The sequence below is a fragment of the Nerophis ophidion genome, linkage group LG05 (assembly GCF_033978795.1).
Source record: "Nerophis ophidion isolate RoL-2023_Sa linkage group LG05, RoL_Noph_v1.0, whole genome shotgun sequence".
Classification (NCBI taxonomy): domain Eukaryota; kingdom Metazoa; phylum Chordata; class Actinopteri; order Syngnathiformes; family Syngnathidae; genus Nerophis; species Nerophis ophidion.
The window spans coordinates 15,367,240-15,439,328 of NC_084615.1; the positions used below are offsets into that span (position 1 = coordinate 15,367,240).

General features: G+C 41.0%; 2 protein-coding genes across 2 annotated transcripts in view; both read left to right on the forward strand.

The window, feature by feature from the left end:
- The first annotated feature begins 10,425 nt into the window (after positions 1–10,425).
- Positions 10,426–51,932, forward strand: si:ch211-276i12.4 (uncharacterized). Its single transcript, XM_061900178.1, has 7 exons — positions 10,426–10,765; positions 10,837–12,415; positions 12,770–12,798; positions 15,747–15,875; positions 41,353–41,419; positions 41,539–41,646; positions 46,674–51,932. The coding sequence occupies exons 1-7, from the start codon at positions 10,671–10,673 to the stop codon at positions 47,145–47,147; spliced, it is 2,481 nt and encodes an 826-aa protein (XP_061756162.1). The 5' UTR covers positions 10,426–10,670; the 3' UTR covers positions 47,148–51,932.
- Positions 51,933–57,428: 5,496 nt separating this feature from the next.
- rom1b (retinal outer segment membrane protein 1b) overlaps positions 57,429–72,089 on the forward strand; it is a 164,699-nt gene continuing 150,038 nt past the window's right edge. Inside the window, exons 1-2 of the mRNA XM_061900184.1 lie at positions 57,429–58,121; positions 70,906–71,148. Coding sequence (XP_061756168.1) covers positions 57,972–58,121; positions 70,906–71,148 — 393 coding nt within the window. The 5' untranslated portion in view covers positions 57,429–57,971. The remainder of the gene's footprint in view (positions 58,122–70,905; positions 71,149–72,089) is intronic.

Below are 72,089 nucleotides of genomic sequence, written 5' to 3' on the forward strand. Positions count from 1 at the left end.
ATGTGGTCAGATGAAACCAAAATAGAACATTTTGGTATAAACTCAACTCGTCATGTTTTGAGGAAGAAGAATACTGAGTTGCATCCCAAGAAATCGTCCTGTCCCATAAGCAGAAAAATAGCCCCAAAGCATGATGTTTTCACCCCCATGCTTTATATTAGGTATGGTGTTCTTGGGATGCAACTCAGTATTCTTCTTCCTCCAAACACTACGAGTTGAGTTTGTACCAAAATGGATACATGGATGATACAGCAGAGGATTGGGAGAATATCATGTGGTCAGATGAAACCAAAATAGAACTTTTTGGTAAAAACTCAACTCGTCGTGTTTGGAGGAAGAAGAATACTGAGTTGCATCCCAAGAACACCAGACCTACTGTGAAGCATGGGGGTGGAAACATCGTGCTTTGGGGCTGTTTTTCTGCTAAGGGGACAGGACGATTGATCCGTGTTAAGTAAAGAATGAATGGGGCCATGTATCGTGAGATTTTGAGCCAAAACCTCCTTCCATCAGTGAGAGCTTTGAATGGTTGACCAAATATTTATTTTCCACCATAATTTACAAATTGACTCTTTAAAATCCATACAATGTGAATTCCTGTATTTTTTTCTCATTCTGTCTCTCACAGTTGAAGTGTACCTATGATGAAAATTACAGACCTCTGTCATCATTTTAAGTGGGAGAACTTGCACAATTGCTGGCTGACTTAATACTTTTTTGCCCCACTGTATTTGTAACAGTGTTAAAGTTTTCTTTACGGCCACCCTCAATGAGACTTGTGTAGCTGTTGACCAAATATGTCTTGTACCATCACACGTGTACTGCTCAGCCAAATGTAACAATCAAATAGGCTTGAACGCTGTCCGTACAGGATTCAGAGGGTGTTTAGAACAGTGCCCTGAGTATTGTTGATTGGGTAAAAGTCGGCAGGGATTACCAGAGAATGGATACCCTGGTATTAAGAGGACTTCCGTGAAAATTGGGAACGTTGGGAACTATGACGCCGTCAAGTTACGTTCATATTAAACTCGCGGGCTGCACATACAGTAAATTGTCATATCAAAGTGCGGGCCGCAAAAAAACGTCTTGCGGGCCGCAATTGGCCCGCGGGCCAAATGTTTGAGACTTCTGTATTAGATGGAAAAAGAATGTTTCCTTTGGGTCTTTGTGTCCTCAGACCACATTCCGCTGAAACCACTTCAATTAAACTGGCATTTATGCAGCGTCACCCCGATCAAAAGTAAGTTAAAACAATCAAACGGTTTGCAAAAATTCACTTTTTAGCCGATTGCGACGACTGATGCAACGCGCGGCGACATCAAACGTTTGACTAAGGAACACAACTACCGTTCATTTCGTGCCTTAACCAGCGATATGGCTTCAATAAACAATTTCTATTCCTTAACAATAATATCTGTAAGAGGCCGATAGCATATAAAATACAACAAAAAGTCAGGTTTCACCTGTTAGCGAGATAGAAGACGACGACCAAAGCAACGTGACGAAGGATCGGCGCCGGGACTAGTTATATCTTGTCAGTGATGCGGTCATGTATCCATTCGTGAAGAAAAGTAGTGCCGCTTTTTCCACCGACAATCTTTTAATGTTAGTACCACGCCCCTGATTGTTTACGGCGAACAATAAATATTGAGCTCTTTACTGTATACTACTGTACACGTTTGAGTGAATAAACCATGTCTGCAGAAAAGGATGGAAAAGACTAAACAAATGACGTCAGTCTGCGCGGATTCATCTGCCGGTGGTTGCACAAGGTCCTCCAAAACTGGATCAAACCAGAAAACTCGGACAGAAACCCTGTGGGGTGGACTGTGTGTCCTCCTAGGACAGATCCCCTGTGGAGTATACTATGTGTCCTCCTAGGACAGATCCCCTGTGGAGTATACTATGTGTCCTCCTAGGACAAACACCCTGTAGGTGGACTATGTGTCCTCCTAGGACAGACACCCTGTAGGTGGACTATGTGTCCTCCTAGGGCAGATCCCCTGTGGAGTATACTATGTGTCCTCCTAGGACAGACACCCTGTGGGGTGGACTATGTGTCCTCCTAGGACAGATCCCCTGTGGAGTATACTATGTGTCCTCCTAGGACAGACACCCTGTGGAGTATACTATGTGTCCTCCTAGGACAGACACCCTGTAGGTGGACTATGTGTCCTCCTAGGACAGACACCCTGTGGGGTGGACTATGTGTCCTACTAGCACGGATCCCCTGTGGAGTATACTATGTGTCCTCCTAGGACAGACACCCTGTAGGTGGACTATGTGTCCTACTAGGACAGACACCCTGTGGGGTGGACTATGTGTCCTCCTAGGACAGATTCCCTGTGGAGTATACTATGTGTTCTCCTAGGACAGACACCCTGTGTGGTGGACTGTGTGTCCTCCTAGGACAGACACCCTGTGGGGTGGACTATGTGTCCTCCTATGACAGATCCCCTGTGGAGTATACTATGTGTCCTCCTAGGACAAACACCCTGTAGGTTGACTATGTGTCCTCTTAGGACAGACACCTTGTGGAGTGGACTATGTGTCCTCCTAGGACAGAAACCCTGTGGGGTGGACTATGTGTCCTCCTAGGACAGATCCCCTGTGGAGTATACTATGTGTCCTCCTAGGACAGATCCCCTGTGGAGTATAATATGTGTCCTCCTAGGACAGTCACCCTGTGGGGTGGACTATGTGTCCTCATAGGACAGACACCCTGTGGAGTGGAATATGTGTCCTGCTAGGACAGACACCCTGTGGGGTGGACTATGTGTCCTCCTATGACAGATCCCCTGTGGAGTATACTATTTGTCCTCCTAGGACAGACACCCTGTGGGGTGGACTATGTGTCCTCCTAGGACAGACACCCTGTGGAGTGGAATATGTGTCCTGCTAGGACAGACACCCTGTGGAGTGGACTATGTGTCCTCCTAGGACAGATCCCCTGTGGAGTATACTATGTGACCTCCTAGGACAGACACCCTGTGGGGTGGACTATGTGTCCTCATAGGACAGACACCCTGTGGAGTGGAATATGTGTCCTGCTAGGACAGACACCCTGTGGAGTGGACTATGTGTCCTCCTAGGACAGATCCCCTGTGGAGTATACTATGTGACCTCCTAGGACAGACACCCTGTGGGGTGGACTATGTGTCCTCATAGGACAGACACCCTGTGGAGTGGAATATGTGACCTGCTAGGACAGACACCCTGTGGAGTGGACTATGTGTCCTCCTAGGACAGATCCCCTGTGGAGTGGACTATGTGTCCTCATAGGACAGATCCCCTGTGGAGTATACTATGTGTCCTCCTAGGACAGACACCCTGTGGGGTGGACTATGTGTCCTCCTATGACAGATCCCCTGTGGAGTATACTATGTGTCCTCCTAGGACAGATCCCCTGTGGAGTGGACTATGTGTCCTCCTAGGACAGATCCCCTGTGGAGTGGACTATGTGTCCTCCTAGGAAAGATCCCCTGTGGAGTATACTATGTGTCCTCCTAGGACAGATCCCCTGTGGAGTATACTATGTGTCCTCCTAGGACAGACACCCTGTGGGGTGGACTATGTGTCCTCCTAGGACAGACACCCTGTGGAGTATACTATGTGTCCTCCTAGGACAGATCCCCTGTGGAGTATACTATGTGTCCTCCGAGGACAGACACCCTGTGTGGTGGACTATGTGTCCTCCTAGGACAGATCCCCTGTGGAGTATACTATGTGTCCTCCTAGGACAGACACCCTGTGGAGTGGACTATGTGTCCTCCTAGGACAGACACCCTGTGGAGTGGACTATGTGTCCTCCTAGGGCAGAGACCCTGTCGAGTGGACTATGTGTCCTCCTAGGGCAGAGACCCTGTGGGGTGGACTGTGTGTCCTCCTAGGACAGACACCCTCTGGAGTGGACTAAGTGTCCTCCTAGGACAGACCCCTTGTGGGGTGGACTATGTGTCCTCCTAGGACAGACCCACTGTGGGGTGAACTGATGTCCTTCTAGGACAGACCTCTTGTGGGATGGACTGTGTGTCCTCCTAGGACAGACACCCTGTGGAGTAGACTGTGTGTCCTCCTAGGACAGACACCCTGTCGCGATATTGACATTTTTGCTGAAAGGATTTAGTAGAGAACATCCACGATATAGTTTGCAACTTTTGGTCGCTAATAAAAAAGCCTTGCCTGTACCGGAAGTAGCAGACGATGTGCGCGTGACGTCACGGGTTGAGGAGCTCCTCACATCTGAACATTGTTTACAATCATGGCCACCAGCAGCAAGAGCGATTCGGACCGAGAAAGCGACGATTTTCCCATTAATTTGAGCGAGGATGAAAGAGTCGTGGATGAGGAAATTGAGAGTGAAGGACTAGGGGAAAAAAAGAGAAAGAAAAAAACAAACTAGACGGCAGAGCGATTCAGATGTTATTAGACAAATTTACTAGGATAATTTTGCCTTCCGCCCGATTGTAGCTGAGATAGGCGCCAGCGCCCCCCGCGACCCCAAAAGCGAATAAGCGGTAGAAAATGGATGGATGGATGGAATTCTGGAAAATCCCTTATCTGGTTATTGTGTTACTCGTGTTTTAGTGAGATTATATGGTTGTACCTGTACAGCCTGAAAGTCGGAGGGGTGTGGCCACGGGTGTGGTGACCGCCAGTGTCTCCGAGGGAAGCCACTTTTCTCAACTAGGCAAAGGCGGCCGTTGGGGCCGGGCTGAGATTTATTATTATTTTTCCCTCCTCCACAGTGTAAGCATCCGACGGTCGGGGGCGGCCGGTGGGAGGAGGCAAGAGAGTCCGCAGCTGCAGGAGGAACGACGCAAGCTCTCCGCTTATGGGGCGGCATAGCTCGGTTGGTAGAGTGGCCGTGCCAGCAACTTGAGGGTTGCAGGTTCGATTCCCACTTGTGCCATCCTAGTTACTGCCGTTGTGTCCTTGGGCAAGACACTTTATCCACCTGCTCCCAGTGCCACCCACACTGGTTTAAATGTAACTTAGATATTGGGTGTCACTATGTAAAGCGCTTTGAGTCACATGAGAAAAGCGCTATATAAATATAATTCACTTCACTTCACATGTCTACGGTAAGAGCCGACTTAATAGCACCATTTTCTAACTGAAACCTGCCGGTTGACATGTGGTAGGGAACCATGTTCGCTTGACCGCTCTGTTCCATAGCAAAGCTTCACCGTCATCTTTCGGGAATGTAAACAAGGAAACAAGGAAACACCGGCTGTGTTTGTGTTGCTAAAGGCGGCCGCAATACACCGCTTCCCACCTACATCTTTCTTCTTTGACGTCTCCATTATTAATTGAAGAAATTGCAAAAGATTCAGCAACACAGATGTCCAGAATACTGTGGAATTATGCGATTAAAGCAGACCACTTTTAGCGGGGATCGGTGCTGGATCAAAATGTCCGCTACAATCCGTGACATCACGCGCCCGCGTCATTATACTGCAACGTTTTCAGCAGGATAATTCGCGCAAAATTTAAAATTGCAATTTAGTAAACTAAAAAGGCCGTATTGGCATGTGTTGCAATGTTAATATTTCATCATTGATATATAAACTATCAGACTGCGTGGTCGGTAGTAGTGGCTTTCAGTAGGCCTTTAAGTCTCAATTTCCAAATGGCTTGTTTGCAGCAAGTTTGGAGAAAGCAAGATTGTTTTATAAATATCTCCGCCATTGTCATGATCAGTGGTCCGGATGATCCATCCATCCATTTTCCACCGCTTATTCCCTTCCGGGGTGGCGGGGGGCGCTGGCGCCTATCTCAGCTACAATCGGGCGGAAGGCGGGGTACACCCTGGACAAGTCGCCACCTCATCGCAGGGCCAACACAGATAGACAAACAACATTCACACTCACATTCACACACTAGGGCCAATTTAGTGTTGCCAATCAACCTATCCCCAGGTGCATGTCTTTGGAAGTGGGAGGAAGCCGGAGTACCCGGAGGGAACCCACGCATTCACGGGGAGAACATGCAAACTCCACACAGAAAGATCCCGAGCCTGGATTTGAACCCAGGCCTGCAGGACCTTCGTATTGTGAGGCAGACGCACAAACCCCTCTGCCACCGTGAAGCCCTGGTCCGGATCATGTTTTTGTTATCTTCTGTTAGTTTACCTCCATTAGTTCCTGTTTTTTGTGCACCCTTGTTTGTTTTGGTTGCATATGATTTTCACCTGCCGCTGGTGTTGTGACGCTCACCTGGCTCTAATAAAGAGACTATTAAAACTACCTTTGCCCGTCAGTCGGCCTGGCGTCATTGCTCGTTTCAGGTCTGATTCCATAGTTATGCTAGTTGCTCCTTGTTGTTTCATGCCACAGTTTCTTTTTTGTTTCTTGCTATGCCATAGCTTATGCTAGTAGTTTACTTTAACTCCAAGTGCGATCAGCTTTGTTTTCCGTCTTTTGTACCTTGTTGAGAGAAGATCATTAAATATGTTCCTACCTGCAAGCATTGTCCGGAATAGTCCGTTTGCATCCTGGGAGAACAAACCTCGCAGTAAGCTGCGAAAACCACTTCGTGACAGCCATGCCTCCATTGTTTGAGTTTAAATTTTTAGGACTTACGGGGATCCCTGAAACAAACAAAAAAAAACAGGTATTAATAAGTAAGAAAAGCAGGTTTTGCATCAGTTAATCCCTTTAAAACTTCATTTCATACAGGATAAGTGTTATCATTTCATCAGTTCATATAAAACTTTCAAAAAGATGACACAATCTTGGATGAACAAAAACACTCCTTGTTGCGAGCCCCTAAATAGTTTTTAGGGACTCTTCATCAACCAATCATCCATTCATCCATCCATTTCTACCGCTTATTCCCTTTCGGAGTTGCGCGGGGCGCTGGCGCCTCTCTCAGCTTCAATCGGCAATCACAATTGACTTATGTAGCTCTTAAAGGGGAACATTATCACAATTTCAGAAGGGTTAAAAGCAATACAAATCAGTTCCCAGTGGCTTATTTTATTTTTCGAATTTTTTTTCAAAATTTTACCCGTCCCGGAATATCCCTAAAAAAAGCTTTAAAGTGCTTGATTTTCGCTATTTGCTTAAGCCACTGTCCATTTCCCTGTCACGTCACATAGTGACGCCAATACAAACAATGGCGAATAGCACAGCAAGACATAGCGACATTAGCTCGGATTCAGACTCGGATTTCAGCGGCTTAAGCGATTCAACAGATTACGCATGTATTGAAACAGATGGTTGGAGTATGGAGGCAGATAGCGAAAACGAAATTGAAGAAGAAACTGAAGCTATTGAGCGAATAGCTATTGACGCTATCCGGCCATCTTTGCGTTAGCATCGCCGGTAAAATGTGCGGACCAACCGATCCGGACTTTCGCATTGACACTGGATCAACTTAAATTTGTCGATTGGTAAGTGTTTATTTTGCATTAAATGTGGGTGGAAGGAAACGCTGGATGTAAATATAGTTTCAAATGTACATACAGGTAGCCTAAATAGCATGTTAGCATCGATTAGCTGGCAGTCATGCCGCGACCAAATATGTCTGATCAGCACATGAGTCAATAACATCAACAACACTCACCTTTGTGATTTCTTTGACTTTATCGTTGGAAAATGCATCTGCTTTGAGTGTCGCGGGATATCCAGACATTTTTGCCATCTCTGTCGTAGCATCGCCGGTAAAAACCAAACGGGGGACTTTTGCATCTCTTGACACTGGAGCAACTTAAATCCGTCGATTGCTAAGTGTTTGTTTGGCATTAAATGTGGACGGAGGGAAAGGCTAGATGTAAATATAGCAACAAATGAGGCCTATTGCTGCAATATGTACACACAGCTAGCCTAAATAGCATGTTAGCATCGATTAGCATTCCGTGCTAATTGATGCACATTCTATGTAAATCAATTGAATCCGTCCCTGATCGTGTTGTTACACCCTCCGACGACACACCGATGAGGCATGATGTCTCCAAGGTATCGGAAAACAGTCGAAAAAACGGAAAATAACTGAGCTGATTCGACTCAATGCGTGTGATGTGTAGGGAAAAATGGCGTTGAGTATTTTATTGATTATGGGATAAGCAGCAGTATATTTTAGGCCATTGGTTCTTTGTTTTATTTTTGCAAAAATGTATACAGTATATCTATTTTTATATTGCTATTTTTATCTTTGGTATGAAAATTATTATGTAACAACATTTATTAGTATTTTTTGGTTCTTTGTTGTTGCTATTTTTGTATTATGACAATTTATTATTGGATCATGTTGTACTGCATTTTAATCGTTTGTTCTGTGGTTGTGTGATGTTTTTTGCCTGGACCCCAGGAAGAATAGTCTCCACTGCGGTGTAGACTGATGGGGATCCTTAATAAACTAAAAATAAACTAAAACTAAAAACCGATGTGACGTCACGTTCTGACGTCGTTGCTCAGAGAGGCATAAACAGAAAGGCGTTTAATTTGCCAAGTTCACCCATTTAGAGTTCGGAAATCGGTTAAAGAAATATATGGTCTTTTTTCTGCAACATCAAGGTATATATTGACGCTTACATTGGTCTGGTGATAATGTTCCCCTTTAATCAATGCCTCAAAGGGCCTCACTAACCGAGACATCCCCTAAAGTCAACCCACATCCAGGCAAGAAAAAGTCTTAAATAGTCCCACCTCCCTTATAAATATATTTTTAGGTTAAGTGTGGGATCAAGAATTTTTTTTTACCCGAGTAATATTGTTAAAAAAATTCACGGTAAATGAGAAATGTTCATGCTGTGAAAAATGTGCTACAACTGTGTAAGTTGTCAGCGTAGCCTTTAAATCTGGGTATTATCATCGACCCAACTCTCTCCTTTGAGGCACACATTAAAAGCGTTACTAAAACGGCCTTCTTTCATCTCCGTAATATCGCTAAAATTCGCTCCATTTTGTCCACTAAAGACGCCGAGATCATTATCCATGCGTTTGTTACGTCTCGTCTCGATTACTGTAACGTATTATTTTCGGGTCTCCCCATGTCTAGCATTAAAAGATTACAGTTGGTACAAAATGCGGCTGCTAGACTTTTGACAAGAACAAGAAAGTTTGATCACATTACGCCTGTACTGGCTCACCTGCACTGGTTTCCTGTGCACTTAGGATGTGACTTTAAGGTTTTACTACTTACGTATAAAATACTACACGGTCTAGCTCCAGCCTATCTTGCCGATTGTATTGCACCATATGTCCCGGCAAGAAATCTGCGTTCAAAGGACTCCAGCTTATTAGTGATTCCTAGAGGCCAAAAAAAGTCTGCGGGCTATAGAGCGTTTTCCGTTCGGGCTCCAGTACTCTGGAATGCCCTCCCGGTAACAGTTCGAGATGCTACCTCAGTAGAAGCATTTAAGTCTCACCTTAAAACTCATTTGTATACTCTAGCCTTTAAATAGACCTCCTTTTTAGACCAGTTGATCTGCCGCTTCTTTTCTTTCTCCTATGTACCCCCCTCCCTTATGGAGGGGGTCCGGTCCGATGACCATGGATGAAGTACTGGCTGTCCAGAGTCGAGACCCAGGATGGACCGCTCGTCGGGACCCAGGATGGACCGCTCGCCTGTATCGGTTGGGGACATCTCTACGCTGCTGATCCGCCTCCGCTTGAGATGGTCTCCTGTGGACGGGACTCTCGCTGCTGTCTTGGATCCGCTTTGAACTGAACTCTCGCGGCTGTGTTGGAGCCACTATGGATTGAACTTTCACAGCATCATGTTAGACCCGCTCGACATCCATTGCTTTCGGTCGACTAGAGGGGGGGGGGGGGGTGGGGGGGGGAGGGTTGCCCACATCTGAGGTCCTCTCCAAGGTATCTCATAGTCAGCATTGTCACTGGCGTCCCACTGGATGTGAATTCTCCCTGCCCACTGGGTGTGAGTTTTCCTTGCCCTTTTGTGGGTTCTTTCGAGGATGTCGTAGTCGTAATGATTTGTGCAGTCCTTTGAGACATTCGTGATTTGGGGCTATATAAATAAATAAACATTGATTGACTGGCAGTGTAACTACATGGTTTACGTTTTCAAAAGCTACTACACTATCCCGGAACTTCATTTACATAACTTTTCTATTTGTTATTCAATGTCGATGATGTTACAGAACCACCCTCCACCCATCATGTATGAATTGATTAATTTGGCTGTTTTGAACAGGATGAGGTCAATACACATTCACGTGATACATGAGCCAAACAATAGTCTTACTTTTAGCGCCTCGACATGTTGGTAAAAGCTGGTTACATCACTCTTCCTATTGAACTTTAATATTGATTACTTTTCCAAATGTCCAAGTTCAATCATCTCTTCGATTGAACACCTTTTTTTCAGCCAATCCAATGAGCTCCTGGTTGTTACGTCAACCAGGATGTCAAATCAAGCCACCATGCATGAAATAATTCCTCCATTCCATCCCTCTGCGGCCAGATGATGAAGATGACAAAGCTATCCGGAGTTGGTAGACAGAGACTAGAGAGTTTGTGTCAGCTCGGTCAAAACTACTGACTGGTCAGAAGTAAACCGGTCGTTGCCTCGCAGAGATAACGGTCCCCCGTAGGAAACTGGAGCGTAAGAGCAGCGTAAAGACGGATCACCATCAGTGGCCTCTGTACAGTTGCCTCCAACAAGAAGACATCCATACTCTACCTCCAAGGAAGAGACAGGTCATGGAGAAGTATTTTAGACCTGTTCACAGCCCCTCTGGCCAAGGTGAGATGAAATTGCAGAAGCACCACCATCCCGAAGACCAGGAGTCGCACAGGTAGGATAGTTGGATGTACAGTACAATTTAAAGTTGATGATGTACATTGAAAATGAGTGTTTGTGTCGCAGTTTTACACTCTTTGAGGACTCTGATGTCAATCAGGAAGAAAACCACCACCTCCATGGAAATGATCACTACCCCTACAACAACCCTCATCGTCATCCAATGCACCAAACTCCTCACAACCAAGAGGATGAGATACTTTACAACCACGGCACTCCTGTAACTCTCTCCAGAGCTTCATCATCTTCCCTTTCCTCATCCTCCTCCTCTTTCTCCTCATCGTCCTGGTATACAGAGGCAAGCGCCAACAATGCCTTCTCTCTGCGCCACGCTGAACGTCCGCCGCATTCTCTGTCCTGCTCCAACATCCCAGACGTCCGCAGGGTTTTCCGGGAAGAAGACAGCAGCGAGCCGGTTGTCTTTGCCACCGTCAATCATGGCAGCCGGAGCAGTGTTGGTTGTCATGCTCGTGGCAGCTCACAACAGAAAACCAAGGCTGTTTATTCAGCTCTGGACCGAGGTCATAGCAGAAGCGAGGATGGCCTTCTGGAGGGTTTTGAAGGATGTGGTGGCATAAAACCATCCGAGGCACCGAGCAGCGGACAACTGTACAAGACGTCGAGTTTGACCCGGAGCCTGGCTTTCACTGACGAAGACATTCTCTTAGGAGATCCCAGAGGCCCAAAGAGAGCGGTATCATCCAGTCAGCTTCCCAGCAAAGGAATCCTCAAGAACAAGGAGCCTCATGCTGACATACGAAAAGCTAAATCCATGGAGGTGATATCCCCAAGAGTTCCCACACGACAAGCGCCTCGTGGACAAAAGGGGACAGGCATTGACTCATCTGAGATAGAGCGAGTGAGGGAAAATGTCTTTCAGGGAAAGTTGCAATTTTCTGCTTTCCTGGATGAGATTACTAAGCAAGTGATAAGTCCATCGTATCTCACCATGATGGGTGCGAACAACAACAAAACAAGTAACAAGCCTTGCGCACCGGCTCCGACACTCGAACCAGTTAAGCCTCAACTCCCACCAAAGAAGAACAGGAAGAGCTTTGTCGAGAAGAGGGAAGAGTATCCCAAACACAACAAGAAGCAGGAGAAAGGCGCCAGTGGCGGCCCTGGAAAACTGTCGGACTGCTCTAATCCTGACAAACTGATTTCATATGCGGCGCGCAGCCACCAGGGTAGCCCCCTACCCCATCACTATCGCTTCTCCCCAAGTCACAATACTAACCAGGGAAAATCCCGTAAAGAAAAGAGGATGCCATCCCTTGAGGGTTTCGTGTCTGAGAACAGCCTAGGTGTACCCCACCTAACTGATGGAACCAGCTCCAGCCCGGAACCAAGTCAGCCAAAACAGCGGCACCACCACAGCAAGCAGCAAACCACCGCCTTCCATAGTCCACATACCCACTACTTCCCTCAACCTCACCAGGGGCAACCCAGTGCCAGCCGACCAGGGCACAGCACCGCGCCACCATCTTCAGCGCAGCGTGCAAGACCTGGCCTGGGATCAGAGTCTTCATCTTCTAAGTCAGACTCGTCCAGAACCCGAGAGACAGCCTCCAGTCCTACCAGTCCCAGCTCGGAGCACAGCGGGAGGCATCATTCAGAGTCTTCGGTGACCTCAAAGCGATGCAGAGTGAGTTCACTTCAATGCTTTCTTTGTATGCTAAAAATATTCTACCATTTGTCCGCTACGCAGATGTAGGAACATTCTGACAACAGCGCTCAAGCCCCCAAGAACAAATCATTAGTAAAGACTAAAATGCCACAATCAATAACAATTCCACCATCATGTCCCCTTTAGTGATGCAATGACCCGTCCTGGGGTCATATTGACTTTCAACATGTGAAAACTAACATTGATGACTTCAATTTTTGCAACTCTACAACCCAACTTTCACTTTCTGTTCATCAATAATGGATTTGGTGCAAGGTTGTTTCTGCAAGCACGTATTTTTTTGTCGTCACCTGTCCTGTCTCCTTCCTGCAGGACCGCCCGTGTGACTCTGAGCAGCTTCAGTAAGTAAATAAAACACCAACAATATCATTATGAAGGCTTTAGTACAGGGGTCACCAACGCGGTGCCCGTGGGCACCAGGTCGCCCGTAAGGACCAGATGAGTCGCCCGCTGGCCTGTTCTAAAAATAGCTCATATAGCAGCACTTAGCAGTGAGCTGCCTTTATTTTTTAAATTGTATTTATTTACTAGCAAGCTGGTCTCGCTTTGCTCGACATTTTTAATTCTAAGAGAGACAAAACTCAAATAGAATTTGAAAATCCAAGAAAATATTTTAAAGACTTGGTCTTCACTTGTTTAAATAAATTCATTTATTTTTTTACTTTGCTTCTTATCAATTTCCGAAAGACAATTTTAGAGAAAAAAAATGCAACCTTAAAAATGATTTTAAGATTTTTAAACACATATACCTTTTTACCTTTTAAATTCCTTCCTCTTCTTTCCTCACAATTTAAATCAATGTTGAAGTAATTTTTTTTCTGTATTGTAAAGAATAATAAATACATTTTAATTTAATACCTCATTTTAGCTTCTGTTTTTTATATGAAGAATATTTGTGAAATATTTCTTCAAACCTATTATGATTAAAATTCAAAAAAATATATTCTGGTGAATCTAGAAAATCTGTAGAATCAAATTTAAATCTTATTTCAAAGTGTTTTGAATTTCCTTTAAAATTTTTGTTCTGAAAAATCTAGAAGAAATAATGATTTGTTTTTGTTAGAAGTACAGCTTGGTCCAATTTGTTATATATTCCAACAAAGTGCAGATTTAAAATATGTCATCAAAATTAAAAAATTAATCTTAATCAGGAACAATTACTAATGATGTTCCATAAATTAAAGATTCGAATTAGCTAGTTTTTCTCTTCATTTTTTTTGGTTGAATTTTGAATTTTAAAGAGTCGAAATTGAAGATGAACTATGTTTCAAAATTAAAATTTTATTTTTTTTCGTGTTTTCTCCTCTTTTAAACTTCAATTAGGTGTTTTTTTCATCATTTACTCTCTACAAAAAACCTTCCGTAGAAGGAAAAAAATTGTACGACGGAATGACGGACAGAAATACGCATTTTTTAAAATATATATATAGATTTACTTATTAAAGGTAAATGAGGAAATTGGCTATTTCTGGCACTTTATTTAAGTATGTATCAAACTGGTAGCCCTTTGCATTAATCAGTACCCAAGAAGTAGCTCTTGCTTTCAAAAAGGTTGGTGACCCCTGATTTAAGACATTTATACCCAACAAAAACAGTCTAAGCAAGATTAAATATCTGTATAATATTTATTTTTTTAATAATCAATTTGCTTATCTAAAGCACTGCATTATTTTGCGGTTACTTTTCGGCCAATAAATGATTTTGCTTAAAGAAGAATATCTCTGATTATAGTGAATAAAGATTAAGATGTACTTGTTTAATAAGTTACATTATAGTTTAATTATATTTACCACATGGTATGTACCACAACATATCCTAAAATGAGTAGTAAGAACCATCCTGAATTTAATCCTAGCCTGTTTTTACTGCTAATTCATTCACAACATAACTTTGACATGATTAAATCTACTTCACTTTCTGCCCCCAAAAAAGGAAAGTGTAGGGAACAAAATATAAATAAATTTCAATGAGCACATTGAGACTAAATATACACAAATATTGTGACTGAATTGTACACCTCATAGTTAATTCAGAGTATAACATAACAACATCAACATTGGAAGAGTAAATATATCAGGGGTCACCAACCTTTTTGAAAGCAAGAGCTACTTCTTGGGTACTGATTTATGCGAAGGGCTACCAGTTTGATACACACTTAAATAAATTGCCAGAAATAGCCAATTTGCTCAATTTACCTTTAATAAATAAATCTATATACCGGTATGTATAAAAAAAATGGGTATTTCTGTCTGTAATTCCGTCGTACATTTTTTTTCCTTTTACGGAAGGTCTTTTTGTAGAGAGTACTGTTTAAAAAAACGGGTTAAAAGAGGAGAAAACAGGAATAAAATGAAAATTTAATTTTGAAACATAGTTTATCTTCAATTTCGACTCTTAAAACCGAAACCGAAAAAAAGAAGACAAAAATTAGCTAATTTGAATATTTTTGAAAAAATTAAAAAAAATAATTTATGGAACCATTAGTAATTTTTCCTGATTACAATTAATTGTAAAAGTTTTATGACATATTTTAAACAGGTTAAAATCCAATCTGCATTTTGTTAGAATATATAAAAAATTGGACCAAGCTATATTTTTAACAAAGACAAATTATTATTTCTTCTAGATTTTCCAGAACCAAAATTTTGAAAGAAATTCAAAAGACTTTAAAATAAGATTTAAATTTGATTCTAAAGATTTTCTAGATTTGCCAGAATAATTTTTTTGAATTTTAATCAAAATTAGTTGGAAGAAATATTTCACAAATATTCTTTGTCAGAAAAACAGAAGCTAAAATGAAGAATTATATAAAAATGCATTTATTATTCTTTACAAAAAAAAAAAAAACAATTTACTTGAACATTGTTTTAAAATTGTCAGGAAAGAACAGGAAGGAATTTAAAAAGGTAAAAAGGTATATGTGTTTAAAAATCCTAAAATTATTTTTAAGGTATTTTGTCTCTAAAATTGTCTTTCTGAAAGTTATAAGAAGCACAGTAAAAAAATAAAGGAATTTATTTAAACAAGTGAAGACCAAGTCTTTAAAATATTTTCTTGGATTTTCAAATTCTATTTGAGTTTTGTCTCTCTTAGAATTAAAAATGTCGAGCAAAGCGAGACCAGCTTGCTAGTAAATAAATGAAATTAAAAATATAGAGGCAGCCCACTGGTAAGTGCTGCTATTTGAGCTATTTTTAGAACAGGCCAGCGGGCGACTCGACCTGGTGCCCGCGGGCACCGCGTTGGTGACCCCTGCTGTTCAGTAATATGTCTAACAACATGTGTTCAGGGTGCTCCGAGAGGAAAATAGTGACCTTCACCAGAACTTGCTGCAGACTGTGGTCTGCATCGAGAGCCTGGAGTCGGAGCTGCAGAGGACCAGAGACGAACTGAGCAACGTCAAAGAAAAATACAAAAGGTTTGAAATAATAAACTGAAAACAAGTCATTTGTTTGTTTGCAATGAAACCGAAGAGTAACACGTTTGAAATGGAAGAGAATACAACTTATAGAATATATACAGTCCTGGTCAAAAGTGTACGTACACTTGTAAAGAACATGATGTCATGGCTGTCTTGACTTTCCAATCATTTCTACAATTCTTATTTTTTTGTGATGGAGCACATAGTTGTCGCTCACAAAAACATTCATGAAGTATACTTCTTTTATGAATTTATTATGGCTCTACTGAAATGTGAGCAATCAAAAGTATACATACAGCAATGTTAATATTTGCTTACATGTCCCTTGGCAAGTTTCACTGCAATAAGGCGCTTTAGGTAGCCATCCACAAGCTTCTGCTTACATTTTTCACCACAAAAATGTGTTGCTTTTCTGACATAGACTTGTTTCTTCAGCATTGTCCACACGTTTAAGTCAGGACTTTGGGAAGGCCATTCTAAAACCTTCATTCTGGCCTGATTTAGCCATTCCTTTACCACTTTTGAGATGTGTTTGGGGTCATTGTCCTGTTGGAACACCCAACTTGTGACGTCTGGGTGGCATCGTGGCGTGTGTTTGCGTTCTCGTGGTGCAGCAGAGATGGAACACAGCGTTAAGGTAGGAATGAAGATTCCTTCCTAACTAGAAAAACAAACTGATAACAGAAATACTGGCACATAGGCACTCAAGACAAAACAAACAGAACTAGCGTGGAAGCTAGAATGAACTGAAAGCGCTAGTATGTAAACTAGGGACAAGTAAACAAACAAAATAGCATGGAAGCTAATAGGGTGAAAAAAGATAGTTACCACAATGCGGGAAGAGAGATGTCACTTGTTGCGTGCAGCAAACTATAGTCTGAGAATGAAAGGCAAACAAAGACAGGCATATATAGGGGCAGAAATCATCAGGGGCAGGTGCGCGTGATCAAAAACCAGAAACAGGTGACACTAAATGCGTAACTAGGCAACCGAAACAAACCAGGAAGTGCCACCGGGAACTAAAGATGTCAAATACAAAGCAGGCTGTGATAACAAAACCAGAATATGACATGGTCCAAGACGTGGACCATGACACAACTGTGTCAAAAAGTGGACTATGGAGTTTGTTATTCCGGAAGGCAAAGGAAAGTTGGTGCGGGCATGGCGTGAAGGTAATGACATAAATTATTTTACCACTATAAAAAAAAGACAAACAAAAGGCGCGCACAATGGCGGAGAACAAACTTGACTGATGAAACAAAACTTGCACAAAGGCAGAAACTATGAACAATAAACAAAAACTTACTTGGCATGGAACTGTAAACATGACATGAAGCTGAGTGGAGGTGGCATGGGCATGACGTGAGTGGAGGTCAAGTCGCCAGGCTGACTACCTGGCAACTACAGGTTTAAATAATGCTGTGGAGATTAGTGACAGGTGTGCGAGTGCAAAACGTGAGACAGGTGCGTGACATGAGGACAGGTGAAAACTAATGGGTTGCCATGGTGACAAAACAAACAAAAGTGCACAAGGAGTCCAAAAACAAAACTGAACTGGACTAAAACAAAACATGATCACACAGACATGACAAACTGTGCCCAAGACCCAACCTCCGGGCTGATGATTTTAGCTTGTCCTGAACAATTTGGAGGTCATTGTCCCATTTACTCTCTGTAAAGCAGCAAAACAGGCCCATAGTATAAAACTATCACCACCATGCTTGACGGTAGGCATGGAGGGAGGAATGGCTAAACCAAACCAAAATGAAGGCCTGCCCAAAGTCCTGACTTAAAGGTGTGTACAATGCTGAAGAAACAAGTCCATGTCTGAAAAGCAACACATTTAGCTGAACTGCACCAATTATGTGGTGAAAAATGTAAGCAAAGGCTTGTTTATGGCGAACAAAAGCGCCTTATTGCAGTGAAACTTGCCAAGGGACATGTAAGCAAATATTAACATTGCTGTATGTATACTTTTGATTGCACACTTTCTCAGTAAAAAGATGCAAACTTCATGAATGTGTTTTTGTGAGCAACAAGTATGTGTTCCAATCACTACATCACAAAAAAAAATAAGAGTTGTAGAAATGATTGGAAAGTCAAGACAGCCATGACATCATGTTCTTTACGAGTGTATGTACACTTTTGACCAGAACTGTGTGTGTGTGTGTGTGTGTATATTTATATATATATATATATATATATATATATATATATATATATGTGGGAAAAATCACAAGACTACTTCATCTCTACAGAACTGTTTCATGAGAGGTTCCCTTAATCATCAGGAGATTTTAAAATCTATACATATTTATATAATATTGACATATTTATATAATATGTAACTACAAGCTCCATTCACAGACAGATTCCCATTGCTTTTATGAGTGGTCGAGCGAGCCAAAAGCCGAATAAATAAATAAATAAATAAATAAATAAAACATTTTTTTTTTCTTTTGTAATTTTTTGTTGTTGTAATTTTTATTTGTGGCGGCCGTAATTCTTTCGTGGCGGGCCGCGACAAATAAATGAATGTGTGGGAAACCATATATATATATATATATATATATATATATATATATATATATATATATATATATATATATATATATATATATATATATACATATACATACAGGGGTGTCAGGAGTCATGGTCTATCCTACTTTTTTTACGTTTAATGAAGCCTCCAGTGATGAAATACAACCGCTTTGAGACGTCACACGCTTGTCTGTAACTCTAGTGGGCTCACCTTGAAAGATGACCTTACCTCACAATCATATGTCCATTCATCGTGGATCACATGGGATATCATGATTGACAGTGCAGATTGTGCACACTTATTGATTGCCTGGAGAGTCAGAGCAGCTCATATCCTGTGCTGATTCATCTGCTAACATTGCATAAGTCATTGATCCATGGAACAAACACTGGAGGACTTCATGTTCATGCTTCATGTTCATGCCTCATGTTCATGCCTCATGTTCATGCCTCATGTTCATGCTTCATGTTCATGCCTCATGTTCATGCTCCATGTTCATGCCTCATGTTCATGCCTCATGTTCATGCCTCATGTTCATGCTTCATGTTCATGCCTCATGTTCATGCTCCATGTTCATGCCTCATGTTCATGCTTCATGTTCATGCCTCATGTTCATGCTCCATATTCATGCCTCATGTTCATGCTTCATGTTCATGCCTCATGTTCATGCTCCATGTTCATGCCTCATGTTCATGCCTCATGTTCATGCTCCATGTTCATGCTTCATTTTCATGCCTCATGTTCATGCCTCATGTTCATGCCTCATGTTCATGCTTCATGTTCACGCTTCATGTTCACGTTTCATATTCATGCTTCATGTTCACGTTTCATGTTCATGCTTGATGTTCATGCCTCGTGTTCATGCTTCATGTTCGTGCTTCATGTTCATGCCTCGTGTTCATGCTTTATGTTCTTGCTTCATGTTCATGCCTCATGTTCATGCTTTATGTTCATGCTTTGTTTTCATGCCTCATGTTCATGCTTTGTGTTCATGCCTGATGTTCATGCCTCATTGTCATGCTTTGTGTTCATGCCTCATGTTCACGCCTCATGTTCATGCCTCATGTTCATGCTTCATATTCGTACTTCATGTTCATGCCTCATGTTCAAGTTTCATGTTCATGCCTCATGTTCATGCTTCATGTTCATGCATTATGTTCATGCTTCATGTTCATGCTTTGTGTTTCATGTTCATGTTTCATGTTCATACCTCATGTTCATGCCTCATGTTCATGTTTCATGTTCATGCTTCATGTTTATGCTTTGTGTTCATGCCTCATGTGCATGCTTTGTTTTCATGCTTCGTGTTAATGCTTCATTTTAATGCTTCATGTTCATGCTTCATGTTCTACATCAGCAGAAGTCTTCTCCTGTCACATGGAGAACAATTCAACTATTTATGTGACTGACAGTAACAACCGTGTTTGTGTATTTTTTATGTGACTGACAGTAACAACCGTGTTTGTGTATTATTTATGTGACTGACAGTAACAACTGTGTTTGTGTATTATTTATGTGACTGACAGTAAGAATTGTGCTTGTGTACTATTTAGGTGACTGACAATAACAACTGTGTTTGTGTACTATTTATGTGACTGACAGTAACCACTGTGCTTTTGTACTTTTTAGGTGACTGGCAGTAAGAAGTGTGTTTGTGTACTATTTATGTGACTGACAGTTACACACGTGTTTGTGTACTATTTAGGTGACTGACAGTAACAACTGTATTTGTGTACTATTTAGGTGACTGACAGTAACAAGCATGTTTGTGTACTATTTAGGTGACTGACAATAACAACTGTGTTTGTGTACTATTTATGTGACTGACAGTAACAACTGAGTTTGTGTACTATTTATGTGACTGACAGCAACAAGCATGTTTGTGTACTATTTAGGTGACTGATAGTAACAACTGTGTTTGTGTACTATTTAGGTGACTGACAGTAACAACTGTATTTGTGTACTATTTAGGTGACTGACTGTAAGAACTGTGTTTGTATACTATTTAGCTGACTGACAGTAACAACCATGTTTGTTTACTATTTATGTGACTGACAATAACAACTATGTTTGTGTACTATTTATGTGACTGACAGTAACAACTGTGTTTGTGTACTATTTAGGTGACTGACAGCAACAACCATATTTGTGTACTATTTAGGTGACTGACAGTAACAACTGTGTTTGTGTACTATTTATGTGAGCGACAGTAACAACCGTGTTTGTGTACTATTTAGGTGACTGACAGTAACAACTGTGTTTGTTTACTATTTAGGTGACTGACAGTAACAACTGTGTTTGTGTACTATTTATGTGACTGACAGTAACAAGCGTGTTTGTGTACTATTTAGGTGACTGACAGTATTAAGCGTGTTTGTGTACTATTTAGGTGACTGACAGTATTAAGTGTTTGTGTACTATTTATGTGACTGACAGTAACAAGCATGTTTGTGTACCATTTAGGTGACTGACAGTAAAAATTGTGTTTGTGTACTATTTAGGTGACTGACAGTAACAACTGTGTTTGTGTATTGTTTAGGTGACTGACAGTAACAAGCGTGTTTGTGTACTATTTAGGTGACTGACAGTATTAAGCGTGTTTGTGTACTATTTAGGTGACTGACAGTATTAAGTGTTTGTGTACTATTTAAGTGACTGACTGTAAGAACTGTGTTTGTATACTATTTATGTGACTGACAGTAACAAGCATGTTTGTGTACTATTTATGTGACTGACAGTAACAACTATGTTTGTGTACTATTTAGGTGTCTGACTGTAACAACTGTGTATGTGTACTATTTAAGTGACTGACAATAACAACTGTGTTTGTGTACTATTTATGTGACTGACAATAATAACCATGTTTGTGTACTATTTATGTGACTGACAGTAACAACCATGTTTGTGTACTATTTAGGTGACTGACAGTAACAACCATGTTTGTGTACTATATAGGTGACTGACACTAACAACTGTGTTTGTTTACTATTCAGGTGACTGACAGTAAGAACTGTGTTTGTGTACTATTTATGTGAGTGACAGTAACAACTGTTTTTGTACTATTTATGTGAGCGACAGTAACAACCGTGTTTGTGTACTATTTAGGTGACTGACAATAACAACCATGTTTGTGTACTATTTATGTGACTGACAATAACAACTGTGTTTGTGTACTATTTATGTGACTGACAGTTACAAACATGTTTGTGTACTATTTAGGTGACTGACAGCAACAACCATATTTGTGTACTATTTAGGTGACTGACAGTAACAACCGTGTTTGTGTACTATTTATGTGACTGACAGTAACAACCATGTTTGTGTACTATTTAGGTGATTGACTATAAGAAATGTGTTTGTGTACTATTTATGTGACTGAAAATAACAACTGTGTTTGTGTACTATTTATGTGAGCAACAGTAACAACCATGTTTGTGTACTATTTAGGTGACTGACTGTAAGAACTGTGTTTGTGTACTATTTAGGTGACTGACAGTAACAACTGTGTTTGTGTATTATTTAGGTGACTGACAGCAACAACCATGTTTGTGTACTATTTAGGTGACTGACTGTAACAACCGTGTTTGTGTACTATTTATGTGACTGACAGTTACAAACGTGTTTGTGTACTATTTAGGTGACTGACAATAACAACTGTGTTTGTGTACTATTTAAGTGACTGGCAGTTACAAACGTGCTTGTGTAATATTTATGTGACTGACGGTAACCACTGTGCTTTTGTACTTTTTAGGTGACTGACAGTAACAAATGTGCTTTTCTACTATTTAGGTGACTGACAGTAAGAAGTGTGTTTGTGTACTATTTAGGTGACTGACAGCAACAACCATGTTGTGATGACTCTTCTTCGGCATTGTAATGCCGGATTGGTTCTTCCGTGGATGCGTCGAAGCGATGAACACAACAAGGTAAGTTATAAATGGATTTATTAAATAATAAAAGGCTAGGAACAAAAACACTGCTGTAAAGAGAAGGCAAACCAAAAACAGAAAAACAATTCCACAGCATGTGAGCTGGAATCAACAAATGGCTTAGCGTAAAAGCTAGCGAGAATATACATACAAAGATGCAGGTCGAGAGTCGTCACTGTTGCGCGTGGGCAAATTAGGATCCGAGACTGAACAAAGAAAAGAGGAAAGCTTATATAGGGAGAAATCAAGGAGAACCAGGTGTGTAGAAAACGAGGAGCAGGTGAAATCAATGTGTAACCATGGTAACGGACTAAACAGGAAGTAAGTGGGTCAGAAGAGAATGAAACAAAGATGGAAAAATAAACATGTGAAGATCTGAGTCACAGATCGCAACAGTATTCCCCCCCCCAAAAAGACAGATTCCAGATGTCTCAAAGAAAACAAAAACAAATAAGAAACAACTTGAACCCCCTCCCCAAAAACAGAGTCCACAAACGAAGGGAGGGCGGAGGGAGGCCACGGTGGAGGGTCGCCAAGTCGTGTGTCCCCGAATCCACCGAGGACAAGTCAAGTGGCGGCGGCGGATGGAACGCCGCTGCCGAACAAGTTTTGGCGGGCGACCTCGAAAAGGCCACATTAGTGGCCGCCTCGCAGGATGAGGTGCCCGGCGAGGCGGACGACCCGGGCACGGCCACATCCGTGGCCGACATGGAGGAGGGAGTGTCTGGCGAGGAGGATGACCTCGCAGAGGCCACGCCCGTGGTCGACGTGGTGGACGACGCCTCAGCACCGAAATCCCAGCAGGCTTGGAAGCAGCAGACGAGGGTGCGGGGACTGCAGCCAAAGCAGGCCCGAGTGCAGCTGGCGAGGATGATGCGGGTGCTGCAGCCGCAGGAGTCGTCGGAGGCGGCCTGGGAGCCGCAGGAGTCGTCGGAGGCGGCCTGGGAGCCGCAGGAGTCGTCGGAGGCGGCCTGGGAGCCGCAGGAGTCGTCGGAGGCGGCCTGGGAGCCGCAGGAGTCGTCGGAGGCGGCCTGGGAGCCGCAGGAGTCGTCGGAGGCGGCCTGGGAGCCGCAGGAGTCGTGACTGGTGTGAGCTCCAGCCTCATCGTCGGCGCCGGTGTGGGCTCCAGCTTCTTCGTCGGCAGTGCTTGGCGGCGTGGAGCTGGTACCGGCGCTTGTCGAGGAGCTGGCACTGGAGTGGGCTCCAGCCCTGTCGACATAGGTGAAGGTTCCAGCCCCGTCGTCGACGCTGGTGTGGGCTCCAGCCCCGTCGTCGACGCTGGTGTGGGCTCCAGCCCCGTCGTCGGCGGTGCTTGGCGGCGCGGAGCTGGTACCGGCGCTTGGCGGCGTGGAGCTGGTACCGGCGCTTGGCGGCGTGGAGCTGGTACTGGAGTGGGCTCCAGGCTAAAGTCTGTAACTGGTATGAGAACCAGTTCTGGGTCGGAGGCTGGTGTGAGAACCAGGTGGGAGTCTAGTGCTGGCTTGAGAACCAGGCTAGCAACATTTTCTGGTGTGAAAACCAGGCGAGAGTCTAATTCTGGCTTGAAAACCAGGCGAGAGTCATGTGCTGGTGTGAGAACCAGACTGGGAGCAGTGCAGAACACCGGTGGTGGAGGACGTGCTGGAGGTAATGACCTCGCGAGTCCGAACACCGGTGGAGGAGGTCTACAAGGCCGTTGAGACTTGGCCGGGGGAAAAACAGGTGGAGGAGGTCTACAAGGCCGTTGAGATTTGGCCGGGGAAAAATCAGGTAGAGGAGGTCTACAAGGCCGTTGAGACTTGGCCGGGGGAAAAACAGGTGGAGGAGGTCTACAAGGCCGTTGAGACTTGGCCAGGGGAAAAACAGGTGGAGGAGGTCTACAAGGCCGTTGAGATTTGGCCGGGGGAAAAACAGGTGGAGGAGGTCTACATGGTGGCTGTGGTTTAGAGGGTAGTATCTGTGCTACCTCCGTAGCACAGCTATAGGTCATAGCCCCTTCCTCCAGACGGGGATCCCAGACCCGTTCCCTATGGTCAGGGACTGACCTTAAGGGAGGGTGGTGGGAGGCTTGGAGGCGGGCCGACTCCTCCCCTTTAATTTGTCCAGAATTTCCTTTAGAAAAGGGAGGAAACACCTTGGACTTGGCCGGAGAATGAGGTTTTAAAGGAGGTGTAGGAGAAAAACTAGGTGACTGAGGTTGACTAGAATAATAAGAAAAAATATCCTGATAATTCTGTATCTTGTCATGAATGTTATTGATATTCAAAAAAGGTTGGGAATGAGAATTACTGTCCACAATATAAAAATCTTCTGAAAAAATGTCATCAACAGAGGCCGGTGTTGCGTCACCGGTGGGCGTTCCCCAATTGACGTCATCGCTTGTGTCAGAAAAAGTGTCATGGCAGCTTAAGGAATGATTGGAAAAAAAACAAGCAGGATTACCGGTAATGACGGGTGAATCCTGGACGGGGTGAAACTTGCTGTGTCCATGGGGAGGAATAAGTGGTGCTGGAACATTACTGCCGTGCGGGGGGCCTCTCCACTGGACCCCCCGCCTCTTCGGGGCAGCGCGAACGGCTTCGGAGGGGACTTCAGGCCCACAGTCAAGTCTTTCCTGCTCCCAAGCCACGAGCTCCAACCACAAACCCAAGTCGAAGGGTTCCTCCCGTGGTTTCGACGCGGAAAAACATTTTGATGCTCGGATCCTACTGTGATGACTCTTCTTCGGCATTGTAATGCCGGATTGGTTCTTCCGTGGATGCGTCGAAGCGATGAACACAACAAGGTAAGTTATAAATGGATTTATTAAATAATAAAAGGCTAGGAACAAAAACACTGCTGTAAAGAGAAGGCAAACCAAAAACAGAAAAACAATTCCACAGCATGTGAGCTGGAATCAACAAATGGCTTAGCGTAAAAGCTAGCGAGAATATACATACAAAGATGCAGGTCGAGAGTCGTCACTGTTGCGCGTGGGCAAATTAGGATCCGAGACTGAACAAAGAAAAGAGGAAAGCTTATATAGGGAGAAATCAAGGAGAACCAGGTGTGTAGAAAACGAGGAGCAGGTGAAATCAATGTGTAACCATGGTAACGGACTAAACAGGAAGTAAGTGGGTCAGAAGAGAATGAAACAAAGATGGAAAAATAAACATGTGAAGATCTGAGTCACAGATCGCAACACATGTTTGTGTACTATTTAGGTGTCTGACTGTACGAAGTGTGTTTGTGTACTATTTATGTGACTGACAGCAACAACCATGTTTGTGTACTAATTAGGTGACTGACAGCAACAACCATGTTTGTGTACTATTTAGGTGACTGACAGTAACAACTGTGTTTGTTTACTATTTAGGTGACTGACAGTAACAACTGTGTTTGTGTACTATTTATGTGACTGACAGTAACAACCATGTTTGTGTACTATTTATGTGACTGACAGTAACAACTGTGTTTGTGTACTATTCAGGTGACTGACAGCAACAACCATGTTTGTGTACTATTTATGTGACTGACAGTAACAACTGTGTTTGTGTACTATTTAGGTGACTGACAGCAACACGCATGTTTGTGTACTATTTAGGTGACTGACAGTAACAAGCGTGTTTGTGTACTATTTATGTGACTGACAGTAACAACTGTGTTTGTGTACTATTTATGTGAGCAACAGTAACAACCGTGTTGGTGTACTATTTAGGTGACTGACAGTAACAACTGTGTTTGTTTACTATTTAGGTGACTGACAGTAACAACTGTGTTTGTGTACTATTTATGTGACTGACAGTAACAACCATGTTTGTGTACTATTTATGTGACTGACAGTAACAACTGTGTTTGTGTACTATTTAGGTGACTGACAGCAACACGCATGTTTGTGTACTATTTAGGTGACTGACAGTAACAAGCGTGTTTGTGTACTATTTAGGTGACTGACAGTAGCAATCATGTTTGTGTAGTATTTAGGTGACTGACAGTAACAACCATGTTTGTGTACTATTTAGGTGACTGACAGTAATAACCATGTTTGTGTACTATTTAGGTGACTGACAGTAACAAGCATGTTTGTGTACTATTTAGGTGACTGACAGTAACAACTGTGTTTGTGTACTATTTAGGTGACTGACAGTAACAAGCATGTTTGTGTACTATTTAGCTGACTGACAGTAACAAGCATATTTGTGTACTATTTAGGTGACTGACAGTAACAAGCATGTTTGTGTACTATTTAAGTGACTGACCGTAACAAGCATGTTTGTGTACTATTTAGGTGACTGACAGTAACAACTGTGTTTGTGTACTATTTAGGTGACTGACAGTAACAAGCATGTTTGTGTACTATTTAGGTGACTGAGAGCAACAACCATGTTTGTGTACTATTTAGGTGACTGAGAGCAACAACCGTGTTTGTGTACTATTTAGGTGACTGACAGCAACAACCATATTTGTGTACTATTTAGGTGACTGACAGCACCAAGCATGTTTGTGTACTATTTAGGTGTCTGACTGTAAGAAGTGTGTTTGTGTACTATTTAGGTGACTGACAGCAACAACCATATTTGTGTACTATTTAGGTGACTGACAGCACCAAGCATGTTTGTGTACTATTTAGGTGACTGACAGTAACAAGCATGTTTGTGTACTATTTAGGTGACTGACAGTAACAAGCATGTTTGTGTACTATTTAGGTGACTGACAGTAACAACTGTGTTTGTGTACTATTTAGGTGACTGACAGTAACCACTGTGCTTTTGTACTTTTTAGGTGACTGACAGTAACAACTGTGCTTTTCTACTATTTAGGTGACTGACAGTAAGAAGTGTGTGTTGTGTACTATTTAGGTGACTGACAGTAACAAGCATGTTTGTGTACTATTTAAGTGACTGACAGTAACAAGCATGTTTGTGTACTATTTAGGTGACTGACAGTAACAACTGTGTTTGTGTACTATTTAGGTGACTGACAGTAACAAGCATGTTTGTGTACTATTTAGGTGACTGACAGCAACAACTATGTTTGTGTACTATTTAGGTGTCTGACTGTAAGAAGTGTGTTTGTGTACTATTTAGGTGACTGACAGCAACAACCATATTTGTGTACTATTTAGGTGACTGACAGCAACAAGCATGTTTGTGTACTATTTAGGTGACTGACAGTAACAAGCATGTTTGTGTACTATTTAGGTGACTGACAGTAACAAGCATGTTTGTGTACTATTTAGGTGACTGACAGTAACAACCATGTTTGTGTACTATTTATGTGACTGACAGTAACAACTGTGTTTGTGTACTATTTAGGTGACTGACAGCAACACGCATGTTTGTGTACTATTTAGGTGACTGACAGTAACAAGCGTGTTTGTGTACTATTTAGGTGACTGACAGTAGCAATCATGTTTGTGTAGTATTTAGGTGACTGACAGTAACAACCATGTTTGTGTACTATTTAGGTGACTGACAGTAATAACCATGTTTGTGTACTATTTAGGTGACTGACAGTAACAAGCATGTTTGTGTACTATTTAGGTGACTGACAGTAACAACTGTGTTTGTGTACTATTTAGGTGACTGACAGTAACAAGCATGTTTGTGTACTATTTAGGTGACTGACAGCAACAACCATGTTTGTGTACTATTTAGGTGTCTGACTGTAAGAAGTGTGTTTGTGTACTATTTAGGTGACTGACAGCAACAACCATATTTGTGTACTATTTAGGTGACTGACAGCACCAAGCATGTTTGTGTACTATTTAGGTGACTGACAGTAACAAGCATGTTTGTGTACTATTTAGGTGACTGACAGTAACAAGCATGTTTGTGTACTATTTAGGTGACTGACAGTAACAACTGTGTTTGTGTACTATTTAGGTGACTGACAGTAACCACTGTGCTTTTGTACTTTTTAGGTGACTGACAGTAACAACTGTGCTTTTCTACTATTTAGGTGACTGACAGTAAGAAGTGTGTGTTGTGTACTATTTAGGTGACTGACAGTAACAAGCATGTTTGTGTACTATTTAAGTGACTGACAGTAACAAGCATGTTTGTGTACTATTTAGGTGACTGACAGTAACAACTGTGTTTGTGTACTATTTAGGTGACTGACAGTAACAAGCATGTTTGTGTACTATTTAGGTGACTGACAGCAACAACCATGTTTGTGTACTATTTAGGTGTCTGACTGTAAGAAGTTTTTCTTTGTGTACTATTTAGGTGACTGACAGCAACAACCATATTTGTGTACTATTTAGGTGACTGACAGCAACAAGCATGTTTGTGTACTATTTAGGTGACTGACAGTAACAAGCATGTTTGTGTACTATTTAGGTGACTGACAGTAACAAGCATGTTTGTGTACTATTTAGGTGACTGACAGTAACAACCATGTTTGTGTACTATTTATGTGACTGACAGTAACAACTGTGTTTGTGTACTATTTAGGTGACTGACAGCAACACGCATGTTTGTGTACTATTTAGGTGACTGACAGTAACAAGCGTGTTTGTGTACTATTTAGGTGACTGACAGTAGCAATCATGTTTGTGTAGTATTTAGGTGACTGACAGTAACAACCATGTTTGTGTACTATTTAGGTGACTGACAGTAATAACCATGTTTGTGTACTATTTAGGTGACTGACAGTAACAAGCATGTTTGTGTACTATTTAGGTGACTGACAGTAACAACTGTGTTTGTGTACTATTTATGTGACTGACAGTAACCACTGTGCTTTTGTACTTTTTAGGTGACTGGCAGTAAGAAGTGTGTTTGTGTACTATTTATGTGACTGACAGTTACACACGTGTTTGTGTACTATTTAGGTGACTGACAGTAACAACTGTATTTGTGTACTATTTAGGTGACTGACAGTAACAAGCATGTTTGTGTACTATTTAGGTGACTGACAATAACAACTGTGTTTGTGTACTATTTATGTGACTGACAGTAACAACTGAGTTTGTGTACTATTTATGTGACTGACAGCAACAAGCATGTTTGTGTACTATTTAGGTGACTGATAGTAACAACTGTGTTTGTGTACTATTTAGGTGACTGACAGTAACAACTGTATTTGTGTACTATTTAGGTGACTGACTGTAAGAACTGTGTTTGTATACTTTTTAGCTGACTGACAGTAACAACCATGTTTGTTTACTATTTATGTGACTGACGATAACAACTATGTTTGTGTACTATTTATGTGACTGACAGTAACAACTGTGTTTGTGTACTATTTAGGTGACTGACAGCAACAACCATATTTGTGTACTATTTAGGTGACTGACAGTAACAACTGTGTTTGTGTACTATTTATGTGAGCGACAGTAACAACCGTGTTTGTGTACTATTTAGGTGACTGACAGTAACAACTGTGTTTGTTTACTATTTAGGTGACTGACAGTAACAACTGTGTTTGTGTACTATTTATGTGACTGACAGTAACAAGCGTGTTTGTGTACTATTTAGGTGACTGACAGTATTAAGCGTGTTTGTGTACTATTTAGGTGACTGACAGTATTAAGTGTTTGTGTACTATTTATGTGACTGACAGTAACAAGCATGTTTGTGTACCATTTAGGTGACTGACAGTAAAAATTGTGTTTGTGTACTATTTAGGTGACTGACAGTAACAACTGTGTTTGTGTATTGTTTAGGTGACTGACAGTAACAAGCGTGTTTGTGTACTATTTAGGTGACTGACAGTATTAAGCGTGTTTGTGTACTATTTAGGTGACTGACAGTATTAAGTGTTTGTGTACTATTTAAGTGACTGACTGTAAGAACTGTGTTTGTATACTATTTATGTGACTGACAGTAACAAGCATGTTTGTGTACTATTTATGTGACTGACAGTAACAACTATGTTTGTGTACTATTTAGGTGTCTGACTGTAACAACTGTGTATGTGTACTATTTAAGTGACTGACAATAACAACTGTGTTTGTGTACTATTTATGTGACTGACAATAATAACCATGTTTGTGTACTATTTATGTGACTGACAGTAACAACCATGTTTGTGTACTATTTAGGTGACTGACAGTAACAACCATGTTTGTGTACTATATAGGTGACTGACACTAACAACTGTGTTTGTTTACTATTCAGGTGACTGACAGTAAGAACTGTGTTTGTGTACTATTTATGTGAGTGACAGTAACAACTGTTTTTGTACTATTTATGTGAGCGACAGTAACAACCGTGTTTGTGTACTATTTAGGTGACTGACAATAACAACCATGTTTGTGTACTATTTATGTGACTGACAATAACAACTGTGTTTTTGTACTATTTATGTGACTGACAGTTACAAACATGTTTGTGTACTATTTAGGTGACTGACAGCAACAACCATATTTGTGTACTATTTAGGTGACTGACAGTAACAACCGTGTTTGTGTACTATTTATGTGACTGACAGTAACAACCATGTTTGTGTACTATTTAGGTGATTGACTATAAGAAATGTGTTTGTGTACTATTTAGGTGACTGACAGTAACAACCGTGTTTGTGTACTATTTATGTGACTGACAGTAACAACCATGTTTGTGTACTATTTAGGTGATTGACTATAAGAAATGTGTTTGTGTACTATTTATGTGACTGAAAATAACAACTGTGTTTGTGTACTATTTATGTGAGCAACAGTAACAACCATGTTTGTGTACTATTTAGGTGACTGACTGTAAGAACTGTGTTTGTGTACTATTTAGGTGACTGACAGTAACAACTGTGTTTGTGTATTATTTAGGTGACTGACAGCAACAACCATGTTTGTGTACTATTTAGGTGACTGACTGTAACAACCGTGTTTGTGTACTATTTATGTGACTGACAGTTACAAACGTGTTTGTGTACTATTTAGGTGACTGACAATAACAACTGTGTTTGTGTACTATTTAAGTGACTGGCAGTTACAAACGTGCTTGTGTAATATTTATGTGACTGACGGTAACCACTGTGCTTTTGTACTTTTTAGGTGACTGACAGTAACAAATGTGCTTTTCTACTATTTAGGTGACTGACAGTAAGAAGTGTGTTTGTGTACTATTTAGGTGACTGACAGCAACAACCATGTTTGTGTACTATTTAGGTGTCTGACTATACGAAGTGTGTTTGTGTACTATTTATGTGACTGACAGCAACAACCATGTTTGTGTACTAATTAGGTGACTGACAGCAACAACCATGTTTGTGTACTATTTAGGTGACTGACAGTAACAACTGTGTTTGTTTACTATTTAGGTGACTGACAGTAACAACTGTGTTTGTGTACTATTTATGTGACTGACAGTAACAACCATGTTTGTGTACTATTTATGTGACTGACAGTAACAACTGTGTTTGTGTACTATTCAGGTGACTGACAGCAACAACCATGTTTGTGTACTATTTATGTGACTGACAGTAACAACTGTGTTTGTGTACTATTTAGGTGACTGACAGCAACACGCATGTTTGTGTACTATTTAGGTGACTGACAGTAACAAGCGTGTTTGTGTACTATTTATGTGACTGACAGTAACAACTGTGTTTGTGTACTATTTATGTGAGCAACAGTAACAACCGTGTTGGTGTACTATTTAGGTGACTGACAGTAACAACTGTGTTTGTTTACTATTTAGGTGACTGACAGTAACAACTGTGTTTGTGTACTATTTATGTGACTGACAGTAACAACCATGTTTGTGTACTATTTATGTGACTGACAGTAACAACTGTGTTTGTGTACTATTTAGGTGACTGACAGCAACACGCATGTTTGTGTACTATTTAGGTGACTGACAGTAACAAGCGTGTTTGTGTACTATTTAGGTGACTGACAGTAGCAATCATGTTTGTGTAGTATTTAGGTGACTGACAGTAACAACCATGTTTGTGTACTATTTAGGTGACTGACAGTAATAACCATGTTTGTGTACTATTTAGGTGACTGACAGTAACAAGCATGTTTGTGTACTATTTAGGTGACTGACAGTAACAACTGTGTTTGTGTACTATTTAGGTGACTGACAGTAACAAGCATGTTTGTGTACTATTTAGCTGACTGACAGTAACAAGCATATTTGTGTACTATTTAGGTGACTGACAGTAACAAGCATGTTTGTGTACTATTTAAGTGACTGACCGTAACAAGCATGTTTGTGTACTATTTAGGTGACTGACAGTAACAACTGTGTTTGTGTACTATTTAGGTGACTGACAGTAACAAGCATGTTTGTGTACTATTTAGGTGACTGAGAGCAACAACCATGTTTGTGTACTATTTAGGTGACTGAGAGCAACAACCGTGTTTGTGTACTATTTAGGTGACTGACAGCAACAACCATATTTGTGTACTATTTAGGTGACTGACAGCACCAAGCATGTTTGTGTACTATTTAGGTGTCTGACTGTAAGAAGTGTGTTTGTGTACTATTTAGGTGACTGACAGCAACAACCATATTTGTGTACTATTTAGGTGACTGACAGCACCAAGCATGTTTGTGTACTATTTAGGTGACTGACAGTAACAAGCATGTTTGTGTACTATTTAGGTGACTGACAGTAACAAGCATGTTTGTGTACTATTTAGGTGACTGACAGTAACAACTGTGTTTGTGTACTATTTAGGTGACTGACAGTAACCACTGTGCTTTTGTACTTTTTAGGTGACTGACAGTAACAACTGTGCTTTTCTACTATTTAGGTGACTGACAGTAAGAAGTGTGTGTTGTGTACTATTTAGGTGACTGACAGTAACAAGCATGTTTGTGTACTATTTAAGTGACTGACAGTAACAAGCATGTTTGTGTACTATTTAGGTGACTGACAGTAACAACTGTGTTTGTGTACTATTTAGGTGACTGACAGTAACAAGCATGTTTGTGTACTATTTAGGTGACTGACAGCAACAACTATGTTTGTGTACTATTTAGGTGTCTGACTGTAAGAAGTGTGTTTGTGTACTATTTAGGTGACTGACAGCAACAACCATATTTGTGTACTATTTAGGTGACTGACAGCAACAAGCATGTTTGTGTACTATTTAGGTGACTGACAGTAACAAGCATGTTTGTGTACTATTTAGGTGACTGACAGTAACAAGCATGTTTGTGTACTATTTAGGTGACTGACAGTAACAACCATGTTTGTGTACTATTTATGTGACTGACAGTAACAACTGTGTTTGTGTACTATTTAGGTGACTGACAGCAACACGCATGTTTGTGTACTATTTAGGTGACTGACAGTAACAAGCGTGTTTGTGTACTATTTAGGTGACTGACAGTAGCAATCATGTTTGTGTAGTATTTAGGTGACTGACAGTAACAACCATGTTTGTGTACTATTTAGGTGACTGACAGTAATAACCATGTTTGTGTACTATTTAGGTGACTGACAGTAACAAGCATGTTTGTGTACTATTTAGGTGACTGACAGTAACAACTGTGTTTGTGTACTATTTAGGTGACTGACAGTAACAAGCATGTTTGTGTACTATTTAGGTGACTGACAGCAACAACCATGTTTGTGTACTATTTAGGTGTCTGACTGTAAGAAGTGTGTTTGTGTACTATTTAGGTGACTGACAGCAACAACCATATTTGTGTACTATTTAGGTGACTGACAGCACCAAGCATGTTTGTGTACTATTTAGGTGACTGACAGTAACAAGCATGTTTGTGTACTATTTAGGTGACTGACAGTAACAAGCATGTTTGTGTACTATTTAGGTGACTGACAGTAACAACTGTGTTTGTGTACTATTTAGGTGACTGACAGTAACCCCTGTGCTTTTGTACTTTTTAGGTGACTGACAGTAACAACTGTGCTTTTCTACTATTTAGGTGACTGACAGTAAGAAGTGTGTGTTGTGTACTATTTAGGTGACTGACAGTAACAAGCATGTTTGTGTACTATTTAAGTGACTGACAGTAACAAGCATGTTTGTGTACTATTTAGGTGACTGACAGTAACAACTGTGTTTGTGTACTATTTAGGTGACTGACAGTAACAAGCATGTTTGTGTACTATTTAGGTGACTGACAGCAACAACCATGTTTGTGTACTATTTAGGTGTCTGACTGTAAGAAGTTTTTCTTTGTGTACTATTTAGGTGACTGACAGCAACAACCATATTTGTGTACTATTTAGGTGACTGACAGCAACAAGCATGTTTGTGTACTATTTAGGTGACTGACAGTAACAAGCATGTTTGTGTACTATTTAGGTGACTGACAGTAACAAGAATGTTTGTGTACTATTTAGGTGACTGACAGTAACAACCATGTTTGTGTACTATTTATGTGACTGACAGTAACAACTGTGTTTGTGTACTATTTAGGTGACTGACAGCAACACGCATGTTTGTGTACTATTTAGGTGACTGACAGTAACAAGCGTGTTTGTGTACTATTTAGGTGACTGACAGTAGCAATCATGTTTGTGTAGTATTTAGGTGACTGACAGTAACAACCATGTTTGTGTACTATTTAGGTGACTGACAGTAATAACCATGTTTGTGTACTATTTAGGTGACTGACAGTAACAAGCATGTTTGTGTACTATTTAGGTGACTGACAGTAACAACTGTGTTTGTGTACTATTTAGGTGACTGACAGTAACAAGCATGTTTGTGTACTATTTAGCTGACTGACAGTAACAAGCATATTTGTGTACTATTTAGGTGACTGACAGTAACAAGCATGTTTGTGTACTATTTAAGTGACTGACCGTAACAAGCATGTTTGTGTACTATTTAGGTGACTGACAGTAACAACTGTGTTTGTGTACTATTTAGGTGACTGACAGTAACAAGCATGTTTGTGTACTATTTAGGTGACTGAGAGCAACAACCATGTTTGTGTACTATTTAGGTGTCTGACTGTAAGAAGTGTGTTTGTGTACTATTTAGGTGACTGACAGCAACAACCATATTTGTGTACTATTTAGGTGACTGACAGCAACAAGCATGTTTGTGTACTATTTAGGTGACTGAGAGTAACAAGCATGTTTGTGTACTATTTAGCTGACTGACAGTAACAAGCATGTTTGTGTACTATTTAGGTGACTGACAGTAACAACTGTGTTTGTGTACTATTTAGGTGACTGACAGTAACAAGCATGTTTGTGTACTATTTAGGTCACTGACAGTAACAACCATGTTTATGTACTATTTAGGTGACTGACAGTTACAAACGTGTTTGTGTACTATTCATGTGACTGACAGTTACAAACGTGTTTGTGTACTATTACAATAACAACTGTGTTTGTGTACTATTTATGTGACTGGCAGTTACAAACATGCTTGTGTACTATTTATGTGACTGACAGTAACCACTGTGCTTTTGTACTTTTAAGGTGACTGACAGTAACAACTGTGCTTTTCTACTATTTAGGTGACTGACAGTAAGAAGTGTGTTTGTGTACTATTTAGGTGACTGACAGCAACAACCATGTTTGTGTACTATTTAGGTGTCTGACTGTAAGAAGTGTGTTTGTGTACTATTTAGGTGACTGACAGCAACAACCATGTTTGTGTACTATTTAGGTGACTGACAGTAACAACCATGTTTGTGTACTATTTAGGTGACTGACAGTTACAAACGTGTTTGTGTACTATTCATGTGACTGACAGTAACAAGCATGTTTGTGTACTATTTAAGTGACTGACAGTAACAAGCATGTTTGTGTACTATTTAGGTGACTGACAGTAACAACCGTGTTTGTGTACTATTTAGGTGACTGACAGTAACAAGCATGTTTGTGTACTATTTAGGTGACTGACAGCAACAACCATGTTTGTGTACTATTTAGGTGTCTGACTGTAACAAGTGTGTTTGTGTACTATTTAGGTGACTGACAGCAACAACCATATTTGTGTACTATTTAGGTGACTGACAGCAACAAGCATGTTTGTGTACTATTTAGGTGACTGACAGTAACAAGCATGTTTGTGTACTATTTAGGTGACTGACAGTAACAAGCATGTTTGTGTACTATTTAGGTGACTGACAGTAACAACTGTGTTTGTGTACTATTTAGGTGACTGACAGTAACCACTGTGCTTTTTTACTTTTTAGGTGACTGACAGTAACAACTGTGCTTTTCTACTATTTAGGTGACTGACAGTAAGAAGTGTGTGTTGTGTACTATTTAGGTGACTGACAGCAACAACCATGTTTGTGTACTATTTAGGTGTCTGACTGTAAGAAGTGTGTTTGTGTACTATTTAGGTGACTGACAGTAACAACCATGTTTGTGTACTATTTATGTGACTGAAAGTAACAATCATGTTTGTGTACTATTTATGTGACTGACAGTAACAACTGTGTTTGTGTACTTTTAGGTGACTGACAGCAACAAGCATGTTTGTGTACTGTTTAGGTGACTGACAGTAACAAGCATGTTTGTGTACTATTTAGGTGACTGACAATAACAACTGTGTTTGTGTACTATTTATGTGAGCGACAGTAACAACCATGTTTGTGTACTATTTAGGTGTCTGACTGTAAGAAGTGTGTTTGTGTAATATTTAGGTGACTGACAGGAACAACCATGTTTGTGTACTATTTAGGTGACTGACAGTAACAACTGTATTTGTGTACTATTTATGTGAGCGACAGTAACAACCGTGTTTGTGTACTATTTAGGTGACTGACAGTAACAACTGTGTTTGTTTACTATTTAGGTGACTGACAGTAACAACTGTGTTTGTGTACTATTTATGTCTCTGACAGTAACAACCGTGTTTGTGTACTATTTATGTGACTAACAGTAACAACTGTGTTTGTGTACTATTTAGGTGACTGACAGTAACAACTGTATTTGTGTACTATTTAGGTGACTGACAGTAACAACTGTGTTTGTGTACTATTTAGGTGACTGACAGTAACAACTGTGTTTGTGTACTATTTAGGTGACTGACAGTAACAACCGTGTTTGTGTACTATTTAGGTGACTGACAGTAACAAGCATGTTTGTGTACTATTTAGGTGACTGACAGTAACAACCGTGTTTGTGTACTATTTAGGTGACTGACAGTAACAAGCATGTTTGTGTACTATTTAGGTGACTGACAGTAACAAACATGTTTGTGTACTATTTAGGTGACTGATAGTAACAACTGTGTTTGTGTACTATTTAGGTGACTGACAGTAACAAGCATGTTTGTGTACTATTTAGGTGACTGACAGCAACAACCATGTTTGTGTACTATTTAGGTGTCTGACTGTAAGAAGTGTGTTTGTGTACTATTTAGGTGACTGACAGCAACAACCATATTTGTGTACTATTTAGGTGACTGACAGCACCAAGCATGTTTGTGTACTATTTAGGTGACTGACAGTAACAAGCATGTTTGTGTACTATTTAGGTGACTGACAGTAACAAGCATGTTTGTGTACTATTTAGGTGACTGACAGTAACAACTGTGTTTGTGTACTATTTAGGTGACTGACAGTAACCACTGTGCTTTTGTACTTTTTAGGTGACTGACAGTAACAACTGTGCTTTTCTACTATTTAGGTGACTGACAGTAAGAAGTGTGTGTTGTGTACTATTTAGGTGACTGACAGTAACAAGCATGTTTGTGTACTATTTAAGTGACTGACAGTAACAAGCATGTTTGTGTACTATTTAGGTGACTGACAGTAACAACTGTGTTTGTGTACTATTTAGGTGACTGACAGTAACAAGCATGTTTGTGTACTATTTAGGTGACTGACAGCAACAACCATGTTTGTGTACTATTTAGGTGTCTGACTGTAAGAAGTTTTTCTTTGTGTACTATTTAGGTGACTGACAGCAACAACCATATTTGTGTACTATTTAGGTGACTGACAGCAACAAGCATGTTTGTGTACTATTTAGGTGACTGACAGTAACAAGCATGTTTGTGTACTATTTAGGTGACTGACAGTAACAAGCATGTTTGTGTACTATTTAGGTGACTGACAGTAACAACCATGTTTGTGTACTATTTATGTGACTGACAGTAACAACTGTGTTTGTGTACTATTTAGGTGACTGACAGCAACACGCATGTTTGTGTACTATTTAGGTGACTGACAGTAACAAGCGTGTTTGTGTACTATTTAGGTGACTGACAGTAGCAATCATGTTTGTGTAGTATTTAGGTGACTGACAGTAACAACCATGTTTGTGTACTATTTAGGTGACTGACAGTAATAACCATGTTTGTGTACTATTTAGGTGACTGACAGTAACAAGCATGTTTGTGTACTATTTAGGTGACTGACAGTAACAACTGTTTTTGTGTACTATTTAGGTGACTGACAGTAACAAGCATGTTTGTGTACTATTTAGCTGACTGACAGTAACAAGCATATTTGTGTACTATTTAGGTGACTGACAGTAACAAGCATGTTTGTGTACTATTTAAGTGACTGACCGTAACAAGCATGTTTGTGTACTATTTAGGTGACTGACAGTAACAACTGTGTTTGTGTACTATTTAGGTGACTGACAGTAACAAGCATGTTTGTGTACTATTTAGGTGACTGAGAGCAACAACCATGTTTGTGTACTATTTAGGTGTCTGACTGTAAGAAGTGTGTTTGTGTACTATTTAGGTGACTGACAGCAACAACCATATTTGTGTACTATTTAGGTGACTGACAGCAACAAGCATGTTTGTGTACTATTTAGGTGACTGAGAGTAACAAGCATGTTTGTGTACTATTTAGGTGACTGACAGTAACAAGCATGTTTGTGTACTATTTAGGTGACTGACAGTAACAACTGTGTTTGTGTACTATTTAGGTGACTGACAGTAACAAGCATGTTTGTGTACTATTTAGGTGACTGACAGTAACAACCATGTTTATGTACTATTTAGGTGACTGACAGTTACAAACGTGTTTGTGTACTATTCATGTGACTGACAGTTACAAACGTGTTTGTGTACTATTACAATAACAACTGTGTTTGTGTACTATTTATGTGACTGGCAGTTACAAACATGCTTGTGTACTATTTATGTGACTGACAGTAACCACTGTGCTTTTGTACTTTTAAGGTGACTGACAGTAACAACTGTGCTTTTCTACTATTTAGGTGACTGACAGTAAGAAGTGTGTTTGTGTACTATTTAGGTGACTGACAGCAACAACCATGTTTGTGTACTATTTAGGTGTCTGACTGTAAGAAGTGTGTTTGTGTACTATTTAGGTGACTGACAGCAACAACCATGTTTGTGTACTATTTAGGTGACTGACAGTAACAACCATGTTTGTGTACTATTTAGGTGACTGACAGTTACAAACGTGTTTGTGTACTATTCATGTGACTGACAGTAACAAGCATGTTTGTGTACTATTTAAGTGACTGACAGTAACAAGCATGTTTGTGTACTATTTAGGTGACTGACAGTAACAACCGTGTTTGTGTACTATTTAGGTGACTGACAGTAACAAGCATGTTTGTGTACTATTTAGGTGACTGACAGCAACAACCATGTTTGTGTACTATTTAGGTGTCTGACTGTAAGAAGTGTGTTTGTGTACTATTTAGGTGACTGACAGCAACAACCATATTTGTGTACTATTTAGGTGACTGACAGCAACAAGCATGTTTGTGTACTATTTAGGTGACTGACAGTAACAAGCATGTTTGTGTACTATTTAGGTGACTGACAGTAACAAGCATGTTTGTGTACTATTTAGGTGACTGACAGTAACAACTGTGTTTGTGTACTATTTAGGTGACTGACAGTAACCACTGTGCTTTTTTACTTTTTAGGTGACTGACAGTAACAACTGTGCTTTTCTACTATTTAGGTGACTGACAGTAAGAAGTGTGTGTTGTGTACTATTTAGGTGACTGACAGCAACAACCATGTTTGTGTACTATTTAGGTGTCTGACTGTAAGAAGTGTGTTTGTGTACTATTTAGGTGACTGACAGTAACAACCATGTTTGTGTACTATTTATGTGACTGACAGTAACAATCATGTTTGTGTACTATTTATGTGACTGACAGTAACAACTGTGTTTGTGTACTTTTAGGTGACTGACAGCAACAAGCATGTTTGTGTACTGTTTAGGTGACTGACAGTAACAAGCATGTTTGTGTACTATTTAGGTGACTGACAATAACAACTGTGTTTGTGTACTATTTATGTGAGCGACAGTAACAACCATGTTTGTGTACTATTTAGGTGTCTGACTGTAAGAAGTGTGTTTGTGTAATATTTAGGTGACTGACAGCAACAACCATGTTTGTGTACTATTTAGGTGACTGACAGTAACAACTGTATTTGTGTACTATTTATGTGAGCGACAGTAACAACCGTGTTTGTGTACTATTTAGGTGACTGACAGTAACAACTGTGTTTGTTTACTATTTAGGTGACTGACAGTAACAACTGTGTTTGTGTACTATTTATGTCTCTGACAGTAACAACCGTGTTTGTGTACTATTTATGTGACTGACAGTAACAACTGTGTTTGTGTACTATTTAGGTGACTGACAGTAACAACTGTGTTTGTGTACTATTTAGGTGACTGACAGTAACAACTGTGTTTGTGTACTATTTAGGTGACTGACAGTAACAACTGTGTTTGTGTACTATTTAGGTGACTGACAGTAACAACCGTGTTTGTGTACTATTTAGGTGACTGACAGTAACAAGCATGTTTGTGTACTATTTAGGTGACTGACAGTAACAACCGTGTTTGTGTACTATTTAGGTGACTGACAGTAACAAGCATGTTTGTGTACTATTTAGGTGACTGACAGTAACAAACATGTTTGTGTACTATTTAGGTGACTGATAGTAACAACTGTGTTTGTGTACTATTTAGGTGACTGACAGTAACAAGCATGTTTGTGTACTATTTAGGTGACTGACAGTAACAAGCATGTTTGTGTACTATTTAGGTGACTGACAGTAACAAGCATGTTTGTGTAGTATTAATGTGAGTGACAGTAACAAGTGTGTTTGTGTACTATTATTCAAGAAGTGTGTTTGTGTAGGCAGAGAAGTCTAGACTAAAGTAGGATGAGTTGTGTCTTGCAGCCTGCTGGAGTGTCACTCAGGAAGTAGGGCGGCCAACAACCTGCCTGGGGACAACTTGCACATTGCGGTGAGAGAACTTGCAAGGCAAGAATAAGACCAAAGGGCTCTTCCGTTTGCGCGGCAGTCACTGCTTTGTCAGCCGAACCCAGCTGCTGAGGAGGCTCAACGTGTCCCGTCTCTCTGCAGGCGGAGAGTGTGAGCAGCGACAGGAAGTACCTCCTCAGTCGCGTGTCCGACCTGACCTCCGAGCTGGAGGACGCTCACAGGACCATCGAGTCGCTGCAGAACATCAACGTGAGCATGCTGCCCCCTGCTGGGAGTCTATGCACACGCACACACACGCAAACACACACATAAACACACACGTAGGTACTGACATCACATGGACAAAGATAAGACCTTCTGGAGGAAAGTTCTGTGGTCAGATGAAACAAAAATGGAGCCACAATACCCAGCAATATGTTTGGAGGTGAAAAGGTGAGGCTTTTAATCCCAGGAACACAACACCTACCGTCAAACATGGTGGTGGTAGTATTATGCTCTGGGCCTGTTTTGCTGCCAATGGAACTGCTGCTTTAAATGGGACAATGAAAAAGGAGGATTACCGTATTTCCTTGAATTGCGCTAATTAATTTAAAACCTCTTCTCACTCCGGCACTTACCAAGGGCATGCGGTAAAAGTAAGCATGCGCTAATTATTTTAAAACCTCTTCTTACTCCGGCACTTACCAAAGGCATGCAGTACAAATTTGAGTGTGATGTAAGGATACCATCATGAAAAGCACATTTAATAAAAAAAAACGTTATTATGGTCTTACCTTTACTTATAAATGAAATCCATGCCAGCTCCTTCTGATCAAAAGCATCGATAACTTGTTTAAAGAAGTCTTCCTTATCTTTCTTCAGTTTTAAAAGTCTTTCTGTCTCGACAGAGATCTTCCTTTATTACCTTCTGCTTGGATTGAAAGTCCAGTTTAGAAAACTGCTATCAGTTAGCTCGGCTCCTCAAGTGCGAGGGCGATGACAGAATTACCCTAGGGCAACTCCCCCTCCCGTTCTGCTCAGAGGGTGATCTCTTTATCCCACCGTTGCCACCAGGAAGTGTTATCGTTAAATAATACACTGGGTATTTAGGACTGGAACATGCTTTATTTCAACCCGGTTGTTTACATAGCCATCAGAGTTGTGACATCCTAAAAGGTCCGTCTTCACCCGCCGGGTCATATCCGTCCCAGCACAATTCACGTCGCTCATTGTCACTTCTTCTGCAGCCGAGTAGTGGCAAGAAGGATCACTAGCGCCCTCTACCACCAGGAGGCGGGAGTCATTTAATGACTCATATTTGACACATGCAGCTACGGTATTGTGACGGTCTGAAGCCGGCGTCTTGCGGGTTCCCAGGACCACCAAGGAAGGACATTACTTTGTTTACTTTTCAGTAAAACCTCAGTCCAGGTCGCTTTTCCGCACCTCCTCTCCGCTCGCTCGCCGTCTCCTCGCCGCCATCTTGGGCCGGGCTACAGCGTGCCCTTCCTGTCTGTCAGACTGTCGGCTCCACATGTATATTAATAAAACATAGCTGCTTACTGTTCTTTTTAGCAGCTTGGACCTTAAATCCTACTGAATATCTCTTAATCTTCTTCCCTTTATGCGATTTCAAATCACCGGTATTGAAATCAGCCTCCTCCATTTTGAAAATGATGACAGGGGAAGTGTCACTCGTGACGGCGCAGTTGGGTGTTCCAACAGGACAATGACATCAAAAGTGGTAAAGGAATGGCTAAATCAGGCTAGAATGAAAGGTTTTAGAATGGCCTTCTCAAAGTCCTGACTTAAAGGTGTGGACAATGCTGAAGAAACAAGTCCATGTCAGAAAAGCAACACATTTAGCTGAACTGCAGCAATTTTGTCAAGAGGAGTGGCTTGTTTTCTTGAAGTATAAATACATGTTGTTGTGCATTGTTAAATGTTAGAGTGTCAAATCTGATCAAAAGTCTGGAGGATTGTCACATTCACCAACAAACAGAACCTACTGGTTGCCTCAGCTATAAGTCGTCTGCTTTAATCGCATAATTACACAGTATTCTGGACATCTGTGTTGCTGAATCTTTTGCAATTGGTTCAATGAATAATGGAGACGTCAAAGAAGAAAGATGTAGGTGGGAAGCGGCGTATTGCGGCCGCGTTTAGCAACACAAACACAGCCGGTGTTTCCTTGTTTACATTCCCGAAGGTGAAGCTTTACTACCGGGGCGGTATAACTCAGTTGGTAGAGTGGCCGTGCAAGCAACTTGAGTGTTCCAGGTTCGATACCCGCTTCTGCCATCCTAGTCACTGCTGTTGTGTCCTTGGGCAAGACACTTTACCCACCTGCTCCCAGTGCCACCCACACTTGTTTAAAAATGTAACTTAGATACTGGGTTTCACAATGTAAAGCGCTTTGAGTCACTGGAGAAAAGCGCTATATAAATATAATACACTTCACTTCACTACGGAACAGAGCGGTCAAGTGAACATGGTTCCCGACCACATGTCAACCGGCAGGTTTCGGTGAGAAAATTGTGGTAATAAGTCGGCTCTTACAATAGACATGAGCGGAGCTTGCGTCGTTCCTCGTGCACCTGTCAAAGAGGCAGCTGCGGACTCTCTTGCCTCCTCGAACGTGGGATGCTTGCCCCGTGGAGGAGGGGGAAAAAAAAGCTCAGCCCGGCCCGACCGGCTGCCTTCACTTCGGCTAGTCGAGAAACGTGGCTTCACTCAGAGACACTGGTGGTCACCTCACCCTTCCGACTTTCAGTTAGACTATATATTCTCACTAAAACAGTAGTAACACAATAAGCAGATATGGGATTTTCCAGAATTATCCTAGTAAATATGTCTAATACCATCTGAATTGCTCCCACTGTATAGTCTTTTTTTCTTTTCTTTTTTCTAGTCCTTCACTCTTACTTTCCTCATCCATGAATCTTTCATCCTCTTTCAAATTAATGTTGAAATCGTCGCTTTCTCGGTCCGAATCGCTCTCGCGGCTGGTGGCCATGATTATAAACAATGTTCAGATGTGAGGAGCTCCACAACCCATGACGTCACGCGCACATCATCTGCTACTTCCGGTACAGGCAAGGCTTTTTTATTAGCGACCAAAAGTTGTGAACTTTATCATCGATGTTCTCTACTAAATCCTTTCAGCAAAAATATGGCAATATGGCGAAATGATCAAGTATGACACATAGAACGGACCTGCTATCCCCGTTTGAATAAGAAAACCTCATTTCAGTAGGCCTTTAAAGTTACAAGGAACACCTACAACTATGAAACCCCATCCATCCATTTTTCTACCGCTTATTCCCTTTTGGGGTCGCTGGTGCCTATCTCAGCTACAATCAGGCGGAAGGCAGAGTACACCCTGGACAAGTCGCTACCATATTGCAGGGCAACTATGAAACCAAAATCATAATATCACAATGTGTTGTTATTGCAAAACAACAACAACAACAACATCAAAACATCACAACTTTTGCTGCCATTTCCTTAAAAAGCTGCCACAAGGTCAGGCATTTTTCAGTTTTGGCGCACATTTCTCCCTGCTGGAGTTTGGACCTTCTGTCAGGGGCGGCATAGCTCGGTTGGTAGGGCGGCCGTGCCAGCCACTTGAGGGTTGCAGGTTCGATTCCCGCTTCCGCCATCCTAGTCACTGCCGTTGTGTCCTTGGGCAAAACACTTTACCCACCTGCTCCCAGTGCCACCCACACTGGTTTAAATGTAACTTAGATATTGGGTTTCACTATGTAAAGCGCTTTGAGTCACTTGAGAAAAGCGTTATATAAATACAATTCACTTAATGCAGGAACATTTTTGCACTTGGATGTTTGCATACATCAGGGGTCACCAACGCGGTGCCCTAGGGCACCAGGTCGCCCGTAAGGACCAGATGACTCGCCCGCTGGCCTGTTCTAAAAATAGCTCAAATAGCAGCACTTACCAGTGAGCTGCCTCTATTTTTTAAATTGTATTTATTTACTAGCAAGCTGGTCTCGCTTTGCTCGACATTTTTAATTCTAAGAGAGACAAAACTCAAATAGAATTTGAAAATCCAAGAAAATATTTTAAAGACCTGGTCTTCACTTGTTTAAATACATTCATTTTATTTTTTTACTTGGCTTCTTATAACTTTCAGAAAGACAATTTTAGAGAAAAATCCATCCATCCATCCATTTCCTACCGCTTATTCCCTTTCGGGGTTGCGAGGGGCGCTGGCGCCTATCTCAGCTACAATCGGGCGGAAGGCGGGGTACACCCTGGACAAGTCGCCACAAATACAACCTTCAAAATTATTTTAGGATTTTTAATCACATATACCTTTTTACCTTTTAAATTCCGTTCTCTTTTTTCCTGAAAATTTAAATTAATTTTTAAGTAATTTTTTTTTTATTGTAAAGAATAACAAATACATTTTAATTTAATTCTTCATTTTAGCTTCTGTTTTTTCGACGAAGAATATTTGTGAAATATTTCTTCAAACTTAATATGATTAAAATTATTTAAAAAAATATTCTGGCAAATTTAAGTCGTATTTTAAAGTCTTTTGAATTTCTTTAAAACATTTTGTTCTGGAAAATCTAGAAGAAATAATGATTTGTCTTTGTTAGAAATATAGCTTGGTCCAATTTGTTATATATTCTAACAAAGTGCAGATTGGATTTTAACCTATTTAAAACATGTCATCAAAATTCTAAAATTAATCTCACTCAGGAATAATTATTAATGATGTTCCATAAATTATTTTTTTAATTTTTTCAAAAAGATTCGAATTAACTAGTTTTTCTCTTCTTTTTTTCGGCTGAAAAAAAGAGTTGAAATCGAAGAAAAACTTTGTTTCAAAATTAAATTTTCATGTTTTTTTTCGTGTTTTTCTCCTATTTTAAACCTGTTTTTTTCATCATTTATTCGCTACAAAAAACCTTCCGTAGAAGGAAAAAAAATGTACGACACAAAAAACATTTTTTTTTAAATATGTATCTGTTTCTATATATATTTAATGGGAGAAATCATTAAGATGATCAGTGTTTCCACAAATATCATTAATTATTAATAATAACATAGAGTTAAAGGTAAATTGTGCAAATTGGCAATTTCTGGCGATTTATTTAAGTGTGTATCAAACTGGTAGCCCTTCGCATTAATCAGTACCCAAGAAGTAGCTCTTGCTTTCAAAAAGGTTGGCGACCCCTGGCATACATCTTCCACTGGGCTGTGAAATAAAAGATGATGTATCAGCAGACAGGAAGTCATCATTGACGCTCTGTCTTGTCTCCCTTCAGCTTCCCTCCCTGATGAAGGATTTACTGCAGAAGCATCTGAGCTCCACTGAGTCCGTGCCGACAACTCCTATTCCTTCTCCACATGCTCCTCGCACTCCTCAGTGGGAGGACGCCGCCCATGCCTGCTTCGCCCAACCAGAGACCGCCGCCACTTTTGCTCCCTTCAAAAAAGAAGCGCACAAAACCGGCGCCGACCCCTGCCAGTCGGCGGGCCCGCTGGAGGACATCAGCGCCGCCATCTATGAGAAAATACTGGCCAGGTACACCAGTGTCTCCCCTCATGATCACCCCAAGTCCTCCGTTGGAGTCCCTCTCAGGCCTCGGCAGCTCCACGACGGCCCGGCTGGGAAGGGAGAGGTCCTGGTGACTCTTCTGGAGCAGGACGCCGTGGACGTGACCTCCATGTCTGCACAGCAGATCCTGGATGAGTTCATGCAGCAGATGCACACCCACCAGGGGGAGAAGCAGGAGTGAGTGGTGCAGGAATGGAGTCTTTAGACCAGGGGTCACCAACACGGTGCCCGCGGGCACCAGGTCGCCCGTAAGGACCAGATGAGTCGCCCGCTGGCCTGTTCTAAAAATAGCTCAAATAGCAGCACTTACCAGTGAGCTGCCTCTATCTTTTTATTTTATTTATTTACTAGCAAGCTGGTCTCGCTTTGCTCAACATTTTTAATTCTAAGAGAGACAAAACTGAAATAAAATTTGAAAATCCCAGAAAATATTTTAAAGACTTGGTCTTCACTTGTTTAAATAAATTCATTTTTTTTTTTACTTTGCTTCTTATAACTTTCAGAAAGACAATTTTAGAGAACAAATACAACCTTAAAAATTATTTTTGGGTTTTTAAACACATATACCTTTTTTACCATTTAAATTCCCTCCTCTTCTTTCCTGACAATTTGAATCAACGTTCAAGTAAATGTATTTGTTTTATTTTAAAGAATAATGAATAAATTTGTATTTAATTCTTCATTTTAGCTTCTGTTTTTATCTAAGAAGAATATTTGTGAAACATTTCTTCAAACTTATTATGATTAAAATAAAATAAAAAATATTCTGGCGAATCTTGAAAATCTGTAGAATCAAATTTAAATCTTATTTCAAAGTCTTTTGAATTTCTTTGAAAATTTTTGTTCTGGAAAATCTAGAAGAAAAAAGGATTTATCTTTGTTAGAAATATAGCTTGGTCCAATTTGTTATATATTCTAACAAAGTGCAGATTGGATTTTAAACTATTTAAAACATGTCATCAAAATTCTAAAATTAATCTTAATCAGAAAAAATTACTAATAATGTTTCATAAATTTTTTTTTTTTTTTTTTTTTTCAAAAAGATTCAAATTAGCTAGTTTTTCACTTCATTTTTTTCGGTTAAATTCTGAATTTTGAAAAGTCGAAATTGAAGATAAACTAAGTTTAAAAATGTAATTTTCATTTTTTTTTGTGTTTTCTCCTCTTTTAAACCGTTCAATTAAGTGTTTTTTTCTTCATTTGTTCTCTACAAAAAACCTTTCGTAAAATTAAAAAAAATGCACGACGGAATGACAGACAGAAATACACATTTTTTTATATATATAGATTTATTCATTAAAGGTAAATTGAGCAAATTGGCTATTTCTGGCACTTTATTTAAGTGTGTATCAAACTGGTAGCCCTTTGCATTAATCAGTACCCAAGAAGTAGCTCTTGCTTTCAAAAAAGATGGTGACCCCTGCTTTAGGAAGTATTGTGAAAACCTACAAGTAGAATCAAGTTTAGTCCTTATCTGTCTAACGAACTTCTTTAATGGATTAAAGTTGTAACGATTGCGGGGCATCGTGATGATGAGGGTCGTTCTCTCAGGGATGCAGTCGGGCTCGAACACAGCGGGAAGGTAAGAAATAGTGGATTTATTTAACAAATAAAAACAGACTTAGTCAAAACAAACAGAACTAGCATGGGAGCTAGAAAAAAAACAAAAGCGCTAGCATGGGAGCTAGAGAAATAACAGAAAAAATTGCACAAGGCACAAAAGGCAAAACAAAACTACTAGCATGGGAGCTAGAGGAGCATAGGTTTAGCGCAGAAGCTAGCAAGTACAGGTATGAGATTACTGAGTTGAGGATCAAGGTCGTCACTGTTGTGCGAACACAAATTAGGAGGCAAAACTGAATAAACAAAAAAGGCAGGCTTAAATAAAGACAGTAATCAAGAGGCAGGTGAATCGAAAGAGTAACTATGGAAACAGAACAAACCAGGAACTAAGGAAGTCAAACACTAACAGAATATAATACAAAAACGGATCAAAATCAGAAGATGATATGATCCGGGCAGCGGATCATAAAAAAAGTGTAGTTTTTCCATTAGAGTTTTTGAAAGCTGCTGTTGGTGTAACTTAGAAATGGACAAATGAAGGGGATACTTCTGCAAGAAATGTCTGCTTTCCGTAAGAAATTTTGTTACGAATTAGAAGCGGCAATTCCTGAAGGAAGTGCGTGTGAATGCTCCAATGCTGAAGTTGAAGTGAAATGCTGACGGAATGTACAAACCCTGTTTCCATATGAGTTGGGAAATTGTGTCGGATGTAAATATAAACAGAATACAATGATTTGCAAATCCTTTTCAACCCATATTCAGTTGAATATGCTACAAAAACAACATATTTGATGTTCAAACTGATCAACTTTATTTTTTTTTTGCAAATAATAACTAACTTAGAATTTCATGGCTGCAACATGTGCCAAAGTAGTTGGGAAAGGGCATGTTCACCACTGTGTTACATCACCTTTTCTTTTAACAGCACTCAATAAACGTTTGGGAACTGAGGAAACTAATTGTTGAAGCTTTGAAAGTAGAATTCTTTCCCATTCTTGTTTTATGTAGAGCTTCAGTCGGTCAACAGTCTGGGGTCTCCGCTGTCCTATTTTACGCTTCGTAATGCGCCACATATTTTCGATCGGAGACAGGTCTTGACTTCAGGCGGGCCAGGAAAGTACCCGCACTCTTTTACTACAAAACCACGCTGTTGTAACACGTGGCTTGGCATTGTCTTGCTGAAATAAGCAGGGGCGTCCATGATAACGTTGCTTGGATGACAACATATGTTGCTCCAAAACCTGTATAGACCATTCAGCATTAATGGTGCCTTCACAGATGTGTAAGTTACCCATGCCTTGGGCACTAATACACCCCCATACCATCACAGATGCTGGCTTTTGAACTTGGAACAATCCGGATGGTTATTTTCGTCTTTGTTCCGGAGGACACCACTTCCACAGTTTCCAAATATAATTTGAAATGTGCACTCGTCAGACCACAGAACACTTTTCCACTTTGCATCAGTCCATCTTAGATGAGCTCGGGCCCAGCGAAGCCAGCGGTGTTCCTGGGTGTTGTTGATAAATGGGTTTTGCTTTGCATAGTGGAGTTTTAACTTCCACTTACAGATGTAGCAACCAACTGTAGTTACTGACAGTGGTTTAATGACGTGTTCCTGAGCCCATGTGGTGATATCCTTTACACATTGATGTCTGTTTTTGATGCAGTACCGCCTGAGGGATTAAAGGTCCGTAATATCATCGCTTACGTGCAGTGATTTCTCCAGATTCTCTGAACCTTTTGATGATTTTACGGACCCTAGATGGTAAAATCCCTAAATTCCTTGCAATAGCTCGTTGAGAAATGTTGTTCTAAAACTGTTCGACAATTTGCTTACAAAGTGGTGACCCTCACCCCATCCTTGTTTGTGAATTACTTAGCATTTCACGGAAGCTGCTTTTATACCCAATCATGGCACCCACCTGTTCCCAATTAGCCTGCACACCTGTGGGATGTTCCAAATAAGTGTTTGATGAGCATTCCTCAACTTTATCAGTATTTATTGCCACCTTTCCCAACTTCTTTGTCACGTGTTGCTGGCATCAAATTCTAAAGTTAATGATTATTTGCACACAAAAAAAATGTTTATCAGTTTGAACATCAAATATGTTGTCTTTGTAGCATATTCAACTGAATATGGGTTTAAAATGATTTGCAAATCATTGTATTCCGTTTATATTTACATCTAACACAATTTCCCAACTCATATGGAAACGGGGTTTGTAGTATCAATGGAAGAATAGCTGGAATGTTGGAATGCTTTGAATGCTGAAGGGTTGAGATTTTCAGGAAAACGGGATTTGGTTGTGAACTCTGGAAAGTGTTTGTTGGATGAGTGGAATGTGTTTGGATAGGTTGAAAAATGTGCAAATTGTGGATGTTTTGACGGTGGAACGGTTGAAGTTGGTTGAAAAATGGGGAAGGAGTAGTCCACAGAAAAAAGGGTGAAGAAAGGGTTTGAAAAAAAGGGAATTCCTGGATTTTTTGTTGACCTTGGAAAAATTATAATTTTAATGTCCAGGATGAGTGGAATATTTTGAAAGGGGGAATAGGATGGATAGGATGAAAAATGTGCAAATTGTGGAAGTTTAAAAAAAATGGAAAATTCATTTTGAATGGGGAATATGTCCCTTGAAAGTGGAAATTCCTGGAAATCCTGGATTTAAAAAAAATTATTATTGAATTGAACACAATTCCCAAACAGGCGGAGTATGTGCTCTAATTGGGTTGGTCTCCACTCTAGTGTGATACTTTGACTTTACTTAGCCATTCTAAAATGCTCCATTTAAGTGTATGTTTGTAGAATTTTGGATGTGGTGAGCATGATTTGGCGGGGGACAATCGTATGATCACATTTGTGGAAACATTGTAAATAGTACTATATTAACACAATAACACAATCATGATTATTATTGCTTAAAACAAGTAGGGGCTTGAAAGTGTGACGTGGAAACACAATTAATTGTGAGTCTTGCAGGACTTTTACATGACTGAGTACAAGACTTATATTCAGTTCTTCAGGAGTTCCAAACGTGGCGACAACGTGCGGCATCAACAACATCCGCAGTCGTGTTCAGGGTCGCTTCAGGAAAAAGAAAATATCTGGTGAGATATTTCTTATTTCCGGCGTGAAAAGAAAGCCAGGGAAGTTGTGTTGTGAAGCTAATATAGCGATGGTAAGCAGCCATGAGACCATCAAACATGACTTTTAACACCATCACCTGCTACATGTTGGTGTTCCTTAGTTGCGAACCCATTTGATAATTATACGAATGATACTGCAAAAAACCACACTCAAATGCTACAACAGTTATTTTACATGTGTATTTGATGTTTGTATATGATGTCTATGTAAATGTATATGTGTGTTTTGATGCAATAAATGTCAGGTATGCTCCTATCTCCTTCTATTGTGATATTATTTCAAAAGTTAACTTTTGTACACATTTCTGTCAACAATAAACATCCATCCTTTTTCTAACGCTTATTCCGTTTTGGGGTGGCGGGGGGCGCTGGTGCCTATCTCAGCTACAATCGGGCGGAAGGCGCCGTACACCCTGGACAAGTCGCCACCTCATCGCAGGGCCAACAAGACAAGACAAACTGTCACGCCTGTGGATTATGTTGTGTTTTGTTATGATTGGTCATGTTATGTTTTGCTTTTTTAGACATTCAGTTCTGTCTTGGAGCTTCCTGGTTTGTTTTCGTCTCCATCCCAACTCATTAGTTTTCACCTGTCATGTCACGTCCCTGTCCTCAGCCTCACACCTGTTTTCACTAATCATCACAGCTACTATTTAAGTCATTCTTTTTCTGTCTTCGTTCTGGCATCTTCACACACCTTCCCATGCTGCACCTCCTTCACGCCCTCGATTATCTGCTTCATGCCTTGCTATGCTGTTCATTTTGTCCACGTAAGTTTTTGTTTATAGTTCATAGTCAATTGCTTTTGTGCTAAGTCTTTTTGTTTATGTCCATTATTTCATGCCACCGAGCAAGTGTTTTGGTTTCATGTTTGTATTTTGTAGCCAAGTTTTTTACCTCCACTGTGAGCGCTTTTTGTTTATCTTTTGTTAGTGATAGTATTAAATAAAAAAATCTACTCACACTTACGTCTTGCCCGTGCCAAATTCCCTCTGCATTGAAGAAACAACCTTAATCCCAGCCCAAGCTTGACACAAACAAGACAAGCTTTATTTTGTCCATTTCCACATGTACAAGACACATAAGAACTGAAATTACATTTTTGGCACAGTCCCGCTAAGAGCAGACATACGTTACAGGGGGGGACAAGACGGGACCGCCAACGGATCAGCCACTTATGGCGCTCCTTAAAAAAGTGAGAAAAGGGTAACATTGGGAGAGGGGGGAGAGTAAAAAAGTATATCAGTCTAAGGCTAGACCCTCAGGAGGGGTGCAGACTAAGTCCAAGGAGAAAAACCGTACATAGCATGGCACACATTAAACATGGTACATATAATCACACCAAATTGCACCAGACGAGGGGGTGATTTGAGGCCCTGGAGGCCGGGTGCCGCTATAGAGCGCTACTCAGCCATCCACAACCCCAGAGGAATTAAGCGGTGGTGAAGGCATTGATTTGAGGGGGGTGGGGTGGGGGGGGGGGGGGGTAGGGGTGTGTATGCCCAATTAACTTTGAAGAGATGATGAAATGTTTTTGTGTGCTGGGGCCGATCTTAAAGTTCGACACCAGGTGTTGTTGAAAAAAAGGAAGGTCAAAAGCATCTTTATTTGAGGAGTCCTCGGAGGAGTTCTTCAGAACAGCCTGTTCTTGATTGCATCAAAGCCATTCACGGGAGTCGAATCGTAGATTAAGAAGTTATTTTTCTTCGAGAAGACTAAACAGTGACTTGTCTTCTCTGTGTGTCCATGCTGGATTTCCAATTCCAATTTAATGATTCCTTCTCAGCAAGCTTTTCCAAGATGAGATCCATTTTGCGATTCAAATCAGAAATCGCTCCAGTCTGTGTTCCCACAGATAGACAGACAACATTCACACTCACATTCACACACTAGGGCCAATTTAGTGTTGCCAATCAACCTATCCCCAGGTGCATGTCTTTGGAAGTGGGAGGAAGTGGAGTACCCGGAGGGAACCCACAAATTCACGGGGAGAACATGCAAACTCCACACAGAAAGATCCCGAGCCCGGGATTGAACCCAGGACGACTCAGGACCTTCGTATTGTGAGGCAGAACGCACTAACCCCTCTGCCACCGTTAAGCCCAGCAATAAACACAGCATTTCATTTTCCTTCACCAAGAATATTGTAAATATAAATACAAACCCCGTTTCCATATGAGTTGGGAAATTGTGTTAGATGTAAATATAAACTGAATTTTTTCCCTTTTTTGGGCACCACCATCACCAAGGACCTTAAGTGGGAGCCGACCATCAGTTCCCTCATCAAGAAGGCCCAGCGGAGGATGTACGGCAGCTGAGGAAACTGAAGGTGCCGACCCAGATGCCGGTGCAGTTTTATTCAGCCATCTGTTATGTTTACTAAGGGGATGTGACGGCAACGGACACCAGAGGGGGAGTAATGTTCATAAATTGATTTTATATATATAGTCAATGTATATAGAATAATAACACACAATACTACTGAACTATATAATGGAGTGTGACAAAATCCAAGAGTGTATGCGTGTGACTATGTGTGTAGATCAGTTGAAGTGTGTGTTCCCAAAGTGTTGACGAGAGCGAAGGAACGAGGAAGTCCATGGGGCAGGCAGGATCAGGGGTGAGAGAGAGGCGTCAGAGTCCAGGGTCGAGCGAGGAGTCGAGGAACGAGGGAGGCAGTCGAAATAAATAAATAAATGGGTTGTACTTGTATAGTGCTTTTCTACCTTAAAGGTACTCAAAGCGCTTTGACACTACTTCCACATTTACCCATTCACACACACATTCACACACTGATGGAGGGAGCTGCCATGCAAGGCGCCAACCAGCACCCATCAGGAGCAAGGGTGAAGTGTCTTGCTCAGGACACAACGGACGTGACAAGGTTGGTTCTAGGTGGGATATGAACCAGTGACCCTCGGGTTGCGCACGGCCACTCTCCCACTGCGCCACGCCGTCCCTTAATCCAGGGCAATGGAAGGAAAACACTGCTTAAACAACGGTAGAAAACAAAGGACACATCAAGCCATGGAGAGGAAACAAAAATATCAATCAATCAATCAATCAATGATTATTTATATAGCTCTAAATCACTAGTGTCTCAAAGGACTGCACAAACCAAAACACAAACCACTACGACATCCTCGGTAGGCCCACATAAGGGCAAGGAAAACTCACACCCAGTGGGACGTCGGTGACAATGATGACTATGAGAAACCTTGGAGAGGACCGCATACGTGGGCAACCCCCCTCTAGGGGACCGAAAGCAATGGATGTCGAGCGGGTCTAACATGATACAGTGAAAGTTCAATCCGTAGTGGATCCAACACAGCCGCGAGAGTCCAGTCCAAAGTGGATCCAACACAGCAGCGAGAGTCCCATTCACAGTGGAGCCAACAGGAAAACATCCCAAGCGGAGGCGGATCAGCAGCGCAGAGATGTCCCCAGCCGATACACAGACTAGCGGTCCATCCTGGGTCCCGACTCTGGACGAGCGGTCCATCCTGGGTCCCGACTATGGACAGCCAGTACTTCATCCATGGCCATCAGACCGGACCCCCTCCACAAGGTAGAGTGGGACAGAGGAGAAAAAGAAAAGAAACAGCAGATCAACCGGTCTAAAAAGGGGATCTATTTAATGGCTAGAGTATACAAATTAGTTTTAAGGTGAGACTTACATGCTTTTACTATAGTAAAATAGAGTATAAAGCATCACTTACGGTTCACCATATGAGAACCAAGTTCCCGCGAGGATCCCTAGGTCCACTGGTCTTTTAAGCAGCTCGCCCTCATCAATTCCAGGCGTGTAGAAAGGCAATCATCTGCAGGCTTGTAGCTACGTGGACGTGCTGCTCTCAGCGTGAGCAGGGGCGTGTCTGAGCGTGCTGTCAGCTGAGAGAGCGCATGTGGGCGTGGACCGCGGTGCGCTCGTCATGAGGCACAGATGAGAAAGCATTGGAATGCGCCCTGGCCGTGACACCATCATCGAGTCCATCTTCACCTCCTCCATCACAGTGTGGTTCCCCAGCGCCATAGTCCAGGGTACGCATCGACTGCAGCGCATCACACGTACTGCTGAGAAGGTAAATGGCTGCAAGCTCCCGGCAGGAGATTACGGTCCATTCCAGACCCACACCTCCCGCATTTAATGCCAGCAACACGTGACAAAGAAGTTGGGAAAGGTGGAAATTAATACTGATAAAGTTGAGGAAGGCTCATCAAACACTTATTTGGAACATCCCACAGGTGTGCAGGCTAATTGGGAACAGTTGGGTGCCATGATTGGGTATAAAAACAGCTTCCCAAAAAGTGCTCAGTTTTTCACAAGAAAGGATGGGGCGAGGTACACCCCTTTGTCCACAACTGCGTGAGCAAATAGTCAAACAGTTTAAGAACAACGTTTCTCAAAGTGCAATTGCAAGAAATTTAGGGATTTCAACATCTACGCTCCATAATATCATCAAAAGGTTCAGAGAATCTGGAGAAATCACTCCACGTAAGCGGCATGGCCGGAAACCAACATTGAATGACCGTGACTTTCGATCCCTCGGACGGCACTGTATCAAAAACCGACATCAATCTCTAAAGGATATCACCACATGGGCTCAGGAACACTTCGAAAACCACTGTCACTAAATACAGTGCAAGTTAAAGCTCTACTATGCAAAGCAAAAGCCATTTATCAACAACATCCAGAAACGCCGCCGGCTTCTCTGAGCCCGTGATCTTTTAAGATGGACTGATGCAAAGTGGAAAAGTGTTCTGTGGTCTGACGAGTCCACATTTCAAATTGTTTTTGGAAATAGTCGACATCGTGTCATCCGGACCAAAGGGCAAGCGAACCATCCAGACTGTTATTGATGCAAAGTTCAAAAGCCGGCATCTGGGGGTGCATTAGTGCCCAAGGCATGGGTAATTTACACATCTGTGAAGGCACCAAATGGTACATACAGGTTTTGGAACAACATATGCTGCCATCTAAGCGCCGTCTTCTTTAATGGACGCCCCTGCTTATTTCAGCAAGACAATGCCAAGCCACATTCAGCACATGTTAAAACAGCGTTGCTTTGTATAAAAAGAGTGCGAGTACTTTCCTGGCCCGCCTGCAGTCCAGACATGTCTCCCATGGAAAATGTGAGGCGCATTATGAAGCTCAAAATACGACAACAAGACCCCAGACTGTTGAATGACTGAAGCTCTACATAAAACAAGAATGGGAAAGAATTCCACTTTCAAAGCTTCAACAATTAGTTTCCTCAGTTCCCAAACATTTTTTGGGTGTTGTTAAAAAAAAAAGGTGATGTAACACTGTGGTGAACATGCCCTTTCCCAACTACTTTGGCACGTGTTGCAGCCATGAAATTCTAAGTTAATTATTATTTGCATGAAAAAATAAAGTTTATGAGTTTTAACATCAAATATCTTGTCTTTGTAGCGCATTCAATTGAATATGGGTTGAAAAGGATTTGCGGATCATTGTTTATATTTACATCTAAGACAGTTTCCCAACTCATATGGAAACGGGGTTTGTATTTGACAGCCCTAATGTTCCTCACACCTGTGCCGGGGTACATCACTCATGTTCCTCAGCACCTGCAGTGCACAACATGGCTGCCAGGTGAGTAACACCTGTCATAACAGGGCCCCCCCCCCCTCACAGAACAAGTTTGCTGACCAGACACTGGCCTGCTTTCCCATTGGCCCGAGGCTCCTAATAGGATCCTGTCTGGGGGAGGAGAGGGGGGGGGATTAGGGTTCCAAACTCTGCACTTGGTCCATCTCTGTGTCCTCCAGCCATGGCTACAGATCTTTAAGGGCCCGCTCCAAAAACCAGCAAGCTCACACCAAGAGAAGGACATCTTTTCTACCCAGAGGGGAGGGGGTCCACCACAGTCTGACCAAATACTCAGGAGGGGGTCCACCACAGTGGGACCAAATACTTGGAAAAACTAGACCAGGAATCATATTTCTCACTTTTTTAAAAACCATCTGGAATTCAACATCCAAGTGCAATTTGTACTTCTGGACTATGGTTTGAGACTGACCTGTCCTCTGGCATCCAAGGGTCTACCTGCTGATCCCCTCCACCTGGAACACTTCAGCCTGCTAAGACCTCAACAAGACCTGCTTGGATTACCACAAGACCTCCGTGTGGTTTCTCTCTTCATGCATTCACCAAACACTGGGGAGAAGAGTTCACACTCTCTTTACCTTTAAAGTCCTGCTCCTCTTCTCTCTGGTGGTGGGAGCTGAGCCAAGGAGCCCAGGAGCCCAGGAACCCAGGAGCCCAGGAGCCATGGTCCTGCTGAAGATGAAGTTCACCCAGCAGAGGAGGGTGCGTCTGGCCCAGGGCTTGTGGCTCTTGTCCTGGATGGCCGTGCTGAGCGGCTCCTTCATCTTCACTCTGGGGGTCTACCTGAAGATAGAGCTGCTACGTAGGGCCGAGGTATGCCTTTACTCGCGCAGGGGGTCCAAAGTCCGGCACCAGAACCGTCTTCCGCCCGCAGCTCGCTTTTATCGGGCCGCGGAAAATTCTAAAAATAAGTAACTACTGTTTTTTTTATATTATTAGTTAAGTAAAATATGGCATTTTTCATGTACACTTAGCTTCAAAATACACCCCAACTGCACTGTAAAAAAAAATTCTGTAAAAAAACGGTCATCTACTGGCTGCCAAACGAAAACCATAAAATTTAAGTAAAACATTGTAATTTTGTTCAAGCTTGCCGCTGGTGAGGACGGTCGCAATTCTCTCCGTTCCCTCCTTCCCTGCTTGCTCTCTGCGTCCTGTCTTTGTCGGAACTTTTTTAAAGCCTCTTTCTTTGCGCTATCCTCTAATCCAAATATCAATATGATTAAAGCTGCAAGCAGCATTGGTCGGGTCCGCCTTTGGCTGCTGCCCCCGCGACCCAAAGTCGGATAAGCGTTAGAAGATGGATGGATAGTAGCTACTATTATTATAAGGTATTGTGTGTAGAATTTGCAAGTTTGAAGCCGAAACGACAAACGCACTCGGAGGAGTTTACGTTTGAAAAAGGTGACGGGTTTTTACAAAACTTTTATTTTGAAGGGGTAATTGCCAACTTCCTGTTGATTTTTTCTGCAGGATGTCATTTATTAACATGTAGGTGTAAGTGAGACCTACATAGAAGTTGTTGTTTCATGACTTTCCGGCATTCCTACTGGAAGTTACAAGCAATTTTGTTTGTGTTTTCTTCCTAGGAGCAGTTTTTGCTGTGTTTTATTAAAAAATTGCGCTAGAGCGCATTTTTTGATTTTGGGGTTTGTTTTTTTCATTAGATCGCAATTTTTGCCAGTCCTGATGAGTGTGCCAAGGCTGGTGAGTTTTGAAGCATTTTAAGGGGGTCAAATTACAGCTCAAAGAGGCAAAAATAGCATTTTTTGCGAAGATTTTGCTTTGAATGGGTTTTTGCAAAATTGTTGTTGATTTTTGCCCTAGAAGGTACAATTTTGAAATCCAGGTCTAAGTCAGCCCTTTATAGAGGTTTTTGTTTCATGTCTCTACGACATTCCTAACGGAAGTTACAAGCAGTCTGTTTTTTTTTCCTAGGGGGCGCTAGCGCGCAATTTTGTATTTTGGGGTTTGGTTGCTTAATAAGTTGGTCTGCTGCTCCATACCGATGTGTGTGTCAAATTTGGTGAGTTTTGAAGCATGTTAAGGGGGTCAAATTAGGGTGCGAAGGTGCGGAATAATAATAATAATAATAATAATAATAATAATAATAATAATAAAACACAGCAGTTTCAATAGGGTCCTTGGCCCATTGCAAGGACTCCTGTGGAGTCCTTTGCAATGGGCCTGGCGGACCCTAAATATGATCAGTTGGACTCTTGACGCAATTGACACAGTCTTTTTGACAAGAAAAAGAGGTTCGGGGGACCCTGGCTGCCCTGATGGAACCATCGCTGGAATACATGGAGGATCATGTGCCTCTCAGCCCTTTCCATCGAGGACGTTGAAGACATCCACCTATTTGGAGCTGTGATTGCGGGGCACATGCTGATTGGGCTGGGCATTGCTCTGGTGTATCGACAAATTCGGAAGATGATGGCAGCCACCGAAGGGGCCCCAATGGCTGTTCAACGCAATGGAAGGATTGGGTCGGGCTGTGGGAACACAGACTGGAGCGATTTCCGAGTTGAATCGCAAAATGGATCTCATTTTGGAAAAGTTTGCAGAGAAGGAATAAATAATTGGAATTGAAGAAATCCAGCATGGACAAACCGAGGACATAAGTCACTATCTTTGTCTTCTCGACGAAAAAAAACTTCTTAATCTACGATTTGGACTCCCTTGAATGGCCTTGACACAGGAACGGGGTGTTCTGAAGAAAATCTCCCGAGGACTCCTCAAAGATAGACGCTTTTGACCTTCCTTTTGTCAACAACACCTGCAGTCGAACTTTTATCGGCCTCAGTCATATAAAAACATTCATCATCTCTCCCAAGTTAATTGGGCATATATGCACACATGACCCCCACCCTTGAAATCAACGCCTTCACCACTGCTTAATTCCTCTGGGGCTGTGGATGGCTGAGCAGCGTTATTCAACGGCAGCGAGTCTCCTCAAATCCACCCCCTCCCTCTGTTGCAAGTTGGTGTGATATACGTACCATGTCTAAATCTGTGCCATGCAATGTGAGTTTTTTTCCTTGGACTCAGTCTGGACCCCTCCTGAGGGTCTAGCCTCAGACTGATATTTTTTTTTACTCCCCCCCTCTCTTCCAATTTCACCCTTTTCTCACCTTTTTAAGGAGCGCCGTAAGTGGCTGATCCGTTGGCGGTCCCGTCTTGTCCCCCCCTGTAACGTATGTCTGCTCTTAGCGGGACTTGTACCAAAAAATCAACCTTGTTGTACTTGTGCAATGACAATAAAGAGCTATTCTATTTTGTAAACCAAATAATGATCAAAAACATTGTATTTACAGAAATTTTCATGAAACGTTTTGCGGAAAAACATCGTAATTTGACGGATTTCTACTAAATTATTAAGATCGACCACCTTTAACAGAGTGACGATGCAAACAGTTCTGCAGAAAAATACTTTTATTCTCCAGTTTTTCCAAATTATTGCAATCAACCAACTTTAATGAAGTGACAATGCTGGCAGATCCACAGAAAAATACCATTATTTTACAGATTTTTTCTGAATTGTTAAGATCCTTTTTAATCAATCAATCAATCAATGTTTATTTATATAGCCCCAAATCACAAATGTCTCAAAGGACTGCACAAATCATTACGACTACAACATCCTCGGAAGAACCCACAAAAGGGCAAGGAAAACTCACACCCAGTGGGCAGGGAGAATTCACATCCAGTGGGACGCCAGTGACAATGCTGACTATGAGAAATCTTGGAGAGGACCTCAGATGTGGGCAACCCCCCCCCTCTAGTCGACCGAAAGCAATGGATGTCGAGCGGGTCTAACATGATACTGTGGAAGTTCAATCCATAGTGGCTCCAACACAGCCGCGAGAGTTCAGTTCAAGCGGATCCAAGACAGCAGCGAAAGTCCCGTCCACAGGAGACCATCTCAAGCGGAGGCGGATCAGCAGCGTAGAGATGTCCCCAATCGACTCTGGACAGCCAGTACTTCATCCTTGGTCATCGGACCGGACCCCCTCCACAAGGGAGGGGGGGACACAGGAGAAAGAAAAGAAGCGGCAGATCAACTGGTCTAAAAAGGAGGTCTATTTAAAGGCTAGAGTATACAGATGAGTTTTAAGGTGAGACTTAAATGCTTCTACTGAGGTAGCATCTCGAACTGTTACCGGGAGGGCATTCCAGAGTACTGGAGCCCGAACGGAAAACGCTCTATAGCCCGCAGACTTTTTTTGGGCTCTAGGAATCACTAATAAGCCGGAGTCTTTTGAACGCAGATTTCTTGCCGGGACATATGGTACAATACAATCGGCAAGATAGGCTGGAGCTAGACCGTGTAGTATTTTATACGTAATTAGTAAAACCTTAAAGTCACATCTTAAGTGCACAGGAAGCCAGTGCAGGTGAGCCAGTACAGGCGTAATATGATCAAACTTTCTTGTTCTTGTCAAAGGTCTAGCAGCCGCATTTTGTACCAACTGTAATCTATTAATGCTAGACATGGGGGGACCCGAAAATAATACGTTACAGTAATTGAGACGAGACGTGACAAACGCATGGATAATGATCTCGGCGTCTTTAGTGGACAAAATGGAGCGAATTTTAGCGATATTACGGAGATGAAAGAAGGCCGTTTTAGTAACGCTTTTAATGTGTGACTCAAAGGAGAGCGTCGGGTCAAAGATAATACCCAGATTTTTTACCGAGTCACCTTGTTTTATTATTTGGTTGTCAAATGTTAAAGTTGTATTATTAAATAGAGGTCGGTGTCTAGCAGGACCGATAATCAGCATTTCCGTTTTTTTGGCGTTAAGTTGCAAAAAGTTGGCGGACATCCATTGTTTAATTTCATTAAGACACGCTTCCAGCTGACTACAATCCGGCGTGTTGGTCAGCTTTAGAGGCATGTAGAGTTGGGTGTCATCAGCATAGCAGTGAAAGCTAATACCGTATTTGCTTTTTTAAGATTAACATGACCTTGAAAGTAATTTAAGAAAACAGAAAATGCTACCTAAAATAAATTTGTTATATTTCTGTAAAAAAAATAAAAATGTACATAGTTTGTCATTACTGCCATATTACTTAAAATAATAGGCGGATTGTTTATTTACAAATTGTCACACCGCGGTGAGGGATGTCTTGTTTTGGGTTTTTTGTCTTATGGTTTTAATTTGAAAGGTAACTCTCCTCTCGTTTCAGGTCACTTGCCCTTCCTTTTGTGTCATCAGTCTGACGTCATCCCTGTTCTCTGATTATTTCCAGCTGTTCCCTATTACCTTCATGTGTTTATAAGCTCACTCCTTCCTTTGTTCTGTGCCAGATTTTCTCGTTTATTCGTGCTCTCTAGCGTCCATGTCTTTGTCCATGCCTTGCCTTGTCTTGTGCCTATGTCCCTTGATCCTGAACCCCTTTATGAATATTTTGAGTTTTCCTTTTTTCCTCCTCAGCAGAGTGATTTTGATTATTTAGTTATTCAGCCGCAGTGGTAAGTTTCAGTTGAAAGTTTTTCATTCATTTCTCAACTTTTTGAGTGACTATTTTTGTTAAATACTTTATTAGATTAGTTAGTGTAGAAATTTTCATAGATGTTGTTTTGGTCCTCCTGTTGGAGCGCTTTTTGTTAAATACTGTTTATAGTTCGTCTTTACTTTTGTGTTTTCCTCCGTTCGGAGTGATTTTCGGTTGTTCCTTCTTTTTCTGGAACCTTTTCGCCGAGTAGTTTATTTTTGTGATTATAGATGTTTTTTCATGACTCGGGAGGTAAAAGGAAATTGTCAAAATAAAAGCCTGTCTAAAGTCCCAAATCTGCATCTGAGTCCAAATCCTTTTATCAAAGTGTGACACAAATAATGTATTTAATTCTACAGTTTTATAACTTATTTAAAAAAAATTGAAAAATTACAGTATAAATTTGGACTAAATTAACCATAAAAATAGGATTTTTTTTTTTACAGTGTGGGCTTTAGATAAAACTGTAACCCAGGTTTGAGGAAAAATAAATGATGTTGATTCAAGTAAAAGCTGAAGGAAATGACAATTGAACAATAAATTAGCATTTTTCTCCAAATATTGGGGTTTCCCTTTAAGGTGGTGGAAATTATACAAGCCAATACTACTTGTGATTAATTGCGATTAATCCGAATTTAAAAGTGTGGTGAATCTGAAATGAATCGTCTGACATACTACATTACAGACACCAGGGGTCACCAACACGGTGCCCGCGGGTAGCAGGTGGCCTGTTCTAAAAATAGCTCAAATAGCAGCACTTACCAGTGAGCTGCCTCTATTTTTTAAATTGTATTTATTTACTAGCAAGCTGGTCTCGCTTTGCTCGACATTTTTGATTCTAAGAGAGACAAAACTCAAATAGAATTTGAAAATACAAGAAACTATTTTAAAGACTTGGTCTTCACTTGTTTGAATAAATTAATGTACTTTTTACTTTACATCTTATAACTTTCAGAAAGACAATTTTAGAGGAAAAATAGAACTTTAAAAATGATTTTAGGATTTTTAAACACATATACCTTTCTACCTTTTCAATTCCTTTCTCTTCTTTCCTGACAATTTAAATTAATGTTGAAGTAAATTAATTATTTCTATTGTAAAGAATAATAAATACATTTTAATTCAATTCTTCATTTGAGCTTCTGTTTTTTTCGACGAAGAATATTTGTGAAATATTTGTTCAAACTTATTATGATTAAAATTATTTAAAAAAAATATTTTGGCAAATCTAGAAAATCCGTAGAAACAAATTTAAGTCGTATTGCAAAGTCTTTTGAATTTCTTTAAAACATTTTGTTCTGGAAAATCTAGAAGAAATAACTGATTTGTCTTTGTTAGAAATATAGCTTGGTCCAATTTGTTATATATTCTAACAAAGTGCAGATTGGATTTTAACCTATTTAAAACATGTCATCAAAAGTCTAAAATTAATCTTACTCAGGAAAAATTATTAATGATGTTCCGTAAATTCTTTTTTTTAATTTTTTCAAAAACATTCTTATTAGCTAGTTTATCTCTTAATTTTTTTCGGCTGAAAAAAAGAGTTGAAATTGAAGAAGAACTTTGTTTCAAAATAAAATTTTCATTTTTTCCAGTTTTTTCCTATTTTAAACCATTAAATAAAGTGGTTTTTTTCATCATTTATTCTCTACAAAAAACCTTCCGTAGAAGGAAAAAAATGTATGGTGGAATGACAGACACAAAAACCCATTTTAAAAAAGAAAAAAGTATCTGTTTCTATATATATTTAATGTGAGAAATCATTAAGATGATCAGTGTTTCCACAAAGATAAATATCATTAATTATTAATAATAACATAGAGTTAAAGTTAATTGAGCAAATTGGCTATTTCTGGCAATTTATTTAAGTGTGTATCAAACTGGTAGCCCTTCGCATTAATCAGTACCCAAGAAGTAGCTCTTGCTTTCAAAAAGGTTGGTGACCCCTGGACTAAGCTACTTTGCTTTGTCGCAAATAATGGTGAACTTTGGTTTTATTTTTTTAATACATTTTTTATCTTTATTAAATTTTAAAAAATCTGTTTGATTCATTTTGTATTATTATTGTATAAATGTATATTGTTTATTGAATTGTATTTCCTCAATAGTAAAAATACATAAATAAATATATATTTTGGGGCATTTTTATTAACGCTTGAACAGCACACAAATCTTCCGTTAGGGTGCAGCAGTGATCAGACAACTCAAAGAGATGCCTGTTTTTAAATGTTAAAATTTGTGTGAATAAACTTATGTGGACAACTTTCCCTGTCGTCGCTCGGGTTCCACTGACCACTCAGGAAGGACATGATTTGGGAGGTTTGACTCACGTTTATTTTTCAATAATAACAAGCTGTCTTCCGGTCTGGTCGCTTTTCAGCTCCTTCTCCGCCTTCTCCGTCTCCGTCTCTCGTGTCTTGCGTTCTGTCGCTCTTGCTCTTCCTGCACTGCTGCCAGCTTTCCAACTCCTTCTGCCCCGATCGCTCCTCCTTCTCCCCTTTTATACAGTGTGAGGAGATATGTTGATTGTTTCCTGGTGTGCGAGCCACGCACCTGATCTCGCTCGTAATGTAGCTCCCGGCACTTCCCGCCTCTCTGCTCAGCCGCATTCTCCGCCTCCTTGCCGCCATCTTGGGAGGGGCTCCAGCGTGCCCTGCCCCGCTGCTCGTTCGCCGGCAACGCCTCTCTACAACTTAGTATGGAAATGGTTACAAGTCAACTTGAATATTTACAGGTAATTAATGTGATGGATATCACGGATGAGAACCTCCGCAGTAAGGAGTCAGTCGGGAGGTGACAGAGAACTTTGTGGATGACAGAAGATAAGTGAAGGTTGTCACCTGGCTGGAGTGATTGACTGCTTTAGCAGAGGACAACTTATTGATCAGCATGGCTGTGCAGGAAAGTGTTATTGATTTTCACTGTTGACTGATGCACAATGAAGGCTGCATGCTAACAACTCGCTGATACTTCTGTTTGGCAGTCTGTTCCTCAGTAGATCCTGCTCAGTAGTCCTCAGTAGATCCTGCTCAGTAGTCCTCAGTAAATCCTGCTCAGTAGTACTCAGTAGATCCCGCTCTGTAATCTTCAGTAGATCCTGCTCATTAGTAATCAGTAGATCCTGCTCAGTAGTCCTCAGTAGATCCTGCTCAGTAGCTGTCAGTAGATCCTGCTCAGTAGTCCTCAGTAGATCCTGCTCAGTACATCCTGCTCAGTAGTCCTCAGTAGATCCTGCTCAGTAATCCTCAGTAAATCCTGCTCAGTAGCACTCAGTACATCCTGCTCAGTAATCCTCAGTAGATCTTGCTCAGTAGTCCTCAGTAGATCCTGCTCATTAGTCCTCAGTAGATCATCCTCAGTAGTCCTCAGTAGATCCTGCTCAGTAGTCCTCAGTAGATCCAGCTCAGTAGTCCTCAGTAGACCCTGGTCATTAGTATTTAGTAGATTCTGCTCAGTAGTCCTCAGTAGATCCTGCTCTGTATTCCTCAGCAGATCCTGCTCAGTAGTCCTCAGTAGATCCTGCTCAGTAGTCTTCAGTAGATCCTGCTCAGTAGTCCACAGTAGATCCAGTGTTTATGTTGTGATGCGGTGAAAATATTCTTCCAAAATGTGTTTGTCATTGTTATGTAGTGTGGTCTCACTATATGGCACATGTTTATGACAGTGTTGTTTAGTGTGGTCTCACTATATGGCACATGTTTATGACAGTGTTGTTTAGTGTGGTCTCACTATATGGTACGTGCTTATGACAGTGTTGTTTAGTGTGGTCTCACTATATGGCACATGTTTATGACAGTGTTGTTTAGTGTGGTCTCACTATATGGTACATGCTTATGACAGTGTTGTTTAGTGTGGTCTCACTATATGGCACATGCTTGTGACAGTGTTTAGTGTGGTCTCACTATATGGCACATGTTTATGACAGTGTTGTTTAGTGTGGTCTCACTATATGGCACATGTTTATGGCAGTGTTGTTTAGTGTGGTCTCACTATATGGCACATGTTTATGACAGTGTTGTTTAGTGTGGTCTCGCTATATGGCACATGTTTATGACAGTGTTGTTTAGTGTGGTGTCACTATTTGGCACATGTTTATGACAGTGTTGTTTAGTGTGGTCTCACTATATGGCACATGTTTATGACAGTGTTGTTTAGTGTGGTCTCACTATATGGCACATTTTTATGACAATGTTGTTTAGTGTGGTCTCACTATATGGCACATGTTTATGACAGTGTTGTTTAGTGTGGTCTCACTATATGGCACATGTTTATGACAGTGTTGTTTAGTGTGGTCTCACTTTTTGGCACATGTTTATGACAGTGTTGTTTAGTGTGGTCTCACTATATGGCACATGTTTATGACAGTGTTTAGTGTGGTCTCACTATATGGCACATGTTTATGACAGAGTTTAGTGTGGTTTCACTATATGGCACATGTTTATGACAGTGTTGTTTAGTGTGGTCTCACTATATGGCACATGTTTATGACAGTGTTGTTTAGTGTGGTCTCACTATATGGCACATGTTTATGACAGTGTTGTTTAATGTGGTCTCACTATATGGCACATGTTTATGACAGTGTTGTTTAGTGTGGTCTCACTATATGGCACATGTTTATGACAGTGTTATTTAGTGTGATCTCACTATATGGCACATGTTTATGGCAGTGTTGTTTAGTGTGGTCTCACTATATGGCACATGTTTATGACAGTGTTGTTTAGTGTGGTGTCACTATTTGGCACATGTTTATGACAGTGTTGTTTAATGTGGTCTCACTATATGGCACATGTTTATGACAGTGTTGTTTAGTGTGGTCTCACTATATGGCACATGCTTGTGACAGTGTTTAGTGTGGTCTCACTATATGCACATGTTTATGACAGCGTTGTTTAATGGGGTCTCACTATATGGCAGATGTTTATGACAGTGTTGTTTAGTGTGGTCTCACTATATGGCACATGTTTATGACAGTGTTGTTTAGTGTGGTTTCACTATATGGCACATGTTTATGACAGTGTTGTTTAGTGTGGTCTCACTATATGGCACATGTTTATGACAGTGTTGTTTAGTGTGGTCTCACTATATGGCACATTTTTATGACAATGTTGTTTAGTGTGGTCTCACTATATGGCACATGTTTATGACAGTGTTGTTCAGTGTGGTCTCACTATATGGCACATGTTTATGACAGTGTTGTTTAGTGTGGTCTCACTTTTAGGCACATGTTTATGACAGAGTTTAGTGTGGTTTCACTATATTGCACATTTTTATTAAAATGTTATTTAGTGTGGTCTCACAATATGGCACTTACTTATGACAGTGTTGTTTAGTGTGGTCTCACTATATGGCACATGTTTATGACAGAGTTTAGTGTGGTTTCACTATATTGCACATGTTTATGACAGTGTTGTTTAGTGTGGTCTCACTTTTTGGCACATATTAATGACAGTGTTGTTTAGTGTGGTCTCACTATATGGCACATGTTTATGACAGCGTTTAGTGTGGTCTCACTATATGGCACATGTTTATGACAGTGTTGTTTAGTGTGGTCTCACTATATGGCATATGTTTATGACAGTGTTGTTTAGTATGGTCTCACTATATGGCACAGGCTTATGACAGTGTTGTTTAGTGTGGTCTCACTATATGACACATGTTTATGACAGTGTTTAGCGTGGTCTCACTATATGGCACATGTTTATGACAGTGTTGTTTAGTGTGGTTTCACTATATGGCACATGTTTATGACAGTGTTTAGTGTGGTCTCACTGTATGGCACATGTTTATGACAGTGTTGTTTAGTGTGGTTTCACTATGTGGCACATGTTTATGACAGAGTTTAGTGTGGTTTCACTATATTGCACATGTTTATGACAGTGTTGTTTAGTGTGGTCTCACTATATGGCACATGTTTATGACAGTGTTGTTTAGTATGGTCTCACTATATGGCACATGTTTATGACAGTGTTATTTAGTGTGGTCTCACTATATGGCACATGTTTATGACAGTGTTGTTTAGAGTGGTCTCACTATATGGCACATGTTTATGACAGTGTTGTTTAGTGTGGTCTCACTATATGGCACATGCTTATGACAGTGTTGTTTAGTGTGGTCTCACTATATGGCACATGTTTATGACAGTGTCTAGCGTGGTCTCACTATATGACACATGCTTATGACAGTGTTGTTTAGTGTGGTCTCACTATATGGCACATGTTTATGACAATGTTGATTAGTGGGGTTTCACTATATGGCACATGTTTATGACAGTGTTGTTTAGTGTGGTCTCACTATACGGCACATGTTTATGGCAGTGTTGTTTAGTGTGGTCTCACTATATGGCACATGTTTATGACAGTGTTGTTTAGTGTGGTCTCGCTATATGGGATATGTTTATGACAGTGTTGTTTAGTGTGGTTTCACTATATGGCACATTTTTATGACAGTGTTGTTTAGTGTGGTCTCACTATATGGCACATATTTATGACAGTGTTGTTTAGTGTGGTCTCACTATATGGCACATGTTTATGACAGTGTTGTTTAGTATGGTCTCACTATATGGCACATGCTTGTGACAGTGTTTAGTGTGGTCTCACTATATGGCACATGTTTATGACAGCGTTGTTTAATGTGGTCTCACTATATGGCACATGTTTATGACAGTGTTGTTTAGTGTGGTCTCACTATATGGCACATGTTTATGACAGTGTTGTTTAGCGTGGTCTCACTATATGGCACATGTTTATGACAGTGTTTAGTGTGGTCTCACTATATGGCACATGTTTATGACAGTGTTGTTTAGTGTGGTCTCACTTTTTGGCACATATTAATGACAGTGTTGTTTAGTGTCGTCTCACTATATGGCACATGTTTATGACAGTGTTTAGTGTGGTCTCACTATATGGCACATGTTTATGACAGTGTTGTTTAGTGTGGTCTCACTATATGGCACATGTTTATGACAGTGTTGTTTAGCGTGGTCTCACTATATGGCACATGTTTATGACAGTGTTGTTTAGTGTGGTTTCACTATATGACACATGTTAATGACAGTGTTTAGCGTGGTCTCACTATATGGCACATGTTTATGACAGTGTTTAGCGTGGTCTCACTATATGGCACATGTTTATGACAGTGTTTAGTGTGGTCTCACTATATGGCACATGTTTATGACAGAGTTTAGTGTGGTTTCACTATATTGCACATTTTTATTAAAATGTTATTTAGTGTGGTCTCACTATATGGCACATGTTTATGACAGTGTTGTTTAGTGTGGTCTCACTATATGGCACATGTTTATGACAGAGTTTAGTGTGGTCTTACTATATTGCACATGTTTATGACAGTGTTCTTTAGTGTGGTCTCACTATTTGGCATATGTTTATGACAGTGTTGTTTAGTGTGGTCTCACTTTTTGGCACATATTAATGACAGTGTTGTTTAGTGTGGTCTCACTATATAATAAATAAATAAATGGGTTGTACTTGTATAGCGCTTTTCTACCTTCAAGGTACTCAAAGCGCTTTGACACACACACATTCACACACTGATGGAGGGAGCTGCCATGCAAGGCGCCAACCAGCACCCATCAGGAGCAAGGGTGAAGTGTCTTGCTCAGGACACAACGGACGTGACGAGGTTGGTACTAGGTGGGAATTGAACCAGGGATGCTCGGGTTGCGCACGGCCACTCTCCCCACTGCGCCACGCCGTCCCTATGACACATGTTTATGACAGTGTTGTTTAGTGTGGTCTCACTATATGGCACATGTTTATGACAGTGTTGTTTAGTTTGGTCTCACTATATGGCACATGTTAATGCCAGTGTTTAGTGTGGTCTCACTATATGGCATATGTTTATGACAGTGTTGTTTAGTGTGGTCTCACTATATGGCACATGTTAATGCCAGTGTTTAGTGTGGTCTCACTATATGGCACATGTTTATGACAGTGTTGTTTAGTGTGGTCTCACTATATGGCACATGTTTATGACAGTGTTGTTTAGTGTGGTCTCACTATATGGCACATGTTTATGACAGTGTAAGTAAACAAATGTTCATTTCCTGTTATTTTTCACGTTCTCCTCCCTTGCCAAGGTGATGGACAACACCGAGATCCACGTGGTGCCCAACATGCTCCTGCTGGTGGGTCTGGCCGCCATCGCCACCAACGGGGTGGCGGGCCGAGTGTGCCAGGACTCTTTGGACCCGGGTCGCTTCCCCCGCTGGAAGGTGGTCCTGCTGGGCTGGTATGCGGCGGCCGCCCTCCTCTGCTGTCTACTGCTGGCCGTGGTGGTCCTCAGCTACGCCCTGCAGGGCCGCCTGGAGGACTCTCTCAAGGTGACGCAAAATCTACTTTTGCACAATAAAGTCTGAGGTCAGTTCTTCCAACAGGACAGTCATCCGTCGTTGTTAATTGGTTACGGACGAGGACATTTCTAAATTATAAATCAAACGTTTTTATAGCGAGAGCATTAGAGGCCTACTGAAATGAGATTTTCTTATTTAATCGAGGATAGCAGGTCCATTTTATGTGTCATACGTGATATTTTGCGATATTTTTGCTGAAAGGATTTAGTAGAGAACATCGACGATAAAGTTCGCAACTTTTGGTCGCTAATAAAAAAGCCTTGACTGTACCGGAAGTAGCAGACGATGTGCGCGTGACGTCACGGGTTGTGGACCTCCTCACATCTGAACATTGTCTACAATCATGGCCACCAGCAGTGGGAGCGATTCGGACTGAGAAAGCGACGATTTTCCCATTAATTTGAGCGAGGATGAAAGATTCATGGATGAGGAAAGTGAGAGTGAAGGACTACAAAAAACAACAACAAACAGAAAAAAAAATAGACGGCAGAGCGATTCAGATGTTATTAGACAGGCTTCTTTTCTTTTTCTCCTATGTCCCCCCCTCCCTTGTGGATGGTGTCCGGTCCGATGACCATGGATGAAGTACTGGCTGTCCAGAGTCGGGACCCAGGAAGGACCGCTTGTCGGGACCCAGGATGGACCGTTCGCCTGTGTATCGGTTGGGGACACCTCTACGCTGCTGATCCGCCTCCGCTTGGGATGGTTTCCTGTGGACTGGACTCTCGCTGCTGTCTTGGATCCGCTTTGAACTGAACTCTCGCGGCTATGTTGGAGCCACTATGGATTGAACTTTCACAGTATCATGTTAGACCCGCTCGACATCCATTGCTTTCGGTCCCCTAGAGGGGGGGTTGCCCACTTCTGAGGTCCTCTCCAAGGTTTCTCATAGTCATCATTGTCACTGGCGT

Coding starts and splice junctions, on each gene's coding strand:
- si:ch211-276i12.4 (XM_061900178.1), top strand. CDS start 10,671: ATGGAGAAGTATTTTAGACCTGTTCACAGCCCCTCTGGCCAAGGTGAG. Junction 10,766..10,836: donor GAAGACCAGGAGTCGCACAG/GTAGGATAGTTG, acceptor TTTGTGTCGCAG/TTTTACACTCTTTGAGGACT. Junction 41,647..46,673: donor AGTCGCTGCAGAACATCAAC/GTGAGCATGCTG, acceptor GTCTCCCTTCAG/CTTCCCTCCCTGATGAAGGA.